The sequence below is a fragment of the Papilio machaon genome, chromosome 1, assembly GCF_912999745.1.
Source record: "Papilio machaon chromosome 1, ilPapMach1.1, whole genome shotgun sequence".
NCBI classification, from domain to species: Eukaryota; Metazoa; Arthropoda; class Insecta; order Lepidoptera; family Papilionidae; genus Papilio; species Papilio machaon.
In genome coordinates this window covers 5,501,183-5,571,498 of record NC_059986.1, presented here as the reverse complement: position 1 = coordinate 5,571,498, position 70,316 = coordinate 5,501,183, and the positions used below count along the sequence as shown (strand labels likewise).

Here is a 70,316-nt window from a genome sequence, read left to right as displayed (position 1 = left end):
TTGTAGGCAGGCGCTATGCGGGCGCGCTGCTTGTAGGCAGGCGCGGCTGTGGCGCGCTGCTTGTAGACAGGCGCGGCTGTGGCGCGCTGCTTGTAGGCAGGCGCGGCTGTGGCGCGCTGCTTGTAGGCAGGCGCGGCTGTGGCGCGCTGCTTGTAGGCAGGCGCGGCTGTGGCGCGCTGCTTGTAGGCAGGCGCGGCTGTGGCGCGCTGCTTGTAGGCAGGCGCTATGCGGGCGCGCTGCTTGTAGACAGGCGCGGCTGTGGCGCGCTGCTTGTAGGCAGGCGCGGCTGTGGCGCGCTGCTTGTAGGCAGGCGCTATGCGGGCGCGCTGCTTGTAGGCAGGCGCGGCTGTGGCGCGCTGCTTGTAGGCAGGCGCGGCTGTGGCGCGCTGCTTGTAGGCAGGCGCGGCTGTGGCGCGCTGCTTGTAGGCAGGCGCGGCTGTGGCGCGCTGCTTGTAGGCAGGCGCGGCTGTGGCGCGCTGCTTGTTGGCAGGCGCGGCTGTGGCGCGCTGCTTGTAGACAGGCGCGGCTGTGGCGCGCTGCTTGTAGACAGGCGCGGCTGTGGCGCGCTGCTTGTAGACAGGCGCGGCTGTGGCGCGCTGCTTGTAGGCAGGCGCGGCTGTGGCGCGCTGCTTGTAGACAGGCGCGGCTGTGGCGCGCTGCTTGTAGGCAGGCGCGGCTGTGGCGCGCTGCTTGTAGGCAGGCGCGGCTGTGGCGCGCTGCTTGTAGACAGGCGCGGCTGTGGCGCGCTGCTTGTAGGCAGGCGCGGCTGTGGCGCGCTGCTTGTAGGCAGGCGCGGCTGTGGCGCGCTGCTTGTAGGCAGGCGCGGCTGTGGCGCGCTGCTTGTAGGCAGGCGCTATGCGGGCGCGCTGCTTGTAGGCAGGCGCGGCTGTGGCGCGCTGCTTGTAGGCAGGCGCGGCTGTGGCGCGCTGCTTGTAGGCAGGCGCGGCTGTGGCGCGCTGCTTGTAGGCAGGCGCGGCTGTGGCGCGCTGCTTGTAGGCAGGCGCTATGCGGGCGCGCTGCTTGTAGGCAGGCGCGGCTGTGGCGCGCTGCTTGTAGGCAGGCGCGGCTGTGGCGCGCTGCTTGTAGGCAGGCGCGGCTGTGGCGCGCTGCTTGTAGGCAGGCGCGGCTGTGGCGCGCTGCTTGTTGGCAGGCGCGGCTGTGGCGCGCTGCTTGTAGACAGGCGCGGCTGTGGCGCGCTGCTTGTATACAGGCGCGGCTGTGGCGCGCTGCTTGTTGACAGGCGCGGCTGTGGCGCGCTGCTTGTAGGCAGGCGCGGCTGTGGCGCGCTGCTTGTTGGCAGGCGCGGCTGTGGCGCGCTGCTTGTAGACACGTGCAACTGCGGCGCGGTGCGCAACACAGCTACATAGTAGGACGCAAGATCCGACTGAATCCGCATCAATGCCGTTAATGGTGTCCTGGATTAGTTGATCATATCTCTTTATGGTTCCAAAACATTCGACACATGACTATGTACAGCAAGCGTCCCGCAGTACGTCCCCTACATGACATCAGTGGCAGCCCGCAGTATGCCAGATACCGAACGTCCCGCAGTCCGTTCAATGCTTTAATTCACAAGACCATGTAGGGCAAGCGTCCCGCAGTCCGTTGCCGATAGGGGCGTCCCGCAGTCCGTCCTCTACATGATATTAATGGCAGCCCGCAGTATGCCAGATGCTGAACGTCCCGCAGTCCGTTCAATACCTTACTTCACAAGACCATGTAGGGCAAGCGTCCCGCAGTCCGTTGCCGATAGGAGCGTCCCGCAGTCCGTCCTCTCCATGATATTAATGGCAACCCGCAGTTTGTCAGTCCAGAAGATACCCTAGAAGCATCTCCTGATACAGTCTCACATTCCGTTCACAATCTCACTTCTGCAGTTGGGTATCCCGCAGTATACGAAACGCAAAGCATCTCGACAATACATGGACAAAGCAAACTGAACTAATAAAGGGCATCAATGACTATTACGACATAATGACATACGTCTGACTCAGGTAATGGCTTAACACGCTCAGCGCAACCGACTAGCCTTACAAGTTCACTTTAAAATGAAAAAATCATGTTGGCATGTAACGTGTTAAATCTTGCCACGACTCGGCTTTACCTGACCCTCACTAATAAACTGATCAAGGTATTCAATTTCAGTCTTTAGTAAAGAACACATCTTTAAATTAAATGAAAAGTCTGATGTTGACTTATGTGGCATCAAAACTTGAAATATAAAAATATTGGTTCGATCTTACCGCAGTACAAATGGAATAGATCGCGTCCACAATCCCGTCTGCTGTGAAATACACAGACAGCGCGTGAGCCTCACTACCGACATATTCCCATACAGAATACACGGCTTGGTCCACGCTACCCTTGTTTCGCAAACACTGGTACGACTCAACTTGCTACGACTACAACGATTATCACGGTAACGATCTGACATTTTTCTCTTTGCATTTATTTTCACGAAAATGCAAACACAAACACAGAGTGAGCAAAGTGGATAGAATCACGCGGATCCTATCCCACTTCTGATGTAAGATATTTGATGCAAAAGTATTTTAAAAGAATTAAACTAACAGCGAAATAATGAATTTAACTCTACTTCATAATAATCCTCGCTGTAGTATAAACTCAAACCGAACGTAAATAAACAAAAATGTCAGACGTTAGGAAATGGCGGATGGAAAGAGACTGCCTCGAGCAGCAGCGCACGCTTCCTTATAAAACCTTTTTTTTGTGTGGCTACCCTCAACAGTCCTAACACTTAAATAATAACCGGGTATAATTAGTCTAGGGACCACATTATAGCACCGGAATAATAATTAATTCGTTTCCACAAAGTAACTATCCAAAGCGTCTAGGTTAAGCAAGCGAAAGGAGAGGCGGTCAACGATGAGGTGGAGCCGGTGTCCGAGCAAGAGGTGACGGACGCCGCCGTAAAGCTCCGCCTCAAGAAGACCGCCCCCGGGATGGACGGTGTGCCTGGTCGGGTACTATACCTGGCGCTTCCCGAGCTCGGGGGGCGGATTAGGGCCCTTTTCACCAGCTGCCTTAAGAAGGGCCGGTTCCCCAGCTCGTGGAAGGAAGGTAGGCTCGTCCTTCTGAAGAAAGACGACCGCCCGCCCGACCAGGCTTCGGCGTACCGGCCCATTGTGTAGCTCGGCGAGCCGAGTAAACTCTTCGAGCGAGTGCTCGTTGCTCGTCTCGCCGAGCACATACATCTGTGCGACGCGCAGTTCGGATTCCGCTGTGGCCGGTCGACCATCGACGCGGTGTCCCGACTCAAGGGCCTAGCCGAGGAGGTAGTCGCCCAGGGCGGCGTGTTGGTGGCTGTGTCGTTGGATATTTCAAACGCCTTCAACACGCTGCCCTGGACGGCGGGGATGGAGGCACTGCAGCACTTCCGTGTTCCGGGCCACCTGCAAAGGCTGATCCGGGACTACTTTAGTGGAAGGGCTGTGGTGTACCCCACGAGAGACGGCTGGGCCCGACGGGCCATGTCGTGCGGTGTTCCACAGGGATCGGTCTTAGGGCCGTTCCTGTGGAACATCGGTTACGACTGGGTGCTACGCGGTGACATGTTGCGGGGGGTCGGCCTGATTTGCTACGCCGACGACACCCTCGTGACTGCCCGTGGCAGTACACACCGCGAGGCGATGGTTCTCGCCACAGCGGGGGTCGCCCAGGTGGTCCACCGAATTCGGAGGCTGGGGCTCGAGGTGGCGCTCAACAAGTCCGAGGCCCTGGCATTCCATGGGCATCGACGTGGGCCGCCTCGAGGCTCCCAAATAACGGTGGCTGGGACAACCATCGCCATCGCAGGTACCATGAAGTACCTAGGACTCGTCCTCGATGGTCGGTGGGCCTTCCGGGAGCACTTCCGGCGCTTGGCACCGAAACTTGTAGCCGCCGCAGGCGCTCTCGGAAGGGTCCTTCCAAACCCGTCCTGCGGGAGTGGGTAGAGTGCCGCCACAGGGCCCCCAACTACCACCTCACTCAGATGCTCACCGGGCACGGATGTTTCGGGGTGTATCTGTGTGGGGTGGTGAAAAGGGAGCCCACCGCGGACTGCCACCACTGCGGCACCGGAGAGGTGGACACGGCGCAACACACGCGCGAAGCATGCCCAGCGTGGGCGGAGCAGCGCGCCGCCGTGTCCTCGGTCCTTGGGACGGACCTCTCCCTGCCTGTCATGGCAGCTGCTATGGCAGACAGGGAGGAGGTATGGAAGGCGGTCTCCTCTTTCAGCGTCGAGGTTATGACGCTGAAAGAAGCGGCGGAGCGGGCGCGGGAAGACGCCGTCGACTCGCTCCCGATCCGCCGCAGGAGACCGGGGCGGCGCCGTCGGGCGCACCTTGTGGCGCTAGACAGGGCGCCGCCGTGAGGGACCCGCGGGCGGCGAATCGGGGTTCGCCGCCTGCTTCGCAAGGGTTCCTTGCTGTAGGACTCCCCACGTGTTCCGGGGAGTCCTCGGCGAAGGCCGACGGCGCCTTCTGTTGAAGGCGTCGTCGCGGAAGCAGAGCCCGCCGCATTTCCACGTGGCGGGCAATCCGCAGACGGGGCCGTGGTGGTGTGCTATTGCGTTCCCACGACCCCATCACAAGCGGAGAAGGTGGAACACCGTTGGGTTTTGGTGAGTATACCCGGCGCCCCTATTGGCGCCGGGGGAGCCTCACATAACCGCGCGAAAAAAGGTTAAGCAAGCGAAGTACAACTAGTGCACCGAGCCACGCCAGAGCCAAGACTGCCTTTCAAATAATGTTGCACGTCTTTTATACCGGCAGAGCTAGTAGTGGGGAGAGTGGGGGCATCGAATGACGCGCTCGGTGACGTAATCAGTGCACGTGTTGTTTACAGTTTCGCTCAGGTGGCGCGCGGGCGCCGACATATATAATATATATAAGAAAATACGCAAAAGTTTTTTTTTGCTATTTGGTCATACGAAAATGTATTATTTTTTAAACTGTGTGTTGTTGTTTTATAATTAGTTTAAATAAGAGATAATAAGAAAGTAGGAGTGTGAACTTTTAAAAACATGGTTCTTAATTTGCTTACACTTAAATTTTTGAAACAAATCAAACCATTTCAAAGTTTATTTTCTCGTTGAAATATCTCATTATTATAAGCAAGAAAATCCTTCTACTTATAAATACAATCACGCCCTCGCGATAAATGTCTAGGGGCGCAGTCACCCGCGCCACCTAAACGAATTTAAATAAAATCGGGTATTAAAATCTCCAGGCGATCTTGCAAAAATATACCTATGTCAGGAGAGATTTGAATGAAATAAAAATTCCTCACGCCCGTCGCATTATCGAGGGGCGGGACTGTTTTCTTTTATAGCTGTCGTAAGGTATAATCTTCGAGAAAAATGCGATATTTAAATGAAGTGAATTCCTTGATGGGGGATTACTCGACACGCAGATTTGTCGGCTTGCAAATCGATTTATTAATTTGGATGGTCGACAGTCTACACAACTGCCTTTGTAAGTAAAATAAATTACGACTTTAATAAATTTCACATTGAAAAAAAATGTTGTTACTATTAGCATGGTCGATGTTGTAACAAGGATTATTGTGAATAAAATAAATGAAATATATCGCTCACGGATAGTAAGCCTTTGTCGTGCGTAGTATAAACATTGACGGTAGTAAGGGCGGGTTGGCTGGCGAGCTGGCGGGCGAGCGGCGGCGCGACACGGCACACGACACCGCGCGACACGTGCCCGCCACGCGCGACACGTCTCTAATTGCCCTACCATTGAGATTGTGACAATATTGGACAATCCAGTGAAAATAACACCGGACTATTGGGTGTAACGTTTGAGCCGACAATAATCTCTCATTTTAATAGATAAGTGAAGGCGGAGTCGAGTGATTTGTTGCAAGGGTCGGATGAATTTTTGTCGCGAAGGGAAGATATCTTAGCACTTTTGTTTATACCAAAGCGATGGACATATTTTACTCTGATCTTTATCAAGAAATACCTACAAAAACATAAAATATTTTTTTAGAATAGAAAGATTCCATACATATGAACTATTCTACATTAGGATTTATCTAAGCTAGAAAGATCCGGAATACTCAGATTCAAAGATTACAACTTAGTGATAAAACGAAAAACATCATATAAACAAGCTAACTCCCTGATGGGTTTTATGTAAAGAACATTTAAAAAGTCTGAACCCACTTTTCCAAAAAAAATAAAAACAAATAGTAATCTCATTGTAATAAAATTAAAAGTAATTAAGTCTAACAAAAGACAAACAGCCGCCAAGAGAAATAAAGAGAGCAAAGCAAATGAGAAGAAGTCATTTGGGCGACCGCTGAATTGTGTTCGAGAGGATAATAAAAAGGGAAGTCATCAGTGACACGCACAATAAACATCAACCTCCGGAATATCATAGATAACGGCACTCCGCCGCCGCCGCCGCCTCCCGACGCCGCACCGATCTCATTAGGGGGCCGCAGGGAAATTAAAAAGAAATCGGACGGCGAGCCTCGGACGCGATTGCGTCTCAAGAAAAACGACAGGCCTTCCTCTCATAACATTACATACAGCTTCTCCGATTTTCCGCACAATTTTTTTATTATTTTGTGGTCCGTGAGACGAACGCGGAAAGTTACAATGCGTACGTCGAAACCAATGGCCCTTTACCTATACAAACTTTGAGTAGCTTAATTACAAGTTAAGGTATTCTTATATATTTAATCATGAAGTTTAAATATATTGAACGCTAAAACTAATAATAATAGCCATTTGTACATAGCTAATAGTAAAAATATCGTTAAAATTACACTTTGCACTTTAAAGAAGGGAATAGCCACAGGGACTTAATTAACAACAGTTGCCAAGATAGTTATTTTCTGAAAAACAACTAAGTATTTCTTGTAAATAGAAAGGTAAGGATTGATTGCCTTATTCCGAAACAAATTTCTAGTCTTTGAAGTTAGTCGATTATCCAGGGCAGACCTATAGAAATCTTGCATTTATGCAAAACAAAGGCAATCAAGGCTCGGACGAACAGAAGAAATGAGCTTCATTAAGCGACGGAATGAAAACTTTAATAATGTAAGATGCAAAAAAGTCTACAAAAATGCTTAAGAAAATCTGACGACATAAAGGCTGTTGTAACTGGGGACTCGCCGTAAAATCATTAAGATGCTAATAAAAACTTCCTTTTGTTACACAGAGACGAACTCGGGGGACTTCAAAAATATTCAAATAAAAAACTCAATTGGCAAAGCGGGATAGGAAACACTGCCCATGATTATTCTTCAAAACATAATGAACAGAATTAATGTAAATATTCTTTTTTTATTCAGAACTTTCCACCCTCCGGAAAGTTTTATTTTACAGCGCGTCGTTTAACAACCGTCCCTACTTATTGACATTCAATTCAGGGGAAATTGATTTATGAAGATTGTTGCCTTAATTGAGAAAAAGACGCTTGAAATATTTCGAAACATTCTTTAATAAATCAATATAAAGTTACTACTGGTAAACCATCCAAGTAATTACTCTTACTTATACTATTGGTCAAAATTGAACCATTATTCATATTGAAATTATTACTTATATTTTTTTTATTATAATCGCTTTATATAGACTTCTCCTCCACATTGTTTTTAACTGTGGTCAAACAATTTACACTTTCATACATTTGCGAAAATCCTTTAAGCAAAGTTAAACAAGGTGCAAATTTTTCGCTCCACATATTATATACTCGTAAAATATAATAATATGTTGTGCAAGTGAGAAAATACCACAAGTTAAATTAATTCAAAACTGTAATTCGAGTAAGTATTATGAATTGTTACGCTTTTTGATTGTTGCATGTGAGGTGTAGCAATGAGGGGAACAATTGGTTTGCATTGTTGCATTATTGAGAAGCCGTGACAGTGCACGGAGCGCGGCGAGGTATAGTGGGGCACGGGACTGCGCTGCAGCTGCAGGCAGCTAGCTGACTACCCCGTCAACCGTCACTGTTGCACTTGACGTCGACAGCCAAAACAAATGTCAACTTTTTATTGAATACATAAATAGGAATGAACTCAATTATACAAGGCGAATGAAGTGACATATCCACAATTAAGTTCAGACCAGATTAAAAAATTGCAAAAAATGTTATGTCACATTATCACAAATATTTAAAAAGCTTATTTTTACTTAAGCTCTCGTTAATTGTGTCGATCGTAAAATATTAAATTGTTGCATTACAATTGTAGTAAAAAGGCATATAATTGTTCACGTTCTATAAAAATAAGTTGTGTCACTCTTCTCATCCCTGCTGGTGTTTTTTATTTCATCTGTAATTGCTTAACAATTCTTTATTCGATCGCAATTACGCTACTGCTCGGCTTCATCCAATTAAAAAAGCCTTTTCCTCTAGTGTTCAATTAAAATTTATAGATTCACTTAAACGTAATCTGTAAGTTTTCGTCTACACCAAAACGAACATGTGCGGAAAAGCAAACAATCATTACGCTATCTTACACACATTAAGAAGTCCCGCACGGAGCCCTAATAAGCAATCACATACTTTATTGAAAATTTATCGTATCTATTACAAGATTCACATTAAACTACCCAGAAAATCTTTAACCTAAGCTTTAAGCTTATAAAAGCTCGGCGCTAATGGCCGGATACCGGAAATTGCGCTCTCATATATCTCCCGACAGATTTATGAAAGTACACACACATGAACCGATGTCTCCGCGCTCACACACACACAAAAGGTAAGGAGTACAGCACATGAAAGTACCCACACAGCCTGGCTTTATATCCGCTCCACTTTGACACTTATTAATTTAATGGAACATTAATTTTAGAGCGTCGAGTAAACTAATCCCATACTTACTTCAATTAAACTTCTCCAACTAGTATATTGTAAAATTGCTAATAATACACTTTTTTAATGTAAAATATATCCCTAAATTTATTTTGGGATCGTAGTAGTAAAAATATTGTTTGCGCAATAATGCTACGAGCGTAGCTCTAAGGGCTACGGTGTAGCCGCGTAGAGGATAATCCTCGTCCAACGGCGCACTCTCACGCCTCTTGTCGTAGCATATGAACCTGATGCTCTTTCCCTGTCATGTTTAATGCATCTAACAAATCTGTTACAGTCATATAAACTAAATAGAATCATATTTATGTTTATTTGTTACTTACTTTGATTTCAACCCCAAAAGCTTACTGAAACGTGTATGTGCTTTTAAAATAGTTTTGAAATCTTAAACCACTTTTAAATAAAATCAATTTAATCTCAAAAGGAATATAAGATGTTTATACTACTGGACGCTGTTTTTTTAGGATCGTAATCTTTTCCAGCGTATCCCGTCTTAGCCCCGGCCGACATGTACCGGCCATTGTGACGTCGAATACGTCTTCCGCGGCGCTTCTTATATGAACGTTACAAGTGCTTTCTAAATAATCTAAGTCCAGCTGAAGAGAGCGTATTGTATTGACATAGTGGAGTGGTGGCCGGCCGTATAATGCCCCGCGCATGTGTGCGTTGTGTCCGGACGCCGTGTGCGCGTGTGTGACCACGCTTGATAGAATAAGCAAGTCGCCGGTGGGGCCGCGAGGGGAGAGGCGAGGGGCAGGCGCGAGGGGGACAGACCCCCTGCTAATATCTTCAAGACTGGACCTCCACCGCCCCCTGCCCACTACACATCTTCTGCGGCACTTCTCGTAGCCACATCGCGTTGTAATGGCTCTTCACGTACTTTATGAGGATTGATTATTATTGAATAAAATTCATTGCATTTGTTATGTGCAATTTAAGGGGAAAATATTTGTGTTTCACGTTCGGAATAAATAAATATTTAATGATCAGTTGAAAATCCAGATCACAATAATAGTTGTGATGTAAATTTTCATGCTTAACAATCTAATACATTATCAAAAAATCACACAAATACTAGTTACTAAGTTATTTGAAGTAAAATTTGTTTTTCTAACTTATTTATAAATGGATTTGTATCAAAACCTAATCAAGTATAATGACCATTTAACAATTTGATTAACCTGTTACACACGGAGACATGAAAATAAAATTCACTAGTACGACATAAGTCTAGCAGTAGTTGAAACAAGTGCACGGGTACACCGGTTTATTAAGTTGGTTAAAACGTCAGGAGCAGCGGCAGACGAGCGACGCTGCGTCGAGGCAAATCATATTAACGAGTAGAGGCAGCATTCGCTCGCATCTGCCTCGCTCCGCTCACTTCGCTATCCCACTGCCAATTTCGACTACTCGTTAAAATTGTCCAACTCCAAAATAGACTGTCAATTCATTGAGGATTCGTAATCTACTGTTTGACATTTTTATCATACAATTTAATGTCCTATACATTTGAGTTATTGTTAATTTACAAAAACAGATACAAACTCATCTTTTGACCATCTACGTTTCATTCAGTAAATGATGATCGTCAAAGATTCGATTCTCAAACAAAAGGCATCAAAATATGACTTTAGATAATATAAACTTTTGAACATAATGAAAAAATACGTAGAAGTTTGAAAATAAAGGAAACAATAAGGTATATTATGTAAAATACATAGCAATAATTTGAGGAGAACGGTGGCCACCGGTACGCGGCGCGCTTGAAAGTTATGTCGGAATACTTCGAGAGAGGGCGCGGGCGGGCGCGGCCGCTATGAGAGTAGATTTACAATAAATACACCAAACAAAGAAAAAGGAATCTCGTTGCGGAAAAACTTCCACTTTTGTTCTCCTCCAAGTACTCGTACGTTGCGTAAATGTACTCCCTTATATTTTCCGTAAGCAGGAAAACCTTAATTATTTTTAGAAATACCATTCTATTTTAAGTGGAGTGCAGATCCTGTACAAATTTTTATGTTCTGTAATATTAAACATTGAAATAATAAAAAAATGAGCATTTCTATAATAATTTAAAGTTTTCTAAATGACTTGATAGCAAAAGACTTAAAATGAGTAAATCATTCTTTGTCTCCAAAAGTATGGATTAAAACATTGTTTGTATAGTAAACAAATATTTCTCTTCTCGTCACCGTTTCCAGGTGTAGAGAACAGCATTAGGTTTAGACGTCTCGACTTGTGTCAGTGCCGCGGGCCGTATCCGCGCCACCTGCTATATAATTGGACTTCAAAACTGCTCACTCGCAGATCCCCAATACTTCCGCCTCACCGGTCGCCGCACGCCGCACTCCGCCCTCCTATTTATTTTGTCTGCGTTGTCTTTGCCGCTGTCAGGGCCGCCTTTTGAACGCTTTTCTATCAGAAGCATTACTTACTACCGCTGCGATATCAATCCTGGAATAAGACACAACTCTATGCTATGTTTAAGTTGGTGTCTTTTTTATTTTTAAGAAAAAATTAACACGTATAGTAGTGATGAAAAAAATAATTATTTCACAATAATATATATCTTACTAATCTTACTACTCGTAGTATCATAAATGCGAATGTTTTGATTTAGATGGATGGATGGATGTTTGTTTGGAGGTATCTCCGGAACGGCTCAACGAATCTTGATGAAATTTGGCACACATGTAGAACATAGTCTGGAACAACAAATAGGCTACTCATTAAGTTTTTTTTTTAATTTCGCGTGGACAAGTTAAAGAAAAAACATTAAAAAAAATTACTGTAATGCTGACTGCATAATTAAAATGAGGAAACAGAAATTCAATTTCTCCAAAAATTAAATGTTTTAAAAGAAAAAATTCCAACTAAAAATCTTAACCAAAACAAAAGTACCTGATATTATCTTTCATATTATGATAATAATTACAATAAAACAAGCGTTAAAGCAACAAGAACACGTGTAAATTAGACTATAACGAAACCGCAACCACTTGGTATTGTATGCAAATAAAACTAGAAACTCTCAAGCTAAATGTGGTCAAAGTAAATGTTGAACACGGGAATGTAAAACGAAATCCCTAAAACAGTTCATGCAAATACAAGTGTCGTTTTCGTCCACTCGGGGACCAAATCAAGAAAGAAACTCAAGACGGCGGTCGAGCGACGTTCACGCCTCAATCAACTGCCAGTTGCGGACCTTTGTACGGCGAATTACCTCTGACGTTGGTAAGAATACTATGCCGCAACATTTAAGTAAATGTATTGGGCATTTGATTTCAGGACTAATCATAGCCAAGAACTTTCTTTATTTACTTAATTATAAAAGTTCTCGCCTTACAGTTTTACATTGTTAACTAAGCTACTCGCCTCTTATATTGTGTTGATACATAAAATATAAATCAGGATAAAAATGTCTTACGTTCTTCTGAGTTATATGAGACAACTTAAGGACTATATTCCAAATATGAAAATAAAGAAAATAAGCTCTCCCTGACCGCTCCTCCAATCGCGCACCTCGCTTTTATTACATCCATAAATTCATCATATCGCAGCGCGCGCGGGGCTCGCCATTGGCCGCGCGAGCGAGACTGCCGACCTTCTCTCTCGCACCTCCTTCATATTAATATTGAATTTTTCTCAACCCCCCACACGCCACCCTCGCGGGAGGCTCTACACTCGCTCGCCCCCGTATTGTTGTTATCTTTAATGTTGTGGAAAACGCGTTTTCTTGTGTCGTTAACTTTTATATTGCACGAGTGATACTTTTACGAGTACGATACATAACTTATGCTAGATTCGAAAGTACACAAGTTACAAATAAATGTGCAAACAAAGTTATGCAAGAAAACCGTAAAAATTCAAATAAGTGTTTCACTAACGACAATCTTCAATTGAAAAGTTCCTTCGAAGAATCGAAGGCCGACGACCCCGACCTATATCGCCGCGATCAACGTACTATCGTACTCACTATTAGAACGTTCACTCTTAATTAAATATAACTTTTGATAAAGAACGAAAAACCTCTATTTCAATTTAATACTTGTGTACGCAACTACAAATGTAATTTATCTATGCTTATTGTAGGAAAGTAAAACCAATCATTTGATTAATTTAATCAAGCAATAGTACAATTCAAAATAGGTCATGTGTGTCACTCTTGTTACATGTCAATGTCATCTTATGTTAATATATGTGACTTAACTTTATTTATTAAATCCCTATTTCCCTTGGTCGCGGTATCACGCGTGGATGACTGGCACGAGATGTTCTTTGAACAAAGATAGAAAAGGAGATAGTCTAGAAGGCTACTTATTAAGTTTATTTTTTAAATTCCGAAAGTACGAAATAGCGGGCATAAGCAATTTAAAAAAATCAGTTTGGAGATCAGCTATTTTTGTGTCAATTAAACGATGCTCATGATTATAATCCAAACTCATAATAACATCTCCGTCAGACAGGGAACACCCCATAGATATAAATTGCACTATATTTCATTGTTTCTGTTTAGCTAAAATCAAAATAGAAACAAAGAGCATAATAAATTAATCACTTCGTAAAGGGGTCGCTGTTCCCCCTTTAACGTTTTCCTTTAATGCATTGTCTGCTGGCAAAATTAAAAAGAGGAAAACCTACTTTGGGTTGGCGGCGACATTGACTTTCGTCTTCCAAATTTTGCCTTGAAAATAAAAAAAAAAACAAATCCTAAACTTCTTTAGTGTTTACAGACAGGTATAATTACATAAATTTCATATAACAGTGAGTTTCCACACCTGAAACAAACGCACAAGTAATTCATCAAATCATGTAACCTGCAAATTATTAGACTATGGTTATTTTATAGCGATACAACTTACATAAACATTACTTATTACCCGGACTTTTGCGGACAAACAGTCTGATAGACAGAAAAAAATGGATGTTCATTATAATTTAAAAATACATCATGTACATTAAGTATAACCTTTTTAGTAATTAAACTTTCATCACTGCAATTTTATTAATTTTAAAATAAAATTATTTCATAAAAATTTATAGAATTCGGCTTCATCTGTATGCTATATCATACATAGTGTGCATAGGCACAAAAAATAAGGAAATTTTAAAATTTCCTTTAATCAATTTAAATGTGATGGATGTAATTTATAAACACAACATATAAATGTTATAACAGAAAAGAAAATACACGATAACTTTATTTCCATCCCTTATATTTCAAAGTTCAAAAGAAATCGCTAGCAATATCTGTCTGAAAAATATATCGGATTGCTTTGTCGCAGCTTTGGAAATCGAAATCTATTTTCCTTCAAATCTAAGTGAATCCCGTGCGGATTGGAAATGTACCCTTTACCTACCGCCGGGCGAGGCAATTGATATTCCAACAATACAATGTATGAATAAAATATAAACTGAGTTCCTATCAGACGTGTTCGGTGCAATCGCCGCATAGATTTAGGTGAAATCCCTTGTTAGTTTTTCTTTTTATGTAAAGTCTCTTTTAGGGCGCGAATAAAATTGTCGTGTTATTGTTCGGCTATCTATTAAAAAGAAAAGCCTAGAAACAGTTTTCGTGAGTTTAACCAAGAAGAGTGTTTTATTAAGCAAAGATGTAAAAAAAATCTCTTTTCATGTTAATCCTGTTTGAAAAATGATAATTGAGTCTCCATGTATTATGACGTATTTTTTACGCTGCACGCTGCACGGCTTTTTGTTCTATCCTTATGTAAATAATATTAGCCACACAAAAGATCTATCTGCAAACTAGTACCTACTTATACATTTTATTGTGTTCTTAGATTTATTTGAAACAGTAACATTGTTGTTACGAGATTCCCCCAATCATTTAGCTGTCGCAGAGTTATTTAATACAAGTGACCCCCCCAATTGCCTATTCTTACTGCGGACACAGTAAATGTATTAGACGCATCTGCCGGACATTTGTGCCGCTAACGTATAAATGAATCAAATTAATTTAATTTATGGCATTGGCAAATATTAATAGAGATTTTTAATTACAAATTTAAATCAACATCAACATTATATCGTTGATCAATGAACGTTGTGACTAGAACACGTCTTTGACTTGATTTTAGTAGGCTGTTAAAATGATCTAGAAAGGAAACATATTTAGTATAATACAGAAAGTCTCACTAATCTCTTGGTGTCACAAATGACGGTAGAAGTGTGAGTCATATGTATTTACGTTTAACTAAAGCATTTTATACGCAGTTGCGAGAATAGTGAAATTTTAGCGAGGCACGCAGAGGCCGTAATCTTCCTACATCTTAAATAAAATAGCGCAGCGTAGTACTGTATGGCCGGTATCTTATGAATTAAATATGAGCGCTTTATTCGATTCCGTAGTCCCTCGATATCTGATAATAAAAAAGAAATTTATCGCACACATGGAAGTGGAAGCGAGAAGTCGAGGCCGGGCCTCATCGGCCGATATTTTTTACGTGCCGTCCGCCGACAATCACTTCATAGCGACCCCTGTCCAAGCGTTCGATGACAGAATTATTTATCAGTTTGAAAAATGACGGGAAATTGAATGTAGTCGCAATGTTTACAACGCATTTTCTGTTCGGTGTCCTCGGGGGCTCCTTCCCCCGCGTTCCGATGTCCACTTTTCAAAGAGGCCGCTCGGACGAGGGTCGAAAAAGTGTCCCCTGAGTAAAAAATAAAAAATAAAAATATATTGTATCTTCGCTCGTTTACGAATGTTACGTGCATTCGGTCGATGACAAAGGAAAAGCCGTCTGGGGCGATACTCGCGAGCCGAGACGAGACGCTTTATACTTTATTCATTTGTCCGGTATAATTGTTTTGCGCTGTGGGACGGCATTACGCTATGACGCAATCTATTTGAGTGACCCGGCACCGGCGCGCCCGTGGCCCGCGCCCTGTCCGTCTGTGTAGCCGCGTGGTGCCCAGTGCCCATATACGATACTTCTTACGAGATGTATTGAATTATAAAACTGTGATACAACTTCGGAAATACATCACAAGTTCAAAGCGTATTGATCTCAATACACTTACCTCTGCTACCACTCTAGGATTTAGAAATCGTTTTCTTTCATTTTATATGATATACAATTTTATGAGAAATTAAACTTGAACTTGATATTATGTATTTAAGGAAACTGTGAGCTATATTTTCCGACATCAACTTTTTGAGTAGAAACTAGACAAAATCACATCTATGTCATGAAATTCAATCCTTAAATCTGACCAATAGGCAGATAACTACTAGATAAAAATTGTTTTATATACACAATCATGAGGTGTTAATTGTATATTCAATTAACAATTGTTCAATTAACTTAAGACACGAGACCTAATTCGAATAAGCGAAATACATACACGCCCATACTTTTTATTACCGGTTGGAGCATATAGATGTAGTATATCCGTGTATATATGTATAATAACAGACATGGCCGCTCGTAAAAATGTTTTATTCACCCCATACGGCGTCGTAAAAGCCGTAATAACGCGAGAAGGTATCGTGGAAGCAATTACCGATCTGTTATAGTTTGTTACAAAGGCGCTTGTTTATTATCGTTTTATTATCCGCACGTTCATCGAACAAGGACAACGTTTAATTCAATATATAATACGCTTTTATACTGCTAATCAAATGTTGTTTTCAATTAATTAAAACATGCTTTCATTTTAATTATAGACAGGGTACAGTAAGCTTACCAAATAATATCCATAAAGTCATATTATTTTTTCATATCTGTCATGTTTGAAAACTATAATCGTCTATAGTAATACTGAATGTTCATAATGGACGCATAAAACATTATACAACAACTACTCGTAATTGTGGTTAGTTACTAATGATATGTTAATGTACGCTAATATCATTCTGAAATCTTAAACATAACGAACATCTTGAGTTATGATTGGATAACGTATCTCCAAGGAGAAAACCCCAGCTATCATCGCACCCTATTATAATCATAACGAAATATTATAAGGCCGCCCGCCCACGAGCAGTGTTCCCTGCATTCGCCGCCGCCCGCCTACAATATCATAACGACTCGCCATTGGCTGCTATAACATGATATAATATCATAACAAGTCCGGATTGGGCGAGGGTGCAAGGAGCTTCGCCGTGCGGCCCCCGACTCATCAAAGGTTAGTGCACTGACGTTCGCGTTACGTATAATAAGCTGTAGGTTCATACGTACCGCGGTACCCTTCCCTCGATAAAACATGTCGGGAACGGTCGCTACCCGCTCGAGTATGAACGGTAGGAAATGCCAACCGCCGACCACCCGAGCTGGATCAATAATAATACTCGGCCATATCTGCAGTGGACTGGATCTGCTTGAGAAAGCGGCCGGCTGAAGCCCCCCGCGCGCCACCCGCCCGCCACGCGCCCGCCTTACGCCCGCCGCTACACAAACAATATAAATCATTTTCCCGACGTTAAAGCGGCGACCACACACCACCGCGCCATTTCCGCAGTATTTCAGGCTGATTTTTTTCGCATCTTTGTATAAAAGTATTTTTACACGTGTCTTGTTTATTTCGATTTATAAAAAAAAAATAATTAACCATGAAGTTTTGTAATTTTTATCTTACACCATAAAAAATATGCATGCCTTTTTTAATCACCAGTATTTAAAAGCAGCTCAGGATTTCATAAGGTTATCTATGAAACTGCGAGACTGCATTTAAAGAAAAATAATATTTTTACATGTGTAAAAATCTTTCTTAATATTTACGATTGTTAGACAAAAACTTTTTACATAAACATCGTCGGATCTATCCTTATCTTTCCGCATTCAATCTTGAGATTAATTATTTTTTCACCTTTAACTCTTAAACTTAAAAGTTAAAATGACTTGTCCTTTGATTAAGCATAACAAGATAGTATTCGACCACATATTACAGCAAACTCTACTATGCAGTGTAGTGGAGTCCAAACCAAGTTTCATTACGGACAGCGCATCGATGTAACCGGCGGCAATACCGAGCAGGCGAACTTTGCACAATTTATCAAATTGAGTTAGTGAGGGGCAATATCGCACAGCGAACGCAATATTGCAGCGCGTGACCGCGTCTGCAATACGCGCTCAATACATCGGCCGGCGCCTGGCCGGGCACGTCCGCCGCCCGCCCGCCCGTCTTCGTCCGCCCCCCGCACCCCCTGCAGCCCCCGACGGCACGCCGCCCGCCGCCCAGCTGACCACCTAGATGTTTAGCTAACAATGCCTCGCCGTCCCGCTCGCTCCGCCGCCCCAGCGCCGCGCTCGCCTCCGGTCATTGCTATATTTATTGGCGACGCTCATAAGTACGCGAGTCAGGTTATAAGTTTCCACAAAATGAACGGCCGAGGCACGTAGGAGGCGAGCACCCGCCGCGCTTAACAAGAAACCACCTCCGTCGGGACTCGGGTCCGGGGGGCTGTAGGAGAGGGGGCACCCCACGCTCGCCGGCGTTATAATTAAAAAACAAAAGAATACAGAGCCACTCAGCCTCTTGGCCGCTGCCGCTGCCGCTAGCTTAAACTCCGGCGAAAAGTGCATTGACTTTAAGGGGAAGTCAATAAAAGAAACAATTTCATTATTACGATGGGCAGTAATAATTAATGTTTTGTTTGAATACATCACAAAATTTGTGTTCAGTGTAACAGATAATTAAAGGGAACTACATACATAGTTATTACTTTGATTAGGAAAATTTACTAGTAATTCTCCGTAGCCCTTTTCACTGACGGTTTTTTTAAAAAAGAGAACTGATCTCCATATGTATTTTTAATTCCTCCGTTTTACTTTCAAATATTATTATCGGTTTTATTGATATCATTTCGCTGACCACAAATCCCAACATTACGAGTTTCCCAAAGTTTTCATTTTTAAAGTAAAACATACCTTAGGAACACTGTTGTGAGAGCATTTTTCTTTTGGTAACTTTCCGACTCGCCGATCGTCAGGCAATCTTAAAATATATCTGTTTTATGAAATTCAGACTAATAAACTTCTTAAGCAGTAAATGTTAAAGAAACTTCATGTTATTATAAATGTCTTGGCAAAATAACCAACAAGTTTTCATGTTATTTATTCTAATACGTGCATTTTTTTATATATCTTATTGTAATTTCTGTAAAAACGAATATGAAGAACAAAAATAACGAAAATAGAGCTCGATAACCTTTTCAAAAACCATTTTCATATTAGAATTGTATTGATCTTTCCAACATTTTTCTATGATAATAAAGGAAAGCGATTTATAAAACGGTCGAGGATATCCCTTATAAATAAAGAAGCTCGGTGGTCGGCGGTCGGCGGTGGTCATCACAATTCGTGCGGTGCGCTCCTATTACAAATACCATTACGTAGTTCGCAGATGACCGCACGGTTTTATAATGCGAAGGCAGCGTCGTCCGGCATCCCCGCCCCGCCCCGCCGCTCCGCCGCCCCGCTCAACCCTCACCCGCTCCCTTGACCATCGACCGACAATTGTAAATGGCACATAAAATAAATGAATGTGCAGCGGGACTCGCCTCTGCAGCAGACAATATAAATTACGACCGGACGATTATATTCCGGCGGGAATGAAGCGTTTTCCTTCGGATACTCTTTACATTGTTCGTCGAAAAGACATCATTACACACGAATTGAAACTGCATAACTCTAATTTGTTTTCAGTACCTATGTGATGGGATGACAGTGCTTAGTTTACCCCCAATATCATGATCCTAAGTTTATTCAAACGTTATGTTAAAAATTGTACAAGAATAAAACTGCACATTACAAAAATGTTGGTAGTCCAGAAATTTCTAACATCTCGTTGGGATGTTATTAACACACCTTTAAGTTAGAAAACTGAGTACGACAGGAAGGCAATTAGTGAAACGTCATAATTATTTTAAATCAATATTTATTTTCAAATGGCATATTTGATTTCAAATAGTAGTTACAAAGTCACGGTTTGCGGGATATGGTATGAATATATAACATTAGTAATAGTGAAGCAGTAATTTTCCGCAAACGAGAATAATTACTCTCTTTACTCTTGAGACACCTGTACCAAATCGTAATGTCTGTTTTCAACACGTAATATCAGCATGTTAATTATCAAAGTATTTAAACCCAGACACGTCAGATAACAAAACATGAATATAATAGTTATTTCCAAGATATTTTATTATCGCAATCAAGTTAAAGCGTATAACTTTTTTGCTGACAAATATAGTGTTAACACCAACAAACTAATTCTTGTATTGTCTTCACTTTACTTTGATTAGGATATAGCGAGAGTAATAAGGAATTTCAAAGAACATACACTAATATGGCTAACTGAAATTTATGGTATAATTAAAGCGGATAACGTTCGATGAGCACACAGCCAACTCGTAAATTCGCTGGAGTCAATAACATTATACTTTTCAAACTTACCCTCGCTACGTCCTGACATAGCAATTGTTATTAATCTTAATTACGAAGTGACGTTATAAAATTTAACGAAGCTGTAACTACCAAATGTTTGTCATCTGCTAAAAGTTACAACAGCAGATCAAGTGTAAAAAAATAATATCCTGACCAAGAAGTTATTTAGTTATAGTCGATAATAACCTGCTTATTTTTTATTTATTCGATTTAATCACGCTTCAAGGAAATGTCTAAATATATAAATAGAATAGATTAAGTCCTTGCATTTAGAAAATCGACGAGACCAATTCACGAACGAAATGAGTCATCCGATATCACAGACTAGTCATTTGGTCAGTGTCGCAAAACTAATGACACATAATGACGGCCGGGCTAACGTCCAGGGGGAGTAATACTAACCAACATAAACTTTGCCATTGAAACAAACAATTTCGAACTTTATTTTCAGGTACTAAGGTGAATGCAGATGAATACATCAGTCAAGCTCTGTTGGTTATCCTCCCAAAACAGTCTTGCTCGCATGAGGCAGTCGTGATCGCAGACGGCCACCTGACCACCCCGGCCACTCCTAATTGAGACTACAGCGATGTTACAATGAATTTATGTTAACCATCATGCATAACTTTAATTCTATATTTTAGTACCTAACAATAAATGTATAAAACACCTCAAATAGCAATAAAAATTATGTATTTATTTTAGTAATTTATACCGTTCTAAGAAATATTCATTGTTATAAACAATAAGTGAAAATTGGAAAGTAATGCACTACTTATTATTCCAGTTGAAACGCACTTCTGTTGCAATAATTCCATTAGAATCCGCGTGCACGACAACCACTTTCACCTATTTCTTTTTCCATGCAAGGAAAAATTTTCTCTTTTTGTCGTCTTTTAAAGAAGTCTTTTACTTTTTAAATTGTTATGAAAACACAGTTACTTTATAGTGATTAATTAGATATACACTAGATAAAGCTGTCATATGTAAATCTGACTATGCACATATATGTAAATACGTATATCTATCTAAAAATAGATGCAGTGTAATAAAGATCCAGTATTCAGCACGGAACAAAGCGTAGAATAAGAACAACGGACGTGTGCGAAGCTAGAAATGAAATTGATGAACTTTTCTCGCAGCAATAATGGCTTTGGCACGTACCAACATAATTCCCAACAAAACTTCCTCGCAGCGCACCGCCCAAAACCAGGGTTGAAACATCTTACACGATGATTTTTTAATGAAATATTATCGTTCTTATTAAATATTCTGTGGTAAATACTAAGTAAAGAAAGTTTTTTTATATCATAAGTTGGCAAATGAGCGGGCGGCCAACTGAATTCGCCGAAATAGCAAAGCGACCGCCGCCGCCCATAGACATCCACAATTACCTCAACCTCTAATCGACAGAGGAAGGGACGCACAAAATGAGAATATTTCAATGCAATAATTAATAATAACTTCCCCTTCCCATCCTTTTCTTATAAGAAAAGGGTGGGACGGGAAAGAGGACTAAAATTAGGCCTCCGGCACCACACTCATCAGACAAAACGAGGAATTTCTTCCACTTCACGCCTGTCTTCTGTGAGGTCGTGGTATTTCACCGGGCGAGCCGGCCAATTCGTACAACATATGTTGTTGTTGCTGGCGTTAACTATTGACATTAAATATTCATAAAATACATAGCTATTCCTTTATTGAGAAAATAATTGGTGCAGGTAAATTTTCCTAGGTTTTTCACAGGATAAGCTTATGTGCCAGTACCTATAAGTGTGTTGAAACTAATTCAAAACTGTTCCTCCGTGTTTTACACCTATCGAGTAGTAGAATTTACTTCCCAACTCCAAGACTAGGATTTATTATTCCGCATTTATCTCGTCTTTATATTAGTATTAGCTGTCGCACGCGACTATGTCCGCGCGGTATTAATATAATAAACATTATAAGCCTATGTGTTCTTCCAGACTATGTTCTACAACCGTGCCAAAATTCATCAAGATCCGTTGAGTCGTTCTAGAGATACCTTCAAACAAACATCCATCCATCTATCCATTTAAACATTCGCATTGAATTTTTAATATAAGTAAGATTAGTAAGATTGGTTGATTTATTGACTAATTACATACGCTATTATTAATGGTACGGTGAAAAAATGATAAATATTAAGCTTCACAAAATTGTTTACACAGAAAACACATCATTTATTTTCCTCCCCAATGTACACGTTAAAAAAAGGTAAAAATGTTGTTCTCTTTTTACCGTCTGAAATATTAGTCGAATCCTTTTTGTTTTTAATTTTAGAAAAGTATTTATTATTTAACAGGCAACCCTGTTAGAAAGGACAGCGGACAGCGACGCGGCGAAGAAGGGAACGTACATCCAATATAAGAAGAGAACAAAATAGGTTTATGTCGGATACTTTGACCATTCGTCCGTAAAGTAACTTCGATGTAGAAGTGACGCTCCCAGGGTCGTTATATATTATATTCATCTCTAAACTGGCTTATGGACATCTATATGTACATAAATTGTTCCTATATGTACGTATAACTTTATATTTATTACGGTGCACGAAAAGTTATTTACTTAAAAAAACATTAAACAAAACTAAAACCAAACAACCTGTAATTTATTATTAGCATCTTATTAGACAACTTCGTGGAATACTAAAATAAGCTTAATAAAACAAACTTTTATGACAAGAACACATACTTATTTAGTAATTTATTTTATGTTTTATAAACCTAAAATAAAATGTACCCAAATTAATTTAAAGCAAGCATATCGCGCTTGCCCTATTTCTAGATGTTAGTACATCAAGTATTGAAGACCTCGCTTACTCGACAGTCAGTCAGACATCTGGGCTTAGTGCTGCTGTAAGGTGATAATATTAGCTAATGCACCGGCCACACGTCAATCCCTGAGGACCTCGCCGCACTTGTCACCGACCACGAAGATTATTATTCATGTTATATCTAAGTTAAGATACACTTATGTAAATGTGGTGAACTTTTAAAGCAGCATAAAATGGTATATCCCCTTGGTGTTTCTAGATCTCGTTTTACTTTAAATAAGATTAAAAAAAACATAAAAAAAAATACTTTTTTCATTATTCATTTATTTTTTATTTTAAATTAATATTTGGAAAATAGAAAACCCAACATAACATTAGCAGTATATCTTTAAAATGAAATGAACCATGTATAAATTCCGGACAAGTAATCAAGTGAGGCTACACCGGTGTTTCTAAAGCAGAAATGAAGCCGATGTCATCGCCGCTGTGTCGCCGCTGCGCCGCCGCTGCACCGCTTAATCAGGGCCGGACCGCCCGCCCTATATTTGCGTATGCAAAGAGACTCCGGCCGCATTAACTATGCCATATAGCCAACGTAGCGTGCACCGATTGGGCAAACACATATCTGCATTATAAACAGCGTCCGGGCGCACAAACGCGCAATGTGGTCGGCCTTTACCGGCGGACGGTGCTCGGCACACGGCGCCGGCTAATCAACGAGCTGACCTTCCGCAGCCGAACAAACGCCGCGCCCGCCTCACGACCACGGTCCATGTAAAATACATGATTATGTACTTCGTTAGTGCAGCTGCTAATTAGCAAATCGGAACTCGGATGCGACACGTTTACACTGATCACACGATGACGAATCCATTTTACATTCCGCTTATTTGCATACGTTTGTTTACAGGTCAACACAAAAATAGCATACAAAATTTCTCGCATTTACGGATGTAAAGAGAAAAGTGCTCTTTTCTTCCTTTTGACTTTTATAAATCGACAAAAATTGTCACTTGTACTATTAAATGTTATACTTTTACTAGATATTAGAAGTGAATAAAGGTTAGGTAAAGGAATCTAGAAGAAAAGTAGTCCGCTGAATCTCAGGTAGTATCTTACGAAACGAACGTTACTTATGTCAACTGGTCGAAACATGCAATAGCTAAGAAGACTGTACTCTTAATATTTTCCAGCTTTGGAATGTAGCATGATCCTCACATACAGTAGATCAAGGTATGAATATTGACAATGACATACTTAACCTTGATATCTAATGACGCGTAAAATGTAATGATTAATGACTTATTCATTTAAAGTTGCATGCATGTGCAGTGAATTGACTGCAACTTTCTACTTTCCACGTGAGCTCGCCGCGCTGCGCCGCGCCCACTTAACAGAAAATCTCAACATATTTGTTCACCCACTAGAGCGAAAAAGAAAGCATTCGTTGAAAAAAAACAAAGTTATTGATTACAATAACTTTGTTTTTTTTATTTTTAAATAGTAAAATTACATAGTTTTATTTGAACATTTTTTGCAAGTCGTAATGATGTAAGTTATAGTATTAATACGGACCGTTTATGGATGATTTTTTTCCTACTTCTTATTTTTCTCTTGAGATTAATATAGATCGATAAGAAAATCTTTGTAATAAAAGCAACTACATCAAATTGTCGTATTTTTCCTTTTATTTCAATATTTATAAAAGCAACCCTTTTGTATCCATAAAGTTTCTTAGCTTAACTGTACAATGTAAACTTAACTTTTTTGGATTCAAATAAATTATTATTAGAAATTAAATGGATCAAATTTTTCCAGTAATTAGTTTAGGTACTGGTAGAAGGTAGGTTAACTGAATATGTAAAACATAATTTTTTTTTCATTTAACTCTAGATCGCAATTTCTGGGTAACAAAATGAAAGTTTAATATAGTTTTAACATAGATTTTATAACAGCTTTTATTTTATCTTACATAATTTCAATAAATTATTTTAAATTCAATTATGCTTAATACAATTGTCATAATGTCACAATACAATAAATTATAATAAATTATTCACTGACATATACTCGAATGTTCTTTTGTCACTATAGTGTCAATGCTTTGGCTTGAGGCTTTCATACAAATAGGTCCAACGAGAACCACTAATTTTGAGGTTCGGAAAGTGTTTGAAGGCTTGCTTTTAGGCGCTAGACGCTGGCTGTTCTCCTTTGTATAGGTAAGGGTCCAGCGCGCTCTCTTTAACCGGCCGCACCACGTACAGGTTCCGCCTTCGAATTAAAGACTAAAATAAAGATTTAGTATTTATTATATACAAGCAAAAGCATTCCAATTAAGCAATATAGTTATTATTATTTTAGTTAATATTTATCAAACGAATATAACAAACATTTTACCTATGATGTCCATCGGCGTGGACTTGGAACGTTGTTTCAGCAGCGGGTCCTTCCTGGCCGAAAAGTTTCCTGAGGGCTATGATACCGGCGATTGTCAAAGCGACCTTGCTGGCGATAAGCGCTTTACCAGCAATGACAGCTAAGGTCTTCAGAGCCATACCACCCACTATGCTAACGGTGGTTAACACACCGAGCATCATATATGGCAGGACCTTCTTTCCTGGACATAAATACATAAATAAATATTTTTTCAAAAATAATATCAGAATTGGTTTTGAAATGGTAATAAAAATGCGCATACCTCTTCCTCTACCTTCTGTCGACAAATCGAGTGACACAGAATGAGTGTTCAACAATTGTTCGAATTTTCTGCGCAACATTGTGTCGAGTTTTTCTTCTGCTGACATTCCAGGGAAGAATCGAGGCTCTGCTATCGCAGGAGGTGCATCGGACTGTTTCACCAATGTCAATCCATCGGCCAGTTGTACGTTCTCCTGTGCGACATATTAAAATATTATAATACACGATCACTGAGCACAAATAAATACACTAACACTGTACCGCCATCACCTGTTCCACTGCTCTCGTGAGTGCCGTTAAAGCTTTACCCTTCAAACAAGTCGTTAAATGTTTATGCGCACTGCAGTCGTCGTACACTTTTTGTAACATGGAGAATTCCGGCGACTGCCACCACGAGCTTTCGTCGGCTCTGCCGCTGTCCACTTCGTTCTGAATGTAGTCCTCCGCGTCCATTCTACGTGACCTTCTCGGCCCATGGACGCGTCCGGCGACGACCACCGCACAGATAAGCGAAACCAGAGCTATCCGAAATGTGGAACTCATTTTTTATTTTTAACGCGCACAACACTAAAAATATGAAAAATACGTTTATGAGGGTAGCCCAGCGACAACTGTCCGGCGAAGAGGCGGCAGCGAGTTTATAACGGGCACGCGCCTCACCGCCAAGCACCACCGAACATCCGCCATTCCGCACCGATTCTCCTGCACGCGCACTTATGTAACTGAACTTGAAAATGATTGAGAATCATTTTCCAAGACAATTTCACCGATAAAATGCCCGACAAAAAGTAAATCGTATGCTTTAACAATTGCACTTGTGTATAAGTGTGTGTGAAAAAATTAAATTACAGATGAGTTTGCGTGCGTGGTGCGGACTGTTCGGGCTTACGTTTCACTCACGGACGACCGATTGCAGACTTGCGATCCACACGGACGGATTGTACCAATGTCATTTCGAACTTATCGGAGTATTCAAGGACTGCTTGAACTTGGTCTCGATCAGCTACAAGTCGATGATGCCGGTGCGGATGTTTGTTGACTAACACAAGGAATCACATAGCTGCATCAACCACTTAAAGAAAGTAAGAGTTGCAAAGAACTGCACCCGCTAGCACGCAACAATTAATAACATATTTATATAGTTAAGCAATGTACTGCAAATGTGTTTTCTATATAAATAAAATCTTTGTTTGTTGAGTTGTCCTTGGAGAGTTCATCTTAGGTAATAAAAATGTTTTCGTTTTTCAAATTGATTTCACCCTACTTTGGAATTACTAAAACGTTTATGATTTTATTTAGAAAGTCTATTCACCTTATCCTATTTTACTTAATAATGATCCTTTCGAACTGACAGTAATTATAATTACAATCAAGTATGGGTCACGCCACACCTATGGTGTTTGAATTCACTTCAGTCGGAATTCAACAGAACAGTATATTTCAGGTCTTTATTTTAAACTAGCTTTTGCCCAGACTTCGTCCGCGCAGATTAAAAAAAGCATGAATATGTTTACTTTGTCTTATTTGAGACTATATTCTATACCTGTGCCAAATATCAATGTGATTTGTCGAATAGTTGCAGATTTATCGAGTTGTTGATCAATAAACCATGCATATTTCCGAGGTCATAGAGAGTAGGTTTTCCAGACTGTGTCTACATACCTATATAACAAAATTTAATCGAGATCGGTTTCGACATTCTGGGGATACCAAAATAACAAATATCCATCCAAAAATTCGCATTTACCTATATCATTAGTACGATTTCAAACGAGCATTGCCGCTTGCGTTGATATGGTAAAGTGCCATCTTACGACAAACTAAGGCATCACATGAAATCTGAATGTGTATGAAGTGTCTTAAAATTGGTTGAAAATAAATATAGATGGCAATGTACGGAACACAATGTCATCTCATAATTTACGATAAATAAAATTTAGTGTTCTGAAAATATTGTTATATTTCAGAACGCATATCAATATTATCTAAATATTTCAGAAAGTATAAACAACACTTTTTCATTTGAAAAATTATGTCGTAATAAATTGATAAGTAAACGTCAACGTCAAATGTCATCGATCGTCGCAGTGGTGATTTGTTTAGATTAGGCAATTTTCCTATGTTTGTATTTATACTTATTAGGTATAATAAGTAAAAGTATACTTTAAAATTAATTAAAATTCGAAATTTTACAATGGTAGTTGAAGTTAACCTAGCATACCAAGGTGAAGATCCAGGAGCTGTACAGTATGGGAATTTCATAAACTATTACTCCTTTCACAATTCAAATCAAAGAATAGAAGGTCTCCACGCTTCAATGTTTCCAAATTTGGACACTAACGAAGATATTATATGTTTGGATATTGGATGTAATACAGGAGAACTCACCAAAGAAGTTTACGACTATCTAAAAAATAAAATTTACCCGAAATCTTCATGTCATATCCTAGGTGTAGACATTGACCCAATTCTGATACAAAGAGCCAAAGACCACATAAACATTAGTGATATTACATTTATAAAATCAAACATAATGAATGAAGTTGATCAGAACATAATTGCACAATACTTAAATTCGTTTAATAGAAAAAAGTTCGACATAGTGTTTTGTTTCTCTGTAACAATGTGGCTCCATATTAACAGTGGTGATGAAGAATTTATAAATTTTTTAAAATCCATTAAAGATTATACAAACTCATTAATAATAGAACCACAACCATGGAAATGTTATCGGAACGCTCAAAGACGAATGAAGAAGTCTGGCAGTCATTTTCCTCTTTATGAATCATTGAAAATAAGAAGCAATGTTGAGTTAGTTATTGAAGATACTTTAGTGAAAAATGGTCTAATTAAAACATATGAATCTCCTCCATCAAAATGGAATCGAAAAATACAAAGTTTTCACTCAATTCCCAAATAAGTATTAACACTTTTTTGTAAAAAAATTGTTTTTATTAATTACATAAATTTATTTAACCTTTTATGTTACCACTGCCTCAGCATTTAACTCGCATTCCACTTTAATATCCCTATTTAAAGCCTTAGAGTCTTCTGAATCTTGTACTTTCAACATACTTAGTACCTGTAATATTATACAATAAGTAAATTTTATAAAATATAAGATTATTACTAATAAAACAAAAAACAGCTTCACTTGTGGCTAAATGGAGGAAAAATTTGTAAATTATAATGATCAATTTGCTAGTTTTCATGGCTTAAAGTTTCTCTATTTATAATATTTTCACACTCATTTTTATTTTTCATGTATTTTTAGAAGTAATTTTGAATATCCAGCTTATATTTCATTTTAAGAAATTCCTCCCAAGTAGGGTTGGCGACAGGCAGGTGTCAAGCCATAAAACCTTAAGCCAAATATTTAAGGTTTTATAAGTCTTGAATGTCGACCCCATGTGAGTGGGAAAAGGCCAAAGAGATGATGAGTTTTCATGGCAAACAATATTTACCTGCCCAGATGTATTGCTGGGTGGAATTCTTTCTTCTGTAGCTTTTCTCTTCACTGGTGTTTTTGTTTGAGCACATACACTATGAAATTAAAAAAAATAGTATATATGTAATTTCTATCACATTACATTTTCATGTCTTATGTATAGTATGATACCCAAAATAACAGTAACTTGAACTAACGAGACAAAATTAAAGGCTTACCTGGGTGATGATTCTGCCAATGGATGCAGTAACATAGTCATATCTGCTAACTTATTAAACGCAGCACCTGCTTCCGTAAATATTTGTCCAACCTAAAAGAAATGCTAATTAGATAAAGAATTCGATCATTTGTAGCTACTTATTGACATGAGCAAGAAAGTCCGATTTCATATAAAGTGAAAAGGTTTTTCGGTTACACTCAAGCTTTAGTACCAACCATATAGGTATTGTTAATGTAAAGAAAGACAAAATGTAATTAAAGTACACACGAACTACCTTTGCTGCAGAATTATCCATTATATTTGTATTAAATTGGTATTTTATTAAATAATCATAAGTTATAACACTAGTAAATAAAATGACATGTTTTTGTTTTCTACTTGGCTGTCAACCAAAGAGCAAATCAAAGAATGTGTAACTACTTCACATAATGTCAACTGTCGAACCGCAATCCAAACGTGAGATATTGTTTTTGAATTACAATAAAAATAGGTTTTATTTCTATACCTACTTTATTCCTCAAAACTACACAAAATAATAAAATATATTAAACATGAAACTATATACGAACTACGGATAACATATTCTTCTTTAAGATGTACAATCGGCTTATTTAATTTTAAATTGCCTACTTTCTATTTTAAAATTTAACAGTATTCACATAGATAGAAAATAAGTAAACGTATTCATTTAAAATTTTAAAAAGGTAAAAAATTAAATTTCAAATAAATTGATATCTTTAAGCAAACCCAAAATGTTAAGACTAGTTGGCAACATCTCGTTTTCAAATGTCATGTATGGTTTTGTTTATGGACAAGGACAACTAAACTAACCTAACCTAAAATCGTGTCCACAGCATATACATAACAAAAATTATTCATTAATAATTTGTAATCTCTATATTTTCATCAATATATACAGAAAACTATGTACGTTTAACTTTATTCAAGAGAAAAGTATCCAGTAACAACGTTTAACTTTACTTAAATTTGAATAAGTAAATAATGTATCAGAGTAATCCTCGATTTAGACATTGGTCTCCACAGTTTAGACCACGGGGACAGTTTTTACGACGTAATTATACAACAAATCACTTTAGATATTCAGGACCACAAGAACAAAATAATTATGAATTCTGGTGTGAAACTTGTGACAAAGGATTTCAGTCTCTACACATTTTAGAAAATCATAAAAAACAACATCAAGTAAGTATATAAAGACTTCTGTGATAATACAGAATAATAATTTTACCATGTCCATTCACTAATCATTAATTAAATATAAAATTTTTAGAAATGTAACATAGATGGATGTCAATTCGTGGCTCACCCTAAAATTATAACAAAGCACATCCAAATGCAACACTCCACAGGATTATATAAAAAAATAGCAAAGTTAAATAATCCCGAGGAAATTCGAAAATGGAGAGAGGAAAGAAAACTAAAGTATCCAACAAAGAAAAACATAGAAAAGAAAGCAGCGGAATTAAAAGAAAAAATAGAAAGAGGTGAAAAAATGGGAATGAATTATCAAAAGCACAATAGACATGGGAAACCAGGTAAAATATGTGTAAATCTTGAGATGACTTTTAAACATTTACTTTCTAGGTTTTCATCATAAATCTCTGTTTTCAGAACTACATTCAAGAAAACAACACAACCATACCATGTCAAAAGGGAGGGAAAAAATCCAAAGCAGACATAAAAATTACAAATTTAAAAACGAAAATCCCATATGTGACAAGAAACCACCAGCACCAAAAAAGGTTTGTAGGACAATACCACAACCAGATAATACACAAAGACTTAATCCTTTTGCTGGAATACAACAGATTATTATAGAAGACAATCATGATGAAGAAATTGAGGAATCACTTCAAAACTCCTTGATTGAAGATGATGATATTTTTACTGAAGTGGGGACAAATAATCTAAATGATAAATCGCAAGTGTGTGGAGCTTTGTCAAGTCTTATGAATGAATACGGATCTTCAGATGAAGATGTTAGCAATGCTGTAAGTAATTCCATCAATGGTAACGTAAAGCATCAGGCTGAATTGGCCAAAACAGAAATAAAAAAAGATACAATAGAGAAGAAAGTACCTATACCTGTAAATAATAAAAGTGATGATGACAGTGGACCTGAGGAAACAGTTATTACTAAATCTGCGACTGATCACAATGTTGACGAAAGTAGTAGCAATAATTTGAAACCAAAATTAGAGAATAGGTTCAGAAGTCCACTGAATATAAAACATTACAAAAAACCAAAATATCAGCTGCCTTCCACTTTGCTTGTTAAACTGTTAAGTAGAGAAATTGAACAGGAACGCAACATAATACTTCAATGTGTCAGACATATTGTAAAAAATAACTATTTTGATACTACCTCTACCAAAGACTAAATTGTATTGCAATTGTAAATATAATATTGTAGTGTACTAACATTTGTATTGTATGTATAAATTTAGATCTGGCTAAAATCAAAGCACTGAAACTTAATTGTATCTTATTTTATCAGTTGAACCCCTTAACTGCTTGTATAGAACTAGCGGTTGTTAGTATAGTGTAACCAAGAATATAAAATCCTATCCTGAATGCCCTACAATCAGCTTCTTTATTGAATTACTTTCTGTAGGTATGCAAAAAGATTAGTCCCAAAAAACATTTTCATCCATTTTCTTAATACTAAGACAATAATTTTGTCTGTTTGTACATCATCAGCTCACTATACGTCCCCACCAAGGGGCATGGAGTCTACTCTAACTTAGGGGTTAAATAACTTTACTTAGGTGGTTTTTTTTATAAGAGAAGGGGGCAAACGAGCAGCGGGAATCGCAGATGCGTTGCCGGCCTTTGAGAAGATGATACGTGGTTGTAGTATACACATCCAAAATCATTTTCAAACCAGGCTCTACAAAAAACAAAACAAAATACACTAAGCTCTGGCTTGTTCTTAAAAGGGAAGTCAAAAAATGAGTGCAGATGAATTTAATTAGCAGTTATTGTTGTAAAACTGTTTACTTGGAAAGATTTGTCAGTCACTTGTACCCCGCATGTACAAAGTAATTTCATATGTTATTGGGAAAGGATATACAAAAAGTAGTTTTCAATATAGCATTTATTCTTAAAAGAATATTTAAGGCTGCGGTGCAGCTGTGGTGGTGGTAGCAGCAGCCTCTTCACGGATGCGATCCTTCTTGAGAGTGCCCATGAAAGCAGCCTTATCAGCAGGTGTTTGGAAGCGACCATGTCCAAATTTGGATGAAGTATCAATGAACTTGAGGTTTATCTTCTCAAGAGCAGCCCTCTTGGTGTGCACACGAAGTGACTGAAAACAAAATTATGTTTAGCATAGTAATAACAGAGAATTACCATTAACATTTAAAAGTGATTATTTTATTGTTGATCTCTCATGAATATGGACATAAATATTACATTAAAATGATTGTATATCACTCACCTTTCTCAAAGTAATAACTCGTTTCTTGGGACCCATGCAACAGCCCTTAATCATGACAAAGTCATTATTAACTTCACCATAGTGAGGGAATCCACCCATTGGGGTAATAGATTTCTCAGACAAGTCATACTCTGTAGACGCATTGTTTTTGATGACTTTTCCATCCTTAGTGTGGATTCCTGAAAATAGAAGTTATAAATAATAAATGAATAAGAACCTATTGAACAAATGATTGAATTAAAAAATTATTAAATCTGTGACAGTAATGTTGGCTAGAAGTAAGTTTTGTGAACAAACCTTGTCCAATTCTATAGATCTTCTTATTCATTTCTGTTCGGTGATGGTAGCCCTTCTGACCAGCCCTGGCAACAGTGAATGAAACTCTGGAAGGATGCCAAGCTCCAATACAAGCTACTTTACGAAGACCCTTGTGTGTCTTACGTGGGAGTTTCTTGGTGTGCCAACGGGAAGTAACACCTGTAAATTTTAAATTAAGCTATACATTGAAATTTGATCATGCTTTCAACACAGATTTTTAATTGGAAATGTATGTTTTGATTGTGACATTTAAAATATTTGTATCTTATATAAGCTATGTACCTTTGTATCCTTTGCCCTTTGTAACACCAATGCAATCAATCATCTCATCCTGAGCAAAGACTGAATCCACTGGGATAGGTTTCTCAAGGTGCTCTCGGGCCCATTTAACTTTGTCTTCAATAGTTCCACCATTCACTTGAATCTCCATAATATGAGCTTTCTTCTGGCGTTGTTTCAAGAGCTTCATTTGAGTATGGGCGATAACTCTGATCACACTGCAGTAGCGGATCATTTTCTTGAAATCCTTTTCAATAGATTTCTGGCCAAGCTCATCTTGCCATTTCTTGCTGGCTTTGGTAAATGCCTTCTTCTTGCACTTATACCTATTTAATCCAAAAGTTTACACTTGCTGCAATAAAAAGCTATACCATCTCTTCAGTGAGCGGAGATGACATGGCTGTTATATGCCCAAGGCATACATAAAGGTAAAGCCCTCGTCACAGTGAGAGGAGAGCTGTATACAATTATTAGTAATTGAAAATTTTAAAGAATAAATTAGCAATATTAAAATGAGACCTGTAACAACATGACATACCAGTTCTTGTAGAAGCGACGTCTACAGTCCTCGGACATATGTTCTGCCCATACGGTGAGCAATGCGCGAAGGCCATGAGGTGTTTCAATATAACCGACCACGCCGACGCACACCATTGGTGGAGTCTCGATGATGGTGACAGCCTCCACAATTTCCTTCTTGTTGATCTCTAATAATTTTTGAATTACATTAGTAATTATTCATGTTTGAAGATTACTTATTGAAATCATCAGTGCTAGATAGAAATTAACTCACTTGATCCAGGACGGTCAGGTTCACGGACCACGTGGGTCATACCAGCCTTGTATCCGATAAAAGCGGTAAGGTGAACAGGTTTATTCGGGTCATCTTTAGGGAAAGCCTTTACCTTACCGCGGCTACGTCGGGACCTCTTCTTGGGATAGAATCCCATAGACCCATGACGAGGCGCCGAAAATTTTCTATGCGACTGAAAATGTAAATTTCTGTTTTAATACACAGCAAACTCGGTAAAACTAAGTTACGTATCAACAAAATCATCAGTCCGCCCTAGAAAAATCTTCACATAGATTCAGGTTCTAACCGTATTTAAAAACTAGTGGTATCATCATTTGAATTTCTAAATCATTGAAATATAATAAAAATCACAATTAATATAATATCATAATCACTACTATTATACTGAATAACAAAATTAATTTCGGATTGTTAAGAAAATTATTAATTTAAAACCTAGTTACTAACCATGTCGGTTCACTGTCGCAACAAAAATGGCCGAGTTGTACTGTCGTGTCCTGTCAGCATGACGGCGTTCAAACTATTTAAATCTTGGCCTTAGGCACAAGGGTTTTGGCCACACGTTTTTTTTATTTATTCGGTACATGTTTAGTCCCTGGGTAACGCAAAAAAGTCGTATTTGCTATCTGAGTTAAATAACAACAGTAAGTTCCCATAACTCTGTAACGTACTGTGTTATTTCAATAAAACAAGACAAGACCATCACGAGGAGACACAATTACAACCTTGACAAACAAAAACTGATTGCAACTGACTAGTTTTATATTTATATATAAACTTAAGAGTGCAGAGAACAATTCAAGAGTTTATACAAGGCAACATAAACCTTCGATACCCGGCGAAAATATCATTGAAATTCCTAACGTAAACTTCGTAATTCGTCAACTGGAAGGTGGCGCTGATATTTTGTTCTTTCATCGCCAAGTCAGTCGCTCTCGAGTTTATTGTCAAGATCATCTCGAAAAATTCGGTGTGATCTTTAAGATAGCGGTGCAAATCTATCTTTTATATAAGATTTCCATGTCAAAATGTTAGGTACCGTACTCCTCCGAAACGGCTTTACCGATTTTTACCAAATTTTATATGCGTATTCAGTAGGTCTGAGAATCGGCTACTATCTTTTTTCATACCCCTATTAAGTTTTTTTTAACTGCGCGCGGACGGAGTGGCGGGCGATAGCTAGTAATTATATAATTTATAATTCTTTTTTTTATCCTGCAGTCAAATTATTTTATATTGTTTTTGAGACTTTGTTGTAATCCCAAAGCTAACAACGTGTAAAAAAAATGGTAATAATACAGTTAGCTGACTGAATAGATAACTCGCGCCGTTGATTCAACGTTGTGTATGTGTACGGAGCACGCGCATCACGATACTCGCAATCGCAACGCAAGGATGCATTTTTAGTTTAGAAGTTTTACGTTGCCTTGTTTAAACTCTTACAATTGTTCTATTTGCTTAATTTATTATCTGTTATCCTACTTTGTTTTTGGGCCTTTCCGTAGTTCCGTAGGTAACAAACATTGACAAATTTACAAACGTCAATCAAACATCAAAATATTACAGAATCGGACAAGAGAAATAGATTCTTTTGTAAAATTAAAAATTGATGTAAAAAGTGGTAATTTGCATTGGACTTTAAATTGATAGCCGACCAAATTACCAAGCTACAAGTTTTGTTCGCTTAAGACACTAATTTCTTTTAATTAGAAATGGCAGGGCCAATGGAAAGAATTCAAGTTCTTGACGATATTGAAAAGGACATTATAACTTGCTTACAATGTGCTGGTAAGATTTATTTAGTTTGTCTTAGCATTTCTTTATTGTATTCGATTTGCTAAAAGTAGGTTTTTGATACTGTAAAGTCCCGGGACAAATCAAAGATCTTTATGTATAATTTTCTTATTCACTGTCATTTAAGTTCTGATGCTTCTATCTATATTTGTTATAACCTTTCAGTTATAAAAGGTTTTCAACTTAACTCTGAATAACATTTATCATTTATTTATGCAGCACAAGCACTTTTGGAATTAGGCAAAGAAAAATCAAGTCAGAAACAAGCTGAGACAAATACCTCACAATTCTTAAGAACTCTTAGTCAAGTGGAGTCCAAATTGAGTGACCAGATTAATTATTTGACCCAAGTTTCTACTGGACAGCCACATGAAGGCTCAGGATATGCATCTCAAAAAGTTTTGCAGATGGCTTGGCATAGACTTGAACATGTCCGCTCCTGGGTCAATGAATTGGATAGACTAAAAGCATCACACTTGGCTGCAGCAAATCGTCCAACACCAGGAATTCCTAATGGCAGTATGACTTCTTCTGGAACTAGTACTTAAGTGTTTTTAGATCACATTATATCTGTACCAAGTTTAAATAAAATGTTCATTAGGGTGATTAAAAAAAAAAATTTAATTTTTTTTTTTACCAATACCCTCTCAAATGTTTCTATTTGATATAAAAAAAATTCTCACCAAACCCGAGCCCTATAGCTCAACTCTAAGGGGTCGCTACTGTTTTTTTATTTTCCCATTTAATTAACATGGGAAAAATCGTTTTTTGTTTTAAATTGAATTTACACATAATTAACACAATTTTTTATAAAAAACGATTTTATATTCTTTAAGTAGAGTTTTCGAGCTTTCCAAAACTCTATTACAAAGTACAATTATCTTTACATAAAGACTAATTACAGCTATATAAAAATCACTAAATTTCGAAATTTGAAAAATGCTTGAAATTATTTTTTTTTTCACAATCCTCAAAATTTTTACTTAAACTATTAGTAAGCAGTGAATTTTTATATATTACAAATTTCGAAAATGGTTTTTAGTACGTAGTGTAGGTGGCAGCACACATGATATCTAGATCATACGGTTTATGTTGTCAAATCGTCATTGTCAGTGACACATATCTTCAAAAACTCGTTGTATATTCTTTATATCTTCCAGTACTTTCAATTGTTATCAGTAAAATGGCTACAAAAAAAATTTGTTTGCTTGGTTTTTCATGTAAATAATTCCAAGCATTTTTCAAATTTCGAAATTTAGTGATTTTTAAATAGCTGTAATTAGTCTTTATGTAAAGATAATTGTACTTTGTAATAGAGTTTTGGAAAGCTCGAAGACTCTACTTTAAGAATATAAAATCGTTTTTTATAAAAAATTGCGTTAATTATGTGTAAATTCAATTTAAAACAAAAAACGTTTTTTCCCATGTTAATTAAATGGGAAAATAAAAAAACAGTAGCGACCCCTTAGAGTTGAGCTACAGGGCTCGGGTTTGGTGAATTTTTTTTTAATATCAAATAGAAACATTTGAGGGTACCGGTTAAAAAAAAAAATTTTTTTGAATCACCCTAATGTTCATGTAACCTATCTCTATTTAATCTTCAGCTAAATTTCTTATCAAGCAATGCTTAATAATAAATTATTAAAAGTGAATATGGTTGACTTTCTTTTATTTCAACAATGTAAAATGCTAAATGCCTTTAATCGTTCAGATAGATTGTGATAACCATGTGAATGTGTATGCTCTTATCAAAAACAAACAGCAGGACAAGGATTGTTTATGTGAAAACAATTGATATGAAGCTTTAATACTAAGAAATCAATTGTCCAAAGCAATGTTTTTAAACTATGTGAGATTGTCCCACATAAGACAGACTCTGCCTCACTCAGAGTTGTGTTTATAGATATGAATAGGGGGAAACAAATAATGGAAGTGGGACTCTTAATAAAAAGAAGTCACCAACATGTATGGAAATCTGCATCACCAGAGAAACTGCAGATGCATTGCTGACCTTTGTGAAATATATAAATGTTAGTGTTTAATATAGAAAACAAAAACCTTTGGGTACAAATCTGCTATATTTTGTATAGTTTAATAGTAACCAAAAAACTTTATAAAGGAATTTTTTACAAAAGTTACAGCCATTTAATACCATATTGTCCTTAAAAAACCAATTGAACCAAGTTAATGTTAAGTGAATAAACAAAAGACTAATTCCATGTCATGGTAACTTATCACATACACTCTTAAGACATCAATTTCTTAAAACAAAAGTTTTTCTTAAAATTTTCCTTTTCTTTTCTATTAAAACTTCTACACACATGACTACAAATGGAATCGATTTTACTATTAAAAAAATTATCTACTACTCACCATTAAATAATTGGAACGAAAGAAAACACCAATTTCTTTGCAAAAAATAAATAAACAATGTATAATAGTTACGATTACGACATTTAAGGCAAAGCCCTTGAACAGTATTCTGACTTAGACATTTATTAAAGTTGAAAAAATTGATTAACAAACATTCTAACACATTTATATTATCTAACATTTACAAAACTACATATGATAGCCATTTCATTTAGATAAAAACACACAATATCCTGAATGAAGTAGCTAGTAGTAAATGCATAATGTTAATGTTGTGCAAATAAAATGACATTTTGAACTATCAATTATGAAATCACTCCTCTTTTCAGCTCCTTTGGTTTGCGTTAGCATTCGTGAATTTCTCTATATCGTCCAATGATCGTTTTGCTTTAGATGTTATATCGTCAAAAGACTTCTTAGTTTGAGAAAGTAGCTCATCTGTGCTTTTACATGCCGAAGTAGCTAATTCCTTTATTTCAGTGTCAAATTTTCCTATAACCCATTCAATTGCTTGTCGACCTTTGCCAGCATTGAGGGATATTTTGTTTGCAAGTAAGTCTTCCATGTAACTACTCAAGGGCACTCCCTGAAAAAATAGTATAATTTTATTAATATTGTAGAGAATGTTATTACTTTGAGTTTATTATAATTACATGATATTTTTTACTCTAAAACTTTTCTTTGTCTTATTTACTATATGATTTGTTAAAATTTGATCTTCAATTTCAGTTTTTTTTATATCATAAGGTGGCAAACGAGCAAATGGCCACCTGGATTCGCCGCTATAGCGAGGCGACCTTTGCCCATAGACATCCACAAATGCAGATGCGCGCTGTTTCAGATAAGAATGGAGATAACATAATTAAAGATAGGTATTGAGTTGACAATTAGACAGCCAATAAAAGGGCAAATGTTCTTAACCTTTTTGTGTGCAATTTCTGTTGCTACTTTCTTTATCTTTAACTTGAAAAAAATTACAATAATCTTTTTAGTACAAATAATTAATATCTTGTTTCAGAAATTGTTCTATGATTACATTAACACTATTTGTACATTTGTTAAAAACCTTTTTTTTGTATCTTAATATATTTAACGGATTAATAAGTATAATTTGACATCCTGTCTTTTTTAAAAAAAAAATTTCTTAAATTATGATTTTCATCTCCACTAATCAATTTTCTGTACACAATACCGGAAATGGAATTGACTTTCAATTTAGATTACATCACTATGAGATTTGCTGTGATTTTATTGAGTGTATTCAAATTACTCATAAAACTTTCAATAAGGAGCCAATTATACTTTTAAAGAATCACCTACTACTCATTTAACAGTTTAATAGAATAAATAGTTAAGTTGATATATAAAATTAAGATAATCATAATAATAATAAATAACTTACTTGTACAGTTACCACAGCTTCTTGTTTCAGCAAAGTTTTGGAAGTATCCGTGGGATGTGGTGTATAAGTAACTGTTTCATCAACAGCTATATATCGGCAGAATGTCAAGTTTGTTGTTTTCAGAGTCATTTGTCTGTCAGTTGGATTTACTTCAGACTTTTCGCTGGCATAGCATATTTTTGCAGTTCCAATTAGCTGAAATAGTGACAATTAGCATTGAAATATCACACAAATAACTGAGAAAAATCAAATTTCTACAAGATTTTATATTACAGAAAGGACTAAATTACTACATATTAAGTACTTAAAAATGTTTCTGAAGTAACAAGACAAGAAACTAAAGGTATTTGCATCTTTTGGTAAAAGATTGAAAAATTGGAGTATATTTTAAAAGTTTGAAAATATTTAAACATATTAAGTACCTGCTAACAGAACTAACAATGTTAAAATCATCAGAATTTATTACAGTTAAACACAACGTACAATGATTTAAAGAAAATTGTACCATCAAAAAACAATTAAAATACTATTTGCTAGCTACTAGCTAACAGCTAGTTGTAACCGATCCATTAATTGTGTTACTGGTAAAAGGTTTTGGTGATTTTGGAAAAGTTACAAGTTAGAAAAAAAATATGACTTACCGCTTGAGCCCATCTAGGAAAGAACCATTTCGAACTAACAAGCCTGTGAGTATGCAACACTCCGTCGACCACTTTTCTCTCAACCACATCGGTTCCTATGACTGCAGGGTTCATAGGATTGGGATACTTCCGCCATGCTGCCTGAGCAACTGTTTCCCAAGGGTGACTAAAATCAAAATAATTTTAAAGTCATTAGCACAAAGAATTTCCACTTGTATTTATCACTACCTCCTTGTTGCGTCACTACATACTTGAATGTGTGTTCTGAAGTCCAAATCTTCATATTTGTAGGATTCGTAAAGTGTACGTGAATTATATTTAAAATAAGGAGTTAGATTTTTTCTAAATTCATAATTACATTAAGTTTTCCCAACTACATTAACTCGTCTCCATCTGATCAAAGAGGAAAAAGGCCTTCTCTCGACGGGATAGACAATAAATGGTGTTACCATAAATATTTTTCGAAAATTACACATCTATTATATCGATCAACTTAAAAACTGTTTGTAAAATGTAGAAACATTAAATTAAATTTAAATTAAATCTTAAATTTTTTCTGCTTATTAAGAAATAGCCGTGACAGCAACCAATTATAACGTGAATACATAAGTTTGAGTATAAACAGTGCATCGTAGTTTCAAAATAAAGTGATTTTTTTTCTATTATTCTAGGGAAAATTAAATCTGGCAACAATTGTTAGATATTTGGCACAGATTATTGAATGGAAAATTAGAAGTCAAAATAGTAACCAACCTTTATCCTCCGTCAAAAACGTTATCAGCAGTTATCAGAAAATATCATGTCAAAAAAGGTAAAATAGGATTTACTATATAAATTACTAAGGTGAAGTATGATCATCTATCTATATATATATAAAAATGAATTGCTGTTCGTTAGTCTCACTAAAACTCGAGAACGGCTGAACGGATTTATCTTATCTTAGTCTTGAAATGTTCGTGGAGGTCTAGGGAAGGTTTAAAAGGCGAGAAAAAATTCATACCGATATTAAGTTTTTTTTTCCTGCGCGCGGACGAAGTCGCGGGCGACAGCTAGTTTTTAATAAAAATGTAGTGTGTACATAGTATGGTAACTTTAAGTTAACCTCGTAAAGTATATCGTTTCCTTGGCCTACAACCTTTGGTATTTCTATATAATACTAGCTATCGCCCACGACTCCCTTCGCGCGCAATTAGAAAAAAAATTAATGGGGTATGAAAAAGAGATAGTAGCCGATTCTCAGACCTTCTGAATAAGCATTTAAAATTTCATAGAAATCGGTCAAGCCGTTTCGAAGGAGTATGGTAACTAACATTGTGACACGAGAATTTTATGAAAATGATTTATGAAATTAAAAGCAACCGTGTTTCTTGTAATAACTAACATACAGCTTTTGGTGTACTTTTAGGATAAAAAATGGTCCTACTAAAGAAATAAATATATACCTACTACATTAGTAAGGAAACGGGCAGCGCATTCAAGGTAATTGAACATTTGAATGCTATTGACCAACTAAAATAGAGGTCATCAAACTAAGGACTGATACGATCAAAATATGTGATATACACAGCATAATATCTTGTGATTACTTGGAATGATTGCATACAATTATAGGGTAGAATGAAAGATATATTGTTTTTCATTTTTTAAAATACAAAAATAAAGAATCTATTACTATAGATTATATTTCACATTAGAACATTTAAATGTTTTTGACGAAATTTCGGGACATTCAATTTCAATGAATTGCATTTTAGTTAATTATTTTATATTCCACAAATACTATGCAAATTAATTTCAACGTGTCAAAACAATGCGAAAAAGGATAGCGCAAAATATACTAATTTATTATAAGACTTAATTAATTGTGACGACACACCTGTGAATGGTGAATGTGACTGTGCTGCTTTGTCCGACATGTGGACTTTGTCCTATGTCGTGACGTTACATCCACGCGCACTGGCGCTGGTACTATAACGACTTTTAACGACAATCAAAATAAAATTTCATCATGATATTGTGTTGCCAAAGCTCTTAATCAGTTTCATGGAATCTCATCTTCCCAGCTAGTTTGGTGAAGGTGTTTGTTCTGTTGTTAACAAATACAACTACATGCGTTCACGGTTCCAAGTTAAATTCTCAGTTTTGTACCGTTGACTTTCTGTTTGCCATTTGTTACTGTTTTCTCCGCAGTTCGGTTCGAATCCGGGCTATAGAAGACCACAATTAAGCTCAGTAATTAAAATTGAAGCAATAACCATTGAAATTAAAATTTAGGTATGGTGTAGACGTAGATTAGAGGTACGCAGTGTTATATATATTTTTACGTGACTGAAATGGTCACCCCATGTGGTTTTGTATTTACTTAGGTAAATTCTATTGCGATAGCCTTGATCCTAAATGACTGAACCGATTTTGACGAGTGAGATGTCATATGATGGTCTGTCCATTGAACTGTTTCATTCGTACAAAAAACGTTATTGTGGGCTCTATTCATATACAATCTTAATCACCACAACATTTTTTTCCATTGCTAAATCTTATTATCGATGTATTCGAGTGTATTCTAAAATACACGTTATATGTTGCATTTTTTTAGTTTGAATTAAAAAATAAATTCTTTGTTTTAGCGTTTTCTGTTTTTTTTTTATTAAGTTTATATTAATTGTCCCTAAATAAAAAATAAAAAACTTACGAATACCTTATACTTTAAATGCTTGCTTTACAATGTCTCACTATTCTCGTGACATAAATTGGCATAAATCTCCAAGGTCGACGATTATCATTCATCTCGCTCCATTCACGGTCCAATCAATTTGTATGTGTGTAAATTTATTATTTTTACGGAAGATGTGGTGGATAAACGGTAGTCGCTGATTTTCTTCCACGCACCCTCCGGTTAGACCCGGAGATATCGAATATTAAATCCATAGCCCGAATACGTAGGCTATGTAAGTAAACACAAAATCTTTGGAGCTAACCCTGTTGGTAGTCCTCTGCCCTACTTGCTAAAGCGTAATTAAATGTTGAAAAAATTAGAAGTTTTACTTTAGCTGTGAAGGTAGAACCCAGTAAACTATATATGTATTCTAGGTGACAACTAACAATGTACAAAGTCCTGATTGCATTTTTCCTGTTTAAAGGTGAGTTTCTACTGTTGTTTCACGTATACAACAATATTGCCATTACTCTCATTCTCTTTGAATAAAGCAGATATAACAACGATATTATGTTATTATATACAGTACAGGTGCTATAGTATATAGATACGATAGTTGAAATCTAGAAATTCACTGTTGAACAATTAAAACTAGAATTATGATATAATTCACATCGTTCGTACGTGTGATAGACGCTATTTTAGTTGCAATAATAATTTTTAATAAAGTAAATAATGTTTTTAAATTTTTCATTGTGCTGTGATTTGTCAGTTTATTTTCTTTTTATAGTCAACATCATCATTATTCACTTTCATTTCATTCGGGTTTGCTATGGTCGCTTGGTCGGTAGTCGCGTACGTACACGACTATAGTAGCGTAATGAAATAATCGCAAAACAAAGTTTGTCGTTTGTCGCTGTCATTTCTTTCTTTCATTATCTTATTTTTATTCGATTTCGATTATAATTGTGAAATTATGAAATACCCTAATTAGGTTAGCGATAGTTTATTTCTTCACGAATATAGGTATTTCATTTTTGTCTGTGTATGATAACACCCGCATATGAAGATAACGCGATACATTTATTTTTTATCATAAAGTTGCAGTTCAAGTTTCAGTGTAGTGTTTGAAATTAGAAAAATGACTACAGAGGCTGAAGAAAAAGCTCTACGTTACAGAAGGGCTCAAAGTGTGACTAGGGCTGAAGAAATAACAGAAAAAGAGAAGAAAGCTAGAAGACTGCAAGTAGATAAACCGTATGTAGCAAATGTATACACATAAATAAAAAAACTTCATGAATAATTACTATTTGTATACAAAAAATAAATTATCATTAATAATAAATCATTATGCATTTTATATAATATTATCTTAATAACTTTAATATGATGAAAGTAATTGACCTTGTCTTGTAATTTTTGAGATATCATTGTTAATGTAAGGTCTTTGCCAAAGTACAAGAAAAATTAGTCATTCTGTTATCAAATGGTTTATGTAGTATTGTAATACGATTGGAATTTCTTAACCAACAGGCTTATCATTAAAAAATATATGAAAATCAAATTGCATTTTAAAAATGTCTAAATTGATATGTAAAAAATATTCATTATACTTCTATTATTTCTTTTATCCTAGATGCCATAAACCAAGAGATTCTCTATTCTCATGGAGTTCAGAGTTCACAAACTTTACTGGTCTCGTAAACTGGGGATTTTTGATGCTAACTATTGGTGGCTTACGACTGTGCCTTGAAAACTTTTTGAAGTATGTATTTAAATTTTATCAAACAATATTTTATCAGGTAATATTTACCTTGAAATTGTTAAGTAAAGATATAACTGTTTACTACTAAATGTTTACTTGTTATAAAATTTTAGGTATGGAATATTAGTTAATCCTCTGGAATGGATCATTGTATTAACTGGTTATAGTGAAGGACGCACACAGCAGTATCCTTCTATCATTTTACTTATATGTGAGTATTTATAGAAATTTTATATAAAAAACTATCGGACCATAAATGTACTGTTTGATTTATTTTAAATTAGCTGTCGCCCGCGACTCCAAAGCGAGGAATTAAAAAAAAAACAGCCTTTGTGTTCTTCCATTTTATGTTTTACATGTATGCCAAATTTCATCAAGATCTATTGAGCCGTTCTGGAGATACCTTCAAACAAACATCCATCCATTATTAATATTAGTAAGATTGTTTTGAGGAATATTTTATTTATTGAATATGTAACAGTAATGCGATGAATAGTTAAAATGGATCAAGTGTAACTAATATTACTTAATACAATTTTCAGTTAGTGTGGTGCCAGTTGTTATCAGTTTGATTATTGAAAGAGCTATTTCAGTTGTAAGTATCACAGAAATAAATTATTCTATATAAAAATAGTGTAAAAAATAATTTAATTTGTTATATTTTATAGGATATACTTAGTGATAAAATAGGCATCAGCCTGCAGATTTCAAATATTGTATTCCTGATAAGCTTGCCTGTGGTTGTGCTGCATTTTAGAAGCCAGGATTTTAGTTTTGGTAAGCATTATTTTCTATAGATAAGTTATTATTTATTTCATTGCTTTACTATTTTCTAATTTCACTAAATAAAATGTAAAGGGATTGTAGATAAAGAATGAGTTTAGGCTCAAATTGATCTTAAAATAGAATCTTATCTGAGCTCAATGACTTCTTATCAGTCCTATTACTATAAAGAAGAAAAAATACTTAATGGTGTTTGTTTCTGAACTAAAGATAAATACTTTCTAATTAGAAATTGTTAACACTATTTTGTATATATTTTGTTTGGATAAAATTATACCAAAACAGTTATGTATATGTTATTTTATTGGCTTTTTTGTATGTTTCCATTCTCAGAATCTGAAGCAACATTAGTACAGTACAGTACAGTACAGTCAGCTTCATAAATATAGTGGCAGTCAAGATATCCAAATATATAGGAACACCTAAAGTGATCAATTATATAAGTACAACCAAAGTCATCAAATTAATTGAAGCATCCACTCTGCTCAAAAAGATCGAAACGTTCACATCGTCATATATATGAGTACATTCAAAGTGCCCATAATTATAGTAACAGACAGAGCGTCAATAGTAACGAAGCATCGAAAGTATGCAAAAATATCGTAACATTAGACAAAATTGAACTCTGTCTTTATTCACTTAAGATACACTTTGAAATATACTACTTCTGTTAAATTCATTTGACATTTTATAATCAAAACATTTTTTTGCTATTTACTACAAGTTTACGTCCCGCATGACAGATACTAAATAGATAAGCAATATCAAATTTTAATTTGTCACCATATATGCCAGTTTGGCCTTACGGCTTAACTGTTCGCTGTAATACGCAGTTTTGGCGATTCGAATCCCAAACTTTTTTTTACATTTTTTAAGGTTTTTAATTTTATTATCAAAGCGTTATATAAAATTGAACTTTATCGCAACAATTATTGGTTACAATAGTAGTCGAATACGACATCTTTGAAAATTAAGGAACCACAATATTCCTTGTCCCTTTTTTTAACCGAGTCGTCATTAGCATGTTTTTTTATTGTTCACGTTTGTTATTGTAAGTTTCGTCATTTAATTCCGCGCGGACTATGTCACTGGCGACATCGAATACGTGTAATAAATCTATGCTTGGAAAATTCTACTGCAACCGGACTGAAGATACCTAACAGTAAGAGAAAAATATTTTGATACAAATTGTCAATTAATTTAACAGAATTTGTATACTTTCAAAGTGTATTTCAAGGATATGGATATACGAGTAGAATTCAATTTCAATGACCGCAATGACAAGTGAAAACACTCTCCGCCCATTCGCTTTATTCCGAGATGGCCGAACCTAATCGTTATTAATTTTATATGAATATTTAATACCCCAAAAATAAAAATTTAAAATTGTTTTTGTTAAGTAAAAAACATATTCTAAGTACATTACCAGATTTTTCCTTTTCATTAAAAAAAAACAAGCTCTATATGTGATTCATAATATTGAAAAATAAAAACCTTGTAAGCCTGGGATTCGAACCATTAAACTTACGTACTGCGGCTAAAATAGTAAAATACTGAAACTAGCACATATTGTGACAGAGTAAAATTTGATATTACTTACTAGCTTTTACCCGCGACTTCGTCCGCGCGGAATAAAAAAAAATGCTCACAATATAAAAAGTTCCTATGTCCGTCTCCTAGTTCTAAGCTATCTCCCCATCAATTTTCAGCTAAATCAGTTTGACCGATCTTGAGTTATAAACAGTGTAACTAACACGACTTTCTTTTATATATATATATAGATTAGGTATCTGTCATGTATCGTCAATTTATAAATTTTAAACTTTATAATAATAAGAAGAAAAATGTTGGGTTGTCCGATAAGTTCGTGCCCATTTTTAAGGGAAGTTTTAAAGGCCCTTAAGTTTTGGAATACGTCTTTTAAATTATATTTGTTCGATTTTATTGCAAAACGTCTTATGTATTTCGGCAAAAATTAAGTGAATCAGTTTTTATAAAACTGATAGAAAAGAACGAATCGTGTTCTACCATTTGTCAAAATATAGCTGAAGTTATCCTCGTTTAGCATGTACTAGCTTTTACCCGCGACTCCGTCCGCGCGGAATAAAAAATAGAAAACGGGGTAAAAATTATCCTATGTCCGTTCCTCGTTCTAAGCTACCTGCCCACCAATTTTCAGTCAAATCGATCCAGCCGTTCTTGAGTTATAAATAGTGTAACTAACACGACTTTCTTTTATATATATAGATGTGTTATCTAAACATGTCATATATTTTCAATAATTGTAATATATTCGGGTCTATATATTCTAAGCTACCTATTAAAAATCGGAACGAACTTATTAGACAACCTATTATGTTGATACAAAGCGTCAAATGAATTTAACAGAAGTAGTATATTTCAAAGTGTATCTTAAGTGAATAAAGACAGAGTTCAATTTTGTCTAATGTTACGATATTTTTGCATACTTTCGATGCTTCGTTACTATTGACGCTCTGTCTGTTACTATAATTATGGGCACTTTGAATGTACTCATATATATGACGATGTGAACGTTTCGATCTTTTTGAGCAGAGTGGATGCTTCAATTAATTTGATGACTTTGGTTGTACTTATATAATTGATCACTTTAGGTGTTCCTATATATTTGGATATCTTGACTGCCACTATATTTATGAAGCTGACTGTACAGTATTATTAAATTTTAGTTGTTAAGTTTGTAATTTAAGTTTGTTGTTAGTTGTCGTCATATATTAAACATATTTTAACCGTCAATAATTTCCAATTTCTTTTATTACAGTGGGAATCACAACTGTTTGTATGATATACCTGATTTTGTTTTTAAAATTATGGAGCTATTGCCATACTAATTACTGGTGTCGAAGCAGTCTCAGAGCAAAGCCTAAGAAGACCAAACTGCGGAGACAAAGTCTTTCAGCACCTAATTACAGTAAGTTTTGATAAAAAAAAAAAGTTTTTTAAAAGTATATTTATACTTTATGTAGAATTACTTATTAGTAGTTTAACCCTTGATAATTATTTACATTTTAATTAGGACATGTATTAAATTGTTGTATTCAATTTAATACATGTCTTATTGTGACAAAGACTGTTAATTTTTCCTTATATAAGAGGTCATAGGGTATGTGTAATAATGTAAATGTTTTTTTTTTTTATAAAATACCCATAAATTACCTATTATTATAAGTAATATGTGACATTGATAAATGTTTATTAATTGTAAGATAACACACTTCTTGTACACTTAATTTAACAAGCAATAAAAACGAGTATAATAAAAATATGTATAAAGTTCATGCACTTAAATTAATTTTATCAGAATAGTTTCCTTTCTTGCAAATTACATAAGAATAAGTTATGTATATTAAGTATCTAGTCGCCAGCGACTTCGTCTGCGCGGAATTAAAAAAACTTAACATGTAGCCTATATGTTCTTCCAGACTATGTTTTATATCTATACCAAATTTCATTAAGATCTATTAAGCCTTTCTGGAGATACCTTCAAACAAACATCATTATCCATTCATTTATCCATCCATCCATCCATCCATCCATCTAAACTTTTTAAATTTTTTCTGTCATAAGAACCTCCTCCTGACAATAACAAACACACCAAAAAAAGTGAAATCGGTTCAGCTGTACACGCGTGATGGCGTGACCAAGGGATATAGGGATTCATTTTTATATATATAGATGTTTTTATTATTAATTATTCCAGTTATTATTTATTTCACTAATTTGCTAGGTTAATCATTAAATAAAAAGTAAATATTATATATTATAATGTTTTAATAAAGGGATTTTCTTGTAGTAGTTGCATAGTTGTTTTGCGTCATACAGAAAATGTGTTTATTTAACAAAATACTATTTGCAGATGAACTCATGAACGCGGAACATGAGCGTAAGTTAAATATATGTGTTTGCAAAGCACTAATATGACTTAGTGTTGCCAAGCTAATACTAAGAAAGTTTTATTAAAATCAATTATATAGAAAATGATCATATTTATAATGGCGGTAGATCTCTAGTTTTTTGGAGCTATTTTTTTAAATGCAAGTAAAATCTTAATAAAACTTTCTTAATAAAATTATATAATGGTGCACGACTGCTATAAAACACTACAAATAGGTGTGGTTTGCTTGTTAAAGCTTATTTTTTTGTGGTAAAAAGGATTTGGTTTGTGTTATCGTAACCTTTTATATATAGTTTTTTTCACATTGACAGCTGCTATTTTTACATAATTCCCAAAAAAAAAAAACTGCACAATGTTTGTACTATTAATCAAAAAACATTTTTAACAAACTTATTATCATTCCTCTGTCCTTGTTCAATATGGTAAGGATAAGGACACCAAGATGATGATTTTTCTAGCAAACTTATCGCTAGAATTATTTACAGAAAGCTTAGACGATGAGAAGAGTGAGCTGGCGGCGGTCGGTCTCGTGCAGTATCCGGACAATCTGAACCTCAAAGACTTGTTATACTTTTTGTTTGCACCCACACTTTGCTATGAGTTGAATTTCCCGCGCACCACACGGTGAGATTCATTTCTTTTGAAATACTCCTTAAATAAAATTATAAAGTTGCATATTAAGTTAATAAAAACATCACTCTAGATATATTATTTTTGCGTCTAAGACGATGGGCAAATGTGTGAAGTTTTCTTTAATTTTACAGTATCAGAAAACGATTTCTTATTAAAAGGATTGTTGAAGTTGTTTTCGGTGTGAATCTTGTTATGGCGTTATTCCAACAATGGATGATACCAACTGTAACGAACAGTGTACATCAGTTTTCCGAAATGAATATGATTAAAATGGCGGAACGGTTATTGAAATTAGCGGTAAGTATACTTCATACTAACATTATAAATGCAAAAGTTTAGATTAATGAATGGTTGTTTGTTACGAGGTATCTCTAGAATGGCTACGATGAAAGTGTCTTCCAATGGATCTCGATGATATTTAGTATAGATGTAAAACATAGTCAGGAAGTACACTTTTAATTATTAAAAACTAAATTAGTAGGATTTAGTTTTTAATAATTTTCAACGTACGGAGTCGCGGGTGACAGCTAGTAAACTTAATAAGTTTACTAGCTGTACCCGCGACTTTATTATAAATGCGAATGTTTAGAATTTAGATGAAGGGATGAATGGATGGATATTTGTTTGAAGGTATCTCCAGAACGGCTTAACAGATATGGATGAAATTTGGACATATAATGTAGTCTGGAAGAACACATAGCCTACTAAGTTCTGTTTTTAATTCCGTGCGAACGGAGTCGCGGGTGACAGCTAGTAATTTATAAATGATTCTTAAATCAAAGAAGTATCATAACCATGCTGTTTGTTGAATATTAAAAATATATATTGTCCATTTTTTAGGTACCAAACCATTTGATATGGTTGTGTTTCTTTTATCTTACGTTCCATTCATTTTTAAACTTGATGGGTGAACTGTTACACTTTGCGGACCGCAACTTCTACAACGACTGGTGGAACGCCAACAACATCGCCACGTTCTGGAGCTCGTGGAACAGGCCCGTGCACATGTGGGCGTTGAGACACGTCTACATTCCTATCACAGACCGGGGCTACGGCAAATCCAACGCCAGTATTGTTGTCTTCTTTTTATCAGCTTTCTTCCATGAGTATCTGGTAAGTTAACACTCACTAGAGTATTCATTATTACCAGCCGCTACTTAAATTTGTTTACCAGTGTGTATTTGAACGTAGCCCTATAGTAAAACAACTTGTGTGCAATATTGATATATACCAATCTAATAATCAGAATTTTAATCTATATATATAAAAGGAAGTCGTGTTAGTTACACTATTTATAACTCAAGAACGGCTGAATCGATTTGACTGAAAATTGGTGGGCAGGTAGCTTAGAACCAGGAAACGGACATAGGATAATTTTTACCCCGTTTTCTATTTTTTATTCCGCGCGGACGGAGTCGCGGGTAAAAGCTAGTATATTATAAAAAGGAAAGATTTGATTGCTTCTTTGTTTGCATAGAATAGGCTCTAAATTACTAAACCGATTTGAAAAATGCTTTCACTGTTAAGCTACACTGTATCCGGGTGACATAGGCTATATTTATTGATAGATTTTTTCCACACAGACGAAGTCATGAGCGACTACTAGTCACTAATAACGGCGCCATCTATATCATGATTAAGGCATAGTTAAAACAACCCTAAAAGTTAATAGCGCCATCTTTTGCGTGACTAAGACTTTAACACAGTTCAAAATCAAGTGAAAGATGATGTTCGGATTCTAATATTTAGTTTTTAAAAAGTGTTCGACTTTTTCTGATTGTTTTGGTGCTCATTTAAATGATTTCAGGTGAGTGTACCACTCCAGATGTTCAGAATCTGGGCGTTTCTGGGTATGATGGCGCAGCCCCCGCTGTCGATTATCTCTCGCTTTGCGGAGGTGCGGCTGGGCCCGCGCTGGGGGAACATCATCGTGTGGAGCTCGCTCATACTTGGTCAGCCGCTCGCCATCATGATGTACTACCACGACTACGCTCTCACTCACACACTCAAAACACCAGCAGTTATATAATCTACTAACAAAAATATGCTCCAAACTTACTTGCCTTCTTTCAATATTAAGAAGTCAAACCAAGCATACATTTTGTCCTTGATATTTTGTTGAAATTTTTTTCTTTTAGATATAAGTTAAAAATTTATTTGCTGTAGTGTGACATTTAAGTGTTTCCAAATAATTGGAAAAAAATAATGTTGAAAGGTTCTGTAAATGGTGCAATAGTTTGTGTCTATGAATTTTTTTTGCTTCAGAATTTTATCTTCTACGTCTTGAAAATACTCTTTTTGTACTAACTAAGAAACTAATACATTCTTTGCACGTTACTATTAGTAATAATTTCAATGGCAAAGACAATGTGAGCTTCCTCTCCAGAGTATTAACTTTATGGCAAACCTTGTTATAAAGTAAATGAACAAAATCTATATTTACATTATACAAATTTACATACGCATTTTTTTATTAATTTTTTAACAGAAAATATTTATTAATAATTTTTGTATTTTATAGCATTTAAGTAAAAGATAAGACTGAGTGTACAAATTATATTTATACATACAAAGTTTTTTCCTTTTTAACTCTTTTATGTATATATATATATATATATTGATTTTTGAATGCATTTTTACATTTATATTTTTATAATATATATATATTTTTTAATATTTTATAAAATCAGTTTTCTGCAAAAATATAAAAGAATGTTGTTGATTTTTATATTAATTATACATATTAAAGTTGTTTAAATATATAATGTATCAACTAATTCCGTGATATGCATGGTTACTAATTTTTTTTAAGTGAAGTAGGAATAATTATTTTTATATGCAGAAATTTACATTTTAAATTAAAAATGAAATAAAATTTACTCATAAACTGTTCAAGTGCCGTATAACAATAGTAAATTAATATTTTGAAATGTTATTTTTATATTATTAAATGTATTTCATTTTAAATATACATTTTAATGTTGTTATATATTAGTGTAACAAAAATAATTAATTTGGGTAGAAGTAATAGTTTCCATAGTGCTTTTATAGATATTTAATTTAATTCTTGCAATAAAACTAAATTAAGTTATTAATTGTCATACAATTATTAATAAAATAAATATTTTATTAAAGTATATGTTGTACAAAATGATGTCTTGTCTATGTTTTTATTTAAAAAAAAAAACTATTATTACCATTTTATACCAAGATATATTTCTTGATTTTTCTATGCCAATAAGAACCTAACAATGTGTTACTACTTATTTATAAACGAATGTTTTATAACATTTTGAGTGATTAATGAGCAATAATAATTATTATCTTTTATATAATTTTATACTTTTTTGGGTTGATAATAAATCACGTTTTTCATAATTTTTAGTAATATTTATTTTTTTCCTATTTTTTATTTTATTGAAATACTAGCTGGCGCCCGCGACTCAATCCATAAAAAAAACAAAAAGTAGCCTATGTGTTCTTCCAGACTATGTTCTACATCTGTGCCAAATTTCTTCAAGATCTGTTGAGCCTTTCCGAGAATACCTTCAAACAAACATTCATCCATCTAAACATTGGCATTTATAATATTAGTAAAATTGAACAAAAAATCAAACACTAAAATGATTTTCGAAAAGCATTTCAAAACAGCTGTAGAAATTGAATTCTGCACCTACTTCTCATGAATTTCAAATCGTTTTCGTTGTTTAGGTTTTATCAGACAAATAGTGAAAAACAGGGAATTTTGTTTCATAATGTGTAAAGATAATGGATGCATATTTATTATAAACGGACATAATAGATATTACAAGAGCGTGCAACCTATGACTCGGCAAATTGACATGTGCAGATTGTGCTTGGGTCAATGAACGATTATCACATATCCCTGAAGGTCGCTTATCCATACTAATATATTATAAAATAATCATTTATTAACAACAATCTTACTAATATAAATGCGAATGTTTAGATGGATGGATGGATCTTTGTTTGAAGGTATCTCCGGAACGGATGAACGGATCTTGATGAAATTTGGTAGATTTTGGATACAGTCTGGATGAACATATGCTATGACCGTGGGATACGTTTCATTTACACGTTTACTCGATAGCTCTGCGAGGCTTCAAAGTATGTTTTTCAAATTTGGCACAGATATAGTTTCAAATAACATCCAGTACTCTTCATCCTGTTTTTTTTTAATTACGCGCGAACAAAGTCGCGGGCAAAAGCTAAAAATTATGTATATAGTATTTTAAGAAACGAAAAAAAGATTCTGAGAGAATAACTGAAAATATTAAGTGCTTACATACATAAAAATCAGGTAAAAATATTATTTGGAAGTGTGGATGAAAATAAATCAATAACAATAGACAATTTTTTTTCCTAAAGCGGCGACATGGTTGAAGTACCGACTCCCAGGCATAAAGCAGGAATGAAAAGTGGAATCGTAGAAAATCGATTGATGAAGAACGTCCGATAGCGATGCGTACGTGTCCGCCCCTGGGACCTGTCTCTGCGCCGGAAGTGCTCCCGACCTATTGTTCATTGAGCGATCACATTATAATATTTGAGATTATTCAAGTCTTTAAAATTGATATAAAACTGTTAAGGATGTGACGCCTCTGTTTAGATTATGAGAACAGTATTATAGAGAGAGAAACTAAATGAAAATCATGCCAAATAGGCAATTTCTATTCTCGCTCATTTACTACGAAAAAAATTATAACGGCTTATAAGGGATAAGAAATTGAAAATTGGACAAAATACAAAATTAACCATTAGTGTAAAACAATAGTAAAATGAATAAGTATAGGAAGATTTTCTTCCCTACAATAACAATTTCATACGGAAATATTAAAAACAATGATGATTATTAAGTAAATATTATGCAATTAACAAAAGGCAAATAGAAGCGAACCGAACAGATAGGTGTTGTCTGAGAGCAATCATGTAATAACGTTTGCGGCGCGAGCGGCTTGCTAACAATGTTGACCGTGGCGAGCAAACAACGGCGATGGAGTCAGCACGCTCCCGAACCCGTACCGTACCGCGCCGGTGCCGCATCGTGCTGCATCCGCAATGGTTCCATACAGTATAATCTGTACCCTGTCTCTAAATGCCATCAAGATTCGATCAAATTTAATGACATAGTTATTTTTCTGTTTTTTCTCTAAATTAGCTTTACTAGCACACTTAGTATAGTTTAATGATTAATTAAGTATCCCTTTATGTAGATTTATCATTCTACATTACTTTCTAAGTTAAGTCGCAGTGTGGCAGGTTGCAGTTAACTTCAAAATTATTTGACTTACCCATGTAAGGTTTCATTACAAACTACAACATATTCAAACAAAGCTGAGATAAACCAAAGGTGGTAAAAAGATGGTATAAAACATTCTATGGAGGTACCTGATCTTGTGTTTGCGAACTTGAAATGTTAGCTCACGCATATCTTCAATTATTGCTCATTATTTTAACGATAACAAGCGCATCGTTTCAATTAAGAGGGTTAATAAGAAAGGGTTAAATGTTTGGGCGCAGGTCGGAGATTGTATAGCTCGGGCTCGTGGCTCGGGATAACGCTGACGTGTCGAACCCTCCGCGCTCTCTGACGCGTGAAATCACTTTGTTCAACGGTTAGTCATGTAGCCGACGCGCCGTTTGGATATTCAATGTAATAACTGAAATTTTGATTATAAATTTATTTGCTCAATTTTATTACAAACTGTAACTATACACTATAATGAAATAAAGAAGCTTCTATGTTTAACTCTACTAATTGAATTTTTAGGAATTCCGATAAGCGCCTAGTTTTGATGATACACAGACAGTAGAGTATAAAAAACTTTTGCTGTTAATCAAAGGAACTGAAAAAAAAAAAACGGCAAAGTACTCGTCAAGACGATTCAAACGAACCAAAACTCGATGAGATTGTGTCCTTTCATTGCGAAGTTCCTATGGCCATCCTCCAGATCTATGATTAGATCAGCACCGTATCATCATAATATTGCATTATCACGCGATTTACACATATCAAGATGTGAAGTGGATCAAATTAAAGAAGTCGATCAAATACAATTTTCAAGGTTTGATGATGCGGACACATTTCACAAGTGAAACTAAATAAAAGTTTTAAAATAACTATCACTTACATTTAAATATTACAAATAAAATATTACCTATCGAACTTATTTATCTACCTTGAGTACAAGGACGATATGAAGTATGCAATTACTTGTAGATAATTAAAGTTAATTTCTATTAAACTTTACACGTAATGAGGTAATTAATAAAGTTGATCATGTTGTCTTCAGAATACAGCAATCGGAATGACAACATCTATGTTCTAATAACGATCTGAGTAATATTTCAGGCAGCAGAAATCAAATCGACTACAGGTTTAACCGCAGAAAGACGCTCATAATAGAAAAACATTGAGATATCAAATAGAAACCTGTCTTGGGTCACGAATGAACCATAATAATTTGCAACAATGTATTCCACATCTCGTAATAATTTTTTTACTAGCGACACTAAATAGGCAAGAAAAATTGAATACGGTTATTTATTGATATGCCATACCTGTGTGGTCCGTCCCTAATATGGAGGTTGTAGATCACATGTCGCACGGCGTGGAACAAAAGCGTGTTCTTGTTTACGTTATTCATGTATGTTGAAATACGATCATTACATGGTAAGATCCTGTTCAATTATTATGATACGCAGGCAGGCAGTCAGTAAAAAATGTTTACTGAAAATGTGTGACAATAAAAGATTAAAGTAATTTTCGTAGCAGGATAACGTCTACGCTCTACCGTCGTAGGCGGCGCTACGATTTACGTGTCGGCAAGTCTCTGTAATGTACTATAAATAAAACCACAAAAACTATAAACATTTAATATTGATTTTTATATTATATTATCCTCATATTCATTTATTAACTTATTATCTGTATAATATATAAAAAAAAATAACAAAGTATATTATATAAAAATAGTATACCACCTGCTGCGGCATCCGCTGACTCAAGCAACCAGTGGTGAGGGCTACAGAGAAAGGAAACTCCTCACTATGCGCGCGGTTTCTAAAATAACTGCCTTTTGTATCAGGCCCTTAATCCAACTGTTTAGTGAGAGCTTTTTAAGATGTTGGTCAAAGCTCTTCTTATTATTATTAAACTTATTAAACTTATTATTAATTATACGTTAATTTATTAAAAGATTATTTAGTGCCTTTTTAGTTTAATTTAACTGACTTTAACAGCTATAACATGCAAAAATTTTATTTTAATCAGAAGTCAGACGCTGAGCTGTAGCCGAAGCTAATTATCTTACCATGACAAATATTATATCAATATATTACGTTTCACGTCGTTTGAATTTTAATTTAAAAACCTCAGTGCTATATTATAAATGTATCTAAAGCCATGTACAACGTGCACATTTGTATAAAGCATGTACATGTGTTGTGTTGTGTTTATGTTTTCATATCGTTATGTTGGTGAACTTATGATTGTGAAAATAAAGGCTTCTACTACATATATGCGCGCGTCGCGCTACGTCATTGGGTGAGAGGGCGGAGCGTGGAGCCGCCCTGCGCCGCGACGGCAGTCCGCTTCCGGCCGGCGCGCGCCCCGCACGCTCCATGGTGGAACACGCACTTGTGGACTGCTCCCAGGCGAGCGCCATGCAAACCCTGCCGCCGCAGCCGCATCGCGAGGATGACGACCAACTCGCCGATGAGTATGTTCAAAATTTCGAACTCGATCACCTCGAGGATCATAACCTTGTGAAACGAGAGCCTCTGCGGACCGGATGGAATGAATTAGTGGAGGCGCCCTCCGCCTGTGCCCGCGTCTGCCGCGCCTGGCCCGACGCGGGGCCCTACCCGCAGCCACACGTTGCCATCGCTGTCGACCCGAGCACGCCGCCAGAAACGCCGCCGGTGCCCATTGGCCGGAGCCCGTGCCGCGCGGCGCTCGTCGATGACGTTCTGTGGTTACCGCACATGAGAGAACCTTTAGACATGCGCACCGTTCCCTGTGGCAATTTTGAGGAATGGGATCGTCGGGAGTGGAGGGAACAGGATCACCACAGCATGCAGCAAGTTGCGCTCCGACCAGCGAGCTCCTGTTCGGCACTGTCTCCCCGTACCGGCGGCCAGCACCAGGGATATCAGACATCCTCCTGCGGGGACGACCTCATAAGTGATGAGCTCCTTATGACCCTGAGCGTACGTGAGCTTAACAAACGGCTGCACGGATTTCCCCGCGAGGACGTGACGCGCCTCAAACAGAAGAGGCGCACGCTAAAAAACCGCGGCTACGCACAGAACTGCCGCAGCAAGCGGCTGCAGCAGCGCCAGGAGCTGGAACTGACGAACCGGTCACTGCAGGATGAGTTGCAGTTACTGCAGCTGCAGGTGGCGCGCGTCACGCACGAGCGCGATGTGCTCAAGCAACGGCTCTCGCTGATGGGCCGCGAGCACACGGTGCCGCAGCACGCGCCGCCCACGCCGCACTCCTCGCCGGAGTTCTTCTCGGAGCTGTGACGGCAGGGCGCGGCGCCGCGCGCCGGTGCCTCCGCCTCCGCCTCCGCCTGCGCCTGGCAGCGCTACTGAGCCGCCGCGGCAAGCCCGCACGGCCTATCGAACTGTTCGTGCTTTTGTTAAGTTTCAAATTTTATTATCCATCAGTTCCAGTTTCATAGTTTTCTAATTAATGGTGGAACAATTACGCCGCGGCTTTCGGAGAGGATAGCCGACGCGTCACCGTGTTAAATGTATGGTTGTGTCGTAATATATGCATAGCTTCGTTATAAAACAATAAATGTATTACTAAAGTTACACATAAGTTATAACGAATTGAAAATAACTGATTATTCCAATAATTGTATATAGTTAATGTAATAAATGGATAGGACTTTTGTTTTACTAATAAAATATTTCTACTTATAAACATTCTTTTATTTATCATAAAAAATGCCAGCATTCCAAAAGCTTCGTTAAAAAACTCCTCTGAACTAAAAATACAATTACTAATTATTTGTTAAAGTAAAAAATTCCTACATATGCAACGTGATTATAATATTTCACTAGCAAAAGAAGAAAATGCGTATTACTCAAAATATTGTAAATTGACCATAGTAGACAGAGACCCAGTTGCTAACGTCACTTAATTTTATGTACCTAATTATTTTTATTACAAAATATTAAATTCTTAGTAATGTTCCAAATAGCGTGAATCGTATCATGTAGAATCTTTGAATCGAGTCCAATGACTCGATTGATTGTGCAACGCAACAAAATTTGCAACGTGTCGGCAATTGCCCAACAATTACTTCGAATCGAGGTCGAAGGTATAGCCACTTAACAAAAGGGTGTTCATGTTAAATTTTTGCGTTATAGTATCATATTTATTCATTATCAATATTATAGCCTGCGCCAGTCCGCTGCTGGACTTAGGTCTACCCAGCTGCCTTCCACTGTATGCGGTGCTTCGGATCCATGTACTACTTGCCATTCACAAGTCATCGGTTTATCTGGAAGGAGGACTCCCCAAGCTTCTGAACGCTATCTATAGTCTCCATTCTAAGGTTAATTAAGGTACTACCCATGGTATGGCTGGCTCGTCGACTTTGATAACTTTGTCTTCTACTTCGTTCGTTGTCGAATTTTTAGTATAACTAAATATCAACATCGCTCGCTATAGACTCTTAACATATAGGTCAGCACCGCTGTCAGAGTATTCTGTGTGCGTGATATTTGCGTCTGATAATTGCATCGTGGACCAAATGATTGTTTATTCTTAAAAATTTAATCATTAAGTTTATTGGTATTCTATTATAATAGGTATTAAAAGCGAAGATACTAAAGCGTGGGGTTATGAATGTTGCTAATAATCTTTTTAATTACTTCTGCTTCTGCTAGAAAGAAGCTTGGATCAATGTATAACAATTATGAAACTAACTTTGATTTCCTTTTTAGCGCCAAAATTGAATAATTGAAATATTGCAGTAGGTAACCTTAAGGTTTTCTTAATTTTCATCATAACGATTCCATTTAACGTTTTATTTTTGAAATATTATCAAGGTATGGTAATGTTTTTATGACAATTATTGTATTTAGGTAAAGTAAAATCTATGAAATTTAACACCTTACGGCAATGTTATTAAATACTTTATAGCTAATATATTAAACTAAACTACATAGTATATCAATGTGCATGTTTGTGATAGGAACGTAAATAGGAAAGCGTTACGTTGTTGCATGTAGTCGTCACCCGGCGGCGCGCGCTCAAGCAAATATCGTAATCTGATACCCGCTTAATTGTTATTACAAATACTTTGACCGTTAGGTTACGTGATAGCGATGAATAATTATGATATCTATAACTATTTCAATCCATTTATAATCCAAATAATAATTTGAGATGTTTAAAAAAATTTGAATTATATACTTCTTAAGATTTGAATATTCTTTCGCGTTATCTTTTCCAGATTAAGAATGATTCCTTTGCACCCCTCTACCAATAAGTGTTTTTCTACAATAACGGTTCTCAAACTACTTTGGCTACGGAAACCTTTTGGTAAGAAGAGTATTTGATGGAACCCTAGATTCAAGGTTTGATTTTTCTAGGCTCTAGAATAATCCGATTTATTTGTAATTCTTTTCTCACGTCACTCGTACAGTTCGCGTCCTAACTTTTTGTATTATTAAACTTTAACGAATATTTCCCCCGGAATCTAGTTCTGCTTTTGTATTTTATTAATTATGATAAGTATATTTGTGGGCCCCAAGAAAGGCTTGGTGGAGAACCAAGGGTCTGCGGACCACACTTTGTGTAACGCTGTTTTTTGTTCAAATTGTGTATTTTTTTTTTCAATATTTATATTAAAATATCACCTCGACCTGACTATGACAGGGTGGATAGAGACATATTAAAACTTAGTTGTTATTTTAAAAAGTCAATTAGTCAAGCTCAAGGGATGAATGTAAATCGAATGAATTCTAAACTCCTGACTTGTTAAAATAGGTAAAAACTCAAGAATTCTTAAAATCAGTAAAGACTTTTTAAAATTAAATTAAATAAGAAAATATTTTAACGAAAGGGAGTAAAAGTTGCTGAAGAAAATTAAGATAGAAGGAGATCATATATTAAAAAGCGATAATTTTACTAATATTTTAAATGCGAAAGTTTAGATGGATGAATGAATGTTTTTAGAAGGTTTCGCCGGACGCCTCAACTGATCTTGATGAAATTTGACACAGATGTAGAACTTAGTCTGGTAGAACAAAGAAATAGATGACAACGGCAAATAGACTGACTTGAAATTAGTGACCATGACTAAATATGTAAATGTGACAAACAGATGAAGCCGTTTTATTTCGTGGATCCAATCAATGGGCCGATTGGCCCGACGGGAATCATCCGAAAATTTATGTTTGCACGATTTTCTCTCTACATATTTTTCCACTCATGGTAATACTTTATGATTAATTTATTTTACTTGGAATTACAGCGCGTCCCAGGATCGGGTAATTAAAAAATAAACACACAACAATAACATCCGTATACTTTATATGAATAAAAATCCTTTTTAACAAAGACAGCGTAGGTATAGAATATTTTAGTAGTAGGTTAATACAATATGTTCACAGCATTTATAGTTTCAGAGACAAAGAACAGATGTAATAGTAACACAATGGTATGTTGAATTCATAACGTGCAGTGAGCGGTATCGAAGAAGGCTGTTTGCTGAGGGGCGTGTCCTAGAGCGCCACGCCCCGCGATCGCAGCGCCGCCTACCGACAAACTTGAAACATGCTACATTTTCCCTTCAAATCTACCACCGACACCTTGAAATGAAGTAAATAAGGTCTATATTCGTTTAGTAGACATTTCTCATATGAAATGTTGGTTTGTAAATGAAGAGCACAGCGTTCGTGTTCCTCTCGCGGCGCTACAAGCTGTAGATGTGTAGGCCTGTCATGCAAATGGTGGCCTGTTAATGAAGCCGACGAGAATTATGGGTATTGTTATTGCGGGTCCGGCAGCGTAATGGCCCATTCTGTAGGCGTACATCATTATAATGAATGCTAGAATTATTTATATAATCTACATACATATATATGACTCTGCGCGCTCAAAATGAAATAAATACATAAATAGTTACTGAGGAGGATTTTCATTAGCTAATGCAGTTAATTTCAAATATTAGAGTTTTTTATGTTATCCTATAACTAGAGGTAAATGTAGAGTTAAGACTAAGCTTTACTTGAGGTATAGAATTAGAATATTAGTGCTTTAATGAGTAAAGGTTTTGAAAATAGGTTCAGAGGCTTCAAATTTATTTCAAACTAGCCGTGGTCCGCGACTTCGTACGCGGCGAATTAAAGAATCTAGTAAAAGATATAGCCTATGTCACCCGGTGCTAGTGTAGCTTTGCAATAGTCACAGTTTTTTTTTTTTTAAATCAGTTCAGTTTTTTTGGAGCATATCAATGCAAACAAACAAAGAAACAAACAATCAAATCTTTCCTCTTTATAATATTAGTATAGACAGTCAAATATTTTATCTCCATTTAGTTAAGATTTTAAGGTACAAAAGGCAGTGGTTTAAATTGCATCAGCTGTGAATGTGCCGGATTAAAACAATTTTTTTCTGCACATCTAATAATTGTAAGCAAAAGGAAAACTAACAGCATAATACCCATTTATGTCTCTCGTCTGAAATAAGACAACATAAGCTACAGTTGGTGGTGGAATGCTGTGGTCGGCATCGTGGCGACGGGCGGCGGGCGCGTTGTGATGAGCCAGCGCTGCTCTGGCGTCGGGCGCTCGGGCGGGCGAACGCGGCACATTTTTCCAGTGGCAAGGTCGGGCTCTGACGTCACCACACAGCTCTACTTTCCATTTTCAGACAATCGTCATCATTACCTGTTTTTTTACTTAGGTGTTACAAAAGGGATCGCTTCAAAACAGTAAACTTTAAATTAAATGTGATGATATGTTACGTATTTTATATATTTACGAGAGAGCACAACCGTTGTATAGTTACACTTCTTCTTTTCAAGGTACCTCGTAAGTACACAATTTTAATTTGTTATCTATGGACTACCACATACACTATGAATCAATTCCATACTCCAGTTTAACAATAAGCTTTTGTACACATGAGGAATGTTCTATTTGAAGGTTTCAATCAATTAAAAACGCCATACAAGAAGAATTGTATACTTGCAATACTTATTTATAATTACACAAGAAACATTACTGTTAATTTTTAATAATAGAAATATGTTGATAATTAATTGATTTTTAAATACACGTAACTATTTCATTATGTACACGTGACTATTTCGTACACCTGTGAAGTCGGTCATAGTAGAAGGGCTGATGGCGTTGTCTGAAAGCTACAGCTGAGCCAGCGATATGCCGCCCGACGTCTGACAGGGTCGTGGGGTCGATACCCGCTCTATACCGAGTTTCTTCCTACTGTATTCTAAGTAACACAATTTTAATTCTTGGTATTTAATAAGCACAGTGATTTTAGGTACGGTAATAAATATATATTTTGATAATTCTGAAATGATTTTGATATTTAACTTGATACATTTATTAAAAAGATGAAACTTATGTTTTTGTTTTTAATTTCGATTCCTGAATTATATGCATTTCTAGTGATAAATGCTCGTTACTACATTTTTTGTTGTTTTTTTAAATAACTTGATTAATGACATGTTATGATTTTAATTGAATAACGATAGCTTCATAATATACCAAGAATAAATGTAGGATGAATAATTTATTTCTTCGCTGCCAAGCTTTACCGTCGGCAAGCTTTAATTTTTGTTTCAAGTTGTAGCTCAATTGTTGGCTTTCTAATAATACACTAGTTATTTTTAAAGAAAATTACTAACGTATTACAAGATACTTGTACAGGAATAAATGGTAATGTCAATACAAAATACAATTCTGAACGTCTAACAAACTTTTTGTAGTCAGCAGAAAACTTTATGGAAGAAAACTGCTTATGTCACACTTAACCAAACTAAAAACTTTACAACTTCCGTACGTTACTAGGTATTTATTTTCATTTTTCTTACTACTTAATACTTTTAAAATGTGGACAATTTTTGGAGAATATACGAGATAATATGACACTCAATATAACCATTGCAAAATGAATAAAAATATATCGTTCAGTATAAATTCATTCGAAGATATTTTAAACGATAAACTTTTTTAACGTCATCATCGTCCACGTCGGAACCAAAGGTGGGTACCAAATTTTTATCAATCTTTCAATAAGATTTGTTTGTAATTTAAATTACTTCTGACCCAAATAAACAGAGTTAAACAAAGTTGAATAAAACAATCTTACTAATATTATAAATGCGAATGTTTGGATGGATGGATGGATGTTTGTTTGAAGTTTTATATAGATCTTGATGAAATTTAGCATAGGTGTGGATCATAGTCTGAAAGAATACATATTATACTACATAGGCTACTTATTATGTTTTTTAATTCTGCGCGAACGAAGTCGCAGGCGACAACTAGTTTGAAAAATAAAGGTGTTTACAATTGAAATTCAGTATATTGAGATATAAAGCATACCGTGAATTCTTCCTGCGAATTGATACTATTAGTAGTGAATAGGCTTCGGAAGAGCGACTTAACACCTTTGATGCGGTAATACTATTAAATAACACGGTTGCTGTCAGTTTGTAGTGGAATATCTACGCCGACGCCCTTAATACGTTACCTGCATTAAAAACTATTACAGAAACTATGTTAATTTTATCTGTAAAATTTAAATATCTTCACATAGCTTTTACTTAAAGTTTGGGGGTTTTCCTTTGAAATATTTAGTATCAAAAACTATGTCCAGGAGGGCTAAGGGGGTGCCCCTGCGATATGCGTCAGTTACTAGTTCTGACTTACCTCCAAGTCGTAACCTTGATTTTACAAAACATAATTCTAGGAAGCTACTCAAAATATCTGGTCTTTTTGCTCGGTAGCCACAATATTAGTAGCCACTTAACTCCAAGTCATACGCTTCATTTTACAAAAGATAAATTATAAGTAACCTTATTCAAAACTTGGTCTATACTTTCATTGGCCGGTTCTAGTTTTGGATTCGAGATGAAGATGTTCCTTTGGTCATATCGCCACTTAACATCTGTAAGATCGTGCCGTGATCAGTTGATTATTGAAATGATATAGAGAGAAATATATTTTCTAAAATTTAAATTATAACATATTATACAAGAAGCGTAAGTGGCAAGGAGTTGACTGGGGAGCTAGGACATGGTGGGTGCGTGTCGCGGGCGGGCGGCGCGCGGCGGGCGGGACGCGGATTGCTAACTAGGCACTATTGCCAATCGATAGGTCGTTACTTGAGCGCTGCGTCGCCCGCCGCCGCCGCCGCCCGACGCACCGGACACGCGCCACTCATCACTTTACACGCTACGTCAGGTTACTCTCCTTTTCTCGATGTCCTTCAAATTAGCTTTGTAGGTCAGGTTTTCACTAGAATTGGCACCACGTGGTGTATGTTTCTGAGTCACGCCGCTCCCACTACGACCACCTGAGGAATTTATCAAGTATATCTTTCTTAACTTAACAAATAACGGTAATTACTTACGTTGCAAACTAAGAAGTTTAATCGACCCTTGTTGATCTTCGCCGACGTTTTTCTCGTTTTTATTTTTACATATCTTGAAAGTCAAAACTAGAAAACTAAACAGTCTAGTTTAATAATAATAATTTAGATTAATTTTACAGAACTCAATCTTAATCATATTGATGATATGTTATCTTAAGTGATATATTTAAATCAGGTTATTGATTGTTTTATTAAACAGACTTACAAACAACACTTACAACAAACTTGTACTATGTTTATGTTATAATTAAAATGCGAAAAGCCATCGCTATCTACAGTACTAAAGCTAACCTGGATATTACGGCACCATAAGTTATTCTTAGTAATGATAAAGCACATGCGTTTGTCTACTTAATAAGTCTTCTTCATACTAAAGAGTTATCAAAGAGGTTTTATCTAACTAGTACATTTTACAGATAGTAAATAGAATATCATAAAAATAATGATGATTATTTAATGTTATTGTGGTAAAGTTAAAATCACCTTAAACTAATATCTTTTGAATTTATTAACTTACAAAACGCCGAGTAATTTTCCTTAGAGTAATTTTTTAAAACAGCGGATTTAACAACACGTCAACGACATTACCATATTTGCAGATAAATCTCTCCAGATGTCGCGTATTTGTACAGAATTAGAATATCTTGAAAAATCCTCGATGTCCCACTTTTGCAAATTACGGGCGTATCACGCCGATGGGGCTGAGGGCTGAGCTTAGTGTTTACCTATGCAAAATGTTGACGAGTGGATTTTGCATTCGTCTTCCCGCATGTGTTTTATATTCGTTTAGTACAGTCGGCCGGGCTCGTAATCGGCGCGCTGTTTGCGAGGGGAGCCGCGCCTGAGCCCCGCAAATATATGTCGCAAGATTTAATAGACATGTAATGGATATCTGGATGACGTTTTAAGGATTTGTGCAAACCGAGAAAGTCGTTCTTTCCCATATTATTGGAATTTTATTTGCGGGATTTTAGGATAATACCCGTGCCCCTACGATTCGTATGACAATAACTTATATATTATGTATAGTCATTGGTTTCTGTGTATTGTTTGACTCAAGCCGGTAGCTCAGTGATTAAAGTACCTAGTTGTTTTCCAAACTGTTGTAGTAATTCGGTAAGTTTATTGTTAGCCAAAGTAAACATTTCTAAGAATAAAAGAATAAAAGTGACATCATATTGAATGCTATGTATACACATATATGTGTATAGTAATGATGTGCTCGTCTACTTTTCAATGGCTAATAAAAACACAGAAATATGATCTGAGGCCGCCTTGTACTAGAAGACCACCCAATTGACAGTTTCGCATTTTGTTACGGCTATTATGTATTTAGGCATAAATATTTACTAAAATCTTTAAGTAAGTTTTAAACTTTAGCCACAAATCCTGTTTTGCAATGTACTTAAAGTATTCTGGAGTATAGGTATCCCCCTTTGTTTGGTACTTGATAAAGGAAGAATACGTGTGATGTAGTGAGGCTCATTGACTGGCGGTGAGTCTTTTGAAGGCAAGTTAGGCGCGAGTGAAGTGAGTTTGCTGCTGCACCCTGCCACTGCCGTCGCCACTGCACCCTTGAGTGTTGTCTGACGCATCACGGGGCCGCATCAAAGCCTGCAGCTGACAATAAAAGTAGATGTTTACTTAACCATATTTTACAATCTACGATTTTTTTTTTCGAATACGGTAAGTTAATGTACTGTTTTTACTAATCAATTTGAGTTAGTATATCCACCTCCATCATTTTTTTCTTTACAAATTATCCTTATACCTATATATTCCTATGTCTTCATTTTTAAAACAAGATTGACGACACTCATTTTACTAGTCTCACATAATGTCATCGTTTCACATGAGTCAATGCCTAGTCAACTAAATTTAAGATTTACCCTTAAGCTAAGTAACCAACAATAAGATACCAATGTAGGTATAAATGTATGAAAGAAAAATCAATCAGCGGTGTTAACACATTTATCTCTATCTTTAAGCTGGCCATATTCTGTGACATTGGTATAGAAACTTTAAAAAATTCGGTTCTATTCTATTCAGGTTTCCAACTATAAAATAGATTCGTACTCCATGTTCACGGGTAGTTGGGTATGCAAGCGAGCGGCGAGCGCGGTGGGGCCGCCGCGGGGCGTCGCCGCACGTCGCCGCAAACGCGATTGTCGCCAAACGAACCGGCACACGCTATTACCGCGCCACCTGACTTCAATGCTTCACGTCAAACATCCTCATTTATATTCCCTTTCACACTATAACTCTTATTCTGTCTATTGCAATCACATTTATTTCAATTAAAAAAAAAAAGATAACTCCAAGGAATACTGATTTTATATTTTGCACGATCTAAATCGTGACGCATCTCAATCGTTTTTATCCTGATACATACATTTACATACACGCCTTTAATATACAGATAAAAAGTAGTACCTAGTAATGTTACCATTACCTAGCGAAATGTCTATTAAGCATAGATCTTTGGCGAAGACCACGATTGACTCTTGTCAAACCATATACAGTGGAGAGATGTTACTTTGAGTTGATCAAATATGTCCAGTAAGAGGTGTTTGAAAGTTACGGTATCGTTTACGTGGCTGTAATGCTATAACTTTATCGCCTCATTGACCTATAAAGTTTTGTATGTTTGATAAGTCACATTCTAATACCATCATTTCACTTCACTTCTGGCTATTGACCATTACAATGTACGATGTTGTAAATTAAAATACGACAATCAAAACACTAGTTACCTACTTTCCGTTCTCAGGGTTATCGGTGTGTTATCAATGTGCCACCGGTCACGCCTTCCAGGTACTGTGGCTGTGGGTAACAGGATGTCGCCTGCAATTTGATACATTGGTTAATTATTTTTGTTTAGTCTGATTCACTACTTAGTAAATTTACTGTTGTTAGTTGTCCCTTAGGAGTTAGGATATTTGTTGTAAGAAGAAATAGTAGAGATAATAACTATAGTATAAAGTCTTGTGTAAAAGATTTTTTTATGATGATAATAATTGTTACCAGCTCTTTACTGAGCTTAGTCCACTTTTCGTAGGACTGAAATAAAAAAAACGGTTGTTAGTTCGATATTACGCTGCCAGCATATCTCATCCTACATAAAATATATCTTAATTTATTTGCGTGCTAACGTGACCATTATGTTCCTCGTCTTCCGGCACGTCGTCCTCGGCGCCGGCGCTTGCGCAATCCAATCACAATCAGATATTTTGTTTGTCATATACATCACTTGACCTAATGCTACAGAAAATGCTGAATTTGCGGGTTTGTTATAGCAACATGAACGTCATGTGTTTATTAAATGATTACAAAGAGTTGAAATTATTTAATAAGCTTTGTTGTAGAGAAAAAGATGTGAATAGAAGCGCCAATATTTTAATAGTTAAGGGTTCGTACATCCGACCAAAGAAATAAATAGAAAGTACCCAAAATGTTTGGACAAACCCGCAATGGGTTTAGACTTTAGTTATGATTGTATATTTTGAGCTGTGTTTGAAAATAATAAGTTTTTTTTTTTTTTCAAAAAGAAAAATGACTGATAAACATATATCAGTGTTGATAGTGGCGATACATAAGTACGAGTATGTTAAGACATATTATCATTTCTTTATTAAGTTCTTCACGAGACATATGTATATTATGTGAGACAAATTCAAAAGGGGCTCCTACGTCACATGTAGATTACTAATCGTAACCTAGATAATGAGGCAGGTCGGGAATCGATTTATGTCAACAATAGTTTCTTAGAAATTGTTTTAGAACAAATAACAAAAGGATAACATAGTTGTCTATGTAAAAATATTTTCATCGCCCATCTATTGAGGATCAATTCTTCAAATACCTAACTTTTAAACTTTTTTAAATTTTGTTCCGAGCCGTGTAGATGTTTTACTTAAACATGATAACAGGATTGTTTTAGCATGCTAATATTAATTTAAACATTTTCCAACATAAGTTTATTTGTAAATTAAGTACATTTATTATGCTAAAAGAGGATTTTCAAAAATTGGAGAAAGATTTCATAGTCCTAATTAGTCACTATGGAAGACCTTTTGCATACATTTAGCTTTAGAAATGTGTACTAAGAGGTTACATAAATATTTATTAGTACTTACTTTAGTAAGAAAGTTAGGTATATTATTTTGTAACAATATAAGGTGACAAGAATGTGGGTCGCACGGTGGCCAGCGGCAGTGCTGAAGCTCGGCGTGGGATCGTGTTAACAAAAACAATAGATGCGACGCGATCGCCTTCAACCGCTCAAGGTGATCATTTCATAACACTGACGCCATTGGAATCTCGTTATACCTACCAAAGCCCGCCTAAAGTACTTATGAACTTGTATCACTCATCT

General features: G+C 36.3%; 9 protein-coding genes across 18 annotated transcripts; 5 read left to right on the top strand and 4 right to left on the bottom strand.

Moving 5' to 3' along the window:
• Window positions 1-25,032: 25,032 nt before the first annotated feature.
• On the bottom strand, window positions 25,033-26,378 carry LOC106709016. Of its 2 annotated transcripts, none has more exons than XM_014500659.2 (4): window positions 26,022-26,378; window positions 25,753-25,945; window positions 25,452-25,671; window positions 25,033-25,325 (listed from the first exon to the last, which is right to left on the bottom strand). In XM_014500659.2, the coding sequence occupies exons 1-4, from the start codon at window positions 26,292-26,294 to the stop codon at window positions 25,238-25,240; spliced, it is 774 nt and encodes a 257-aa protein (XP_014356145.1). In that variant the 5' UTR covers window positions 26,295-26,378; the 3' UTR covers window positions 25,033-25,237. The 2 variants fall into 2 exon arrangements, with proteins under 2 accessions (XP_014356145.1, XP_014356146.1); XM_014500660.2 differs by having other exon boundaries at window positions 25,242-25,339.
• Window positions 26,379-27,848: 1,470 nt separating this feature from the next.
• On the top strand, window positions 27,849-28,700 carry LOC106709022 (probable RNA methyltransferase CG11342). Its single transcript, XM_014500666.2, has one exon. The coding sequence runs from the start codon at window positions 27,946-27,948 to the stop codon at window positions 28,669-28,671; it is 726 nt and encodes a 241-aa protein (XP_014356152.2). The 5' UTR covers window positions 27,849-27,945; the 3' UTR covers window positions 28,672-28,700.
• Window positions 28,701-28,704: 4 nt separating this feature from the next.
• Window positions 28,705-29,800, bottom strand: LOC106709023. The gene is made up of 4 exons (XM_014500668.2): window positions 29,694-29,800; window positions 29,418-29,509; window positions 29,216-29,294; window positions 28,705-28,833 (listed from the first exon to the last, which is right to left on the bottom strand). The coding sequence occupies exons 1-4, from the start codon at window positions 29,712-29,714 to the stop codon at window positions 28,732-28,734; spliced, it is 294 nt and encodes a 97-aa protein (XP_014356154.1). The 5' UTR covers window positions 29,715-29,800; the 3' UTR covers window positions 28,705-28,731.
• A 526-nt stretch (window positions 29,801-30,326) lies between these two features.
• LOC106709069 (nuclear fragile X mental retardation-interacting protein 1) lies at window positions 30,327-32,118 on the top strand. Its single transcript, XM_014500749.2, has 3 exons — window positions 30,327-30,622; window positions 30,711-30,975; window positions 31,052-32,118. The coding sequence occupies exons 1-3, from the start codon at window positions 30,422-30,424 to the stop codon at window positions 31,819-31,821; spliced, it is 1,236 nt and encodes a 411-aa protein (XP_014356235.2). The 5' UTR covers window positions 30,327-30,421; the 3' UTR covers window positions 31,822-32,118.
• A 401-nt stretch (window positions 32,119-32,519) lies between these two features.
• On the bottom strand, window positions 32,520-34,833 carry LOC106709070 (60S ribosomal protein L3). Its single transcript, XM_014500750.2, has 7 exons — window positions 34,738-34,833; window positions 34,270-34,462; window positions 34,015-34,183; window positions 33,480-33,802; window positions 33,177-33,356; window positions 32,880-33,058; window positions 32,520-32,747 (listed from the first exon to the last, which is right to left on the bottom strand). Exons 1-7 carry the CDS (start codon window positions 34,738-34,740, stop codon window positions 32,556-32,558), a joined length of 1,239 nt encoding a protein of 412 aa, XP_014356236.2. The 5' UTR covers window positions 34,741-34,833; the 3' UTR covers window positions 32,520-32,555.
• A 968-nt stretch (window positions 34,834-35,801) lies between these two features.
• On the top strand, window positions 35,802-36,676 carry LOC106710814 (mediator of RNA polymerase II transcription subunit 11). Its single transcript, XM_014502985.2, has 2 exons — window positions 35,802-36,078; window positions 36,304-36,676. The coding sequence occupies exons 1-2, from the start codon at window positions 36,003-36,005 to the stop codon at window positions 36,630-36,632; spliced, it is 405 nt and encodes a 134-aa protein (XP_014358471.1). The 5' UTR covers window positions 35,802-36,002; the 3' UTR covers window positions 36,633-36,676.
• A 2,002-nt stretch (window positions 36,677-38,678) lies between these two features.
• On the bottom strand, window positions 38,679-40,936 carry LOC106710690 (protein slowmo). Its single transcript, XM_014502826.2, has 4 exons — window positions 40,752-40,936; window positions 40,501-40,666; window positions 39,860-40,054; window positions 38,679-39,043 (listed from the first exon to the last, which is right to left on the bottom strand). Exons 1-4 carry the CDS (start codon window positions 40,781-40,783, stop codon window positions 38,783-38,785), a joined length of 654 nt encoding a protein of 217 aa, XP_014358312.1. The 5' UTR covers window positions 40,784-40,936; the 3' UTR covers window positions 38,679-38,782.
• Window positions 40,937-41,230: 294 nt separating this feature from the next.
• LOC106710683 (diacylglycerol O-acyltransferase 1) lies at window positions 41,231-52,428 on the top strand. Of its 9 annotated transcripts, XM_045682539.1 has the most exons (13): window positions 41,237-41,311; window positions 41,906-41,979; window positions 44,270-44,413; window positions 44,793-44,921; window positions 45,035-45,132; window positions 45,464-45,516; window positions 45,590-45,698; window positions 48,505-48,654; window positions 49,600-49,626; window positions 50,124-50,262; window positions 50,403-50,568; window positions 51,112-51,384; window positions 52,079-52,428. In XM_045682539.1, exons 3-13 carry the CDS (start codon window positions 44,298-44,300, stop codon window positions 52,298-52,300), a joined length of 1,482 nt encoding a protein of 493 aa, XP_045538495.1. In that variant the 5' UTR covers window positions 41,237-41,311; window positions 41,906-41,979; window positions 44,270-44,297; the 3' UTR covers window positions 52,301-52,428. The 9 variants fall into 9 exon arrangements, with proteins under 9 accessions (XP_045538289.1, XP_045538495.1, XP_045538524.1 ...); XM_045682333.1 differs by lacking the exon at window positions 41,906-41,979 and having other exon boundaries at window positions 41,231-41,311; window positions 44,258-44,413; XM_045682568.1 differs by lacking the exon at window positions 41,906-41,979 and having other exon boundaries at window positions 41,238-41,311.
• Window positions 52,429-57,915: 5,487 nt separating this feature from the next.
• LOC106710686 (transcription factor MafA) lies at window positions 57,916-58,821 on the top strand. The gene has a single exon (XM_014502822.1). The coding sequence runs from the start codon at window positions 57,916-57,918 to the stop codon at window positions 58,819-58,821; it is 906 nt and encodes a 301-aa protein (XP_014358308.1).
• Window positions 58,822-70,316: the final 11,495 nt, after the last annotated feature.

What these genes read in the sequence shown, in the direction of transcription:
- LOC106709016 (XM_014500659.2), bottom strand. Translation starts at nt 26,294, where the DNA reads ATGAGTTCCACATTTCGGATAGCTCTGGTTTCGCTTATCTGTGCGGTG. An exon ending in GACAGAAGGTAGAGGAAGAG is followed by an intron (nt 25,672 to 25,752) that starts GTATGCGCATTT and finishes ATTTATGTCCAG; the next exon opens with GAAAGAAGGTCCTGCCATAT. An exon ending in CACGCCGATGGACATCATAG is followed by an intron (nt 25,326 to 25,451) that starts GTAAAATGTTTG and finishes TTTAATTCGAAG; the next exon opens with GCGGAACCTGTACGTGGTGC.
- LOC106709022 (XM_014500666.2), top strand. Translation starts at nt 27,946, where the DNA reads ATGGTAGTTGAAGTTAACCTAGCATACCAAGGTGAAGATCCAGGAGCT.
- LOC106709023 (XM_014500668.2), bottom strand. Translation starts at nt 29,714, where the DNA reads ATGGATAATTCTGCAGCAAAG. An exon ending in TTGGCAGAATCATCACCCAG is followed by an intron (nt 29,295 to 29,417) that starts GTAAGCCTTTAA and finishes TTAATTTCATAG; the next exon opens with TGTATGTGCTCAAACAAAAA. An exon ending in CCAGCAATACATCTGGGCAG is followed by an intron (nt 28,834 to 29,215) that starts GTAAATATTGTT and finishes ATAATATTACAG; the next exon opens with GTACTAAGTATGTTGAAAGT.
- LOC106709069 (XM_014500749.2), top strand. Translation starts at nt 30,422, where the DNA reads ATGTATCAGAGTAATCCTCGATTTAGACATTGGTCTCCACAGTTTAGA. An exon ending in ATCATAAAAAACAACATCAA is followed by an intron (nt 30,623 to 30,710) that starts GTAAGTATATAA and finishes TAAAATTTTTAG; the next exon opens with AAATGTAACATAGATGGATG. An exon ending in CAATAGACATGGGAAACCAG is followed by an intron (nt 30,976 to 31,051) that starts GTAAAATATGTG and finishes CTCTGTTTTCAG; the next exon opens with AACTACATTCAAGAAAACAA.
- LOC106709070 (XM_014500750.2), bottom strand. An exon ending in GATCTATAGAATTGGACAAG is followed by an intron (nt 33,059 to 33,176) that starts GTTTGTTCACAA and finishes TTCTATTTTCAG; the next exon opens with GAATCCACACTAAGGATGGA. An exon ending in GAGTTATTACTTTGAGAAAG is followed by an intron (nt 32,748 to 32,879) that starts GTGAGTGATATA and finishes TTTTGTTTTCAG; the next exon opens with TCACTTCGTGTGCACACCAA.
- LOC106710814 (XM_014502985.2), top strand. Translation starts at nt 36,003, where the DNA reads ATGGCAGGGCCAATGGAAAGAATTCAAGTTCTTGACGATATTGAAAAG. An exon ending in AACTTGCTTACAATGTGCTG is followed by an intron (nt 36,079 to 36,303) that starts GTAAGATTTATT and finishes TTATTTATGCAG; the next exon opens with CACAAGCACTTTTGGAATTA.
- LOC106710690 (XM_014502826.2), bottom strand. Translation starts at nt 40,783, where the DNA reads ATGAAGATTTGGACTTCAGAACACACATTCAA. An exon ending in ACTTCAGAACACACATTCAA is followed by an intron (nt 40,667 to 40,751) that starts GTATGTAGTGAC and finishes TTTTGATTTTAG; the next exon opens with TCACCCTTGGGAAACAGTTG. An exon ending in AAGCTGTGGTAACTGTACAA is followed by an intron (nt 39,044 to 39,859) that starts GTAAGTTATTTA and finishes CTATTTTTTCAG; the next exon opens with GGAGTGCCCTTGAGTAGTTA.
- LOC106710683 (XM_045682333.1), top strand. Translation starts at nt 44,298, where the DNA reads ATGACTACAGAGGCTGAAGAAAAAGCTCTACGTTACAGAAGGGCTCAA. An exon ending in TGCCTTGAAAACTTTTTGAA is followed by an intron (nt 44,922 to 45,034) that starts GTATGTATTTAA and finishes ATAAAATTTTAG; the next exon opens with GTATGGAATATTAGTTAATC. An exon ending in CATGAACGCGGAACATGAGC is followed by an intron (nt 49,627 to 50,123) that starts GTAAGTTAAATA and finishes AATTATTTACAG; the next exon opens with AAAGCTTAGACGATGAGAAG.
- LOC106710686 (XM_014502822.1), top strand. Translation starts at nt 57,916, where the DNA reads ATGGTGGAACACGCACTTGTGGACTGCTCCCAGGCGAGCGCCATGCAA.